At 41.3% G+C, this 72089-nt stretch overlaps 1 non-coding gene across 1 annotated transcript; it reads left to right on the top strand.

Moving 5' to 3' along the window:
* Positions 1–50260: 50260 nt before the first annotated feature.
* Positions 50261–50332, top strand: Trnas-aga (transfer RNA serine (anticodon AGA)). The gene has a single exon. It is a non-coding gene; the product is annotated as a tRNA-Ser (tRNA).
* Positions 50333–72089: the final 21757 nt, after the last annotated feature.

The raw sequence follows: 72089 nt of genomic DNA, 5'->3' as shown, positions 1-72089 counted from the left end.
GCTGTAGTTTCTCCTGGACACTGTGTCCTGCACTTTAATTTATCTTCAGCCTTGCACTTCTGTCATTGTGTGTCGCCGAAATACTTGTGCAGTTATGACTGGAATACTTCCCAGCTTGTGAACTTCTCCTCTTTGTTCTTATACCATTGCTTGGCTGTGACCTCCAAGTAGAAAAATACGTTAGCGAAGCACATGGTGCCATCCCATTTGTTAAATTTGGCTATACACTCATATACCTTCAGCCACTTGTTTGGATCTTGGCCATCATCACCAGAGAACCCGGAAGGATATCTCATGTGGTGGCACAGCATTGCTGTCATCATAACATCTGTAAGTAGGCTGTTTATGTTTTCTTTATGTAAGTTTGATGTTTATGTTTTCTTATTGGCAACGTTACGTAGCGCTCTCTGTATGAAAATCACTGGCTGTGCTGTGTGCAGTATGTGGCTAGTTTGCATTGTTGCCTGCCATTGTTGTCATGAACTGCTATAGCTGGATGTGAACAGCAGATAGCGTTGGTCAGTTGGAGGTGAGCCGCCAGCAGTGGTGGATGTGGGGAGAGAGATGGCGGAGTTTTGTAATACTGGATGTTAATTATGAATATTAAGGTAAATACAGTGTTTGTTCTCTATTAAAATCTTTCATTTGCTAACTATCCCTATCAGTAGTTAGTGCCTTCAGTAGTTTGAATCTTTTATTTAGCTGGCAGTAGTGGCGCTCGCCGTATTGCAGTAGTTCGAGCAGCGAAGATTTTTGTGAGGTAAGTGATTTGTAAAAGGTATAGGTTAAAGTTAGTCAGGGCCATTGTTTTGTAGGGGTTATTGAAAGTCAGATTGCGTTGCGCTAAATAATATTGTGTGTCAGGTTAAGCACAGGCTTGTATAATTGTTCTAAGTGGACGTTTCACATGTAAAATTGTTCTAAGGGGACGTTTCATATGGCGACCCTGCCAGGATACCTCACTGGAATCTTCTGATTTTTTCTTGTGTATTTAGTGTAGCTTTTGTTTATTGCTAGTGCGTAATTGTAGAGAGAATCTCCTTTGTAGTTGCAGTCTTTCATTGTTGTACAGTAAAACAATTGTGGCATGCATGTAGATTTGCAACAAGTATTTCGCAGCTGCGCTTGTAATTAACTACATATTATTTTCAGTGCTATGTTAATGTGTTCTCTTATTTTTGCTATTCAAATTGTGCTTTTCTGTGTTATCGTGTGAAATATTGTCACAATAATGGCGTGTGAAAAACGTAACACTCGGCTCCAAAGTAAACTGAGAAACGACAGTGAAGACGAAAGCAATGTGTTAGCGCCACTGTGTAATGAGTTAACTAATGTTCAAAGTAGTAATTTGGTAACTGTGCATAGGGAAATGGAGCGGACGTCAAACAATGGCGTAGACAGTCAAACAGGTAGTGAACAGGGAAGCATTATCGATCGGTCGGTCGGCAACAGCTCGCCTCAGGAATCCGAAATGATAGGACACAATATTGCAAATACTGTAGATTCAGGTTTTGCGTCCTCACCGTTTTCTCAAATAAGTCAAGACACATTTTCAGCTTGTCAAAATGTGAATGTTGCCGGCGCAAATGCACTGCCGAAAAGAGTAGAGGAACAGATTCCAGACACTAATGCATTGTTATTACAACTAATGCAACAAATGGAACAAAATCAGAGACAGATGGGACAAAATCTTCAAAAGTTAGACACAATGGAACAAAATCTTAAAAAGTTAGACACAGTGGAACAAAATCTTAAAAAGTTAGACACAGTGGAACAAAATCTTAAAAAGTTAGACACAGTGGAACAAAATCTTAAAAAGTTAGACACAGTGGAACAAAATCTTCAAAAGTTAGACACAATGGAACAAAATCTTCGGAAGTTAGACACCACACTTGAACAAACACGTGAAGATCTAACTACTGAGTTACATAACATTGAATCGAAATGCCAAAAAGTCTGTAATGACGTAAAAACACAAATTTGTGAGCATTTTCAGCCTATTTTTTCGCGGCATGAAAATGCATTACAGAATCACGAAGCAGCCATAAAAGAGCTGCAAACTATTGTTCATGAAAATCATGAGACCTTGCAAGCTAAAATGGACTCAGTTGCATCTACCGATTCGGTTACGCAACTGGCAAAAACTCAGGAAAACTTAAAGAACACAGTAGATTCGATTTCAACACAAATGGACACTCTGAAACTTGGTTCAGAAAAACACACTGAGGAAATGTGTTCACTATCGGAGAAAGTAGCTGAACTTTCGGATCAGGTCACTAACTTATCTACAAAGGTAGATGATGATCTGAATGACACAAGACCCGTAGCCTTCACTGACACAGAAGACTATGAACAAATAAGAAAATTCAAACAAAATCAAAATCAAATTAATACACAGTATAAAAGAGAAATCCAGGAAGTACAAGATCAGTTGACGCAGGTGATACAAGAATTACGTATTTCAGAGGACACTCGCGCCCCAATACTGGAAGAGGGACATAGAAATACGGAAAAGCCACAATATAATAACACAGAGCATTTCGGTAATTATGAAAGAAATTGGCAAGGTGCACCGAATTTTGAGATGGAACCGCCGACACGACGTAACAATGACCGATATGTGACTCGCCGACATGATGATTTTGACTATAAGCTGTTCATTACTACACGTAAATTCAAAACATTTAAGAATTCTGGCAACGACATTCATCCACAAGCATGGCTCCATCAATTCTCTCATTGTTTTCCTCCCAACTGGTCATTAGAACACAGATTAGAATTTATGTGTGGCTATTTGGAGAATGAACCAGCTGTAAGAATGCGATCGGTCATTCACGATTGTCACAGTGAAGGAGATTTTTATCATGCCTTCCTCTCAGCATATTGGTCACAAGCTACACAAGATCACGTGAAACATAGTATCATGATGATGAAACACTTTGAACAATCTGAATTTTCCAGTCTTGTCAAATATTTTGAAGACATGTTGCACAAGAATCAGTACCTGTCAAACCCATACAGCCCCTCAGAACTCATCCGCATTTGCTTAATCAAATTACCTGAACACTTACGGCATATTATTTTAGCAGGACGTTGCAAAGACGACATTGAAGCTTTTCAGGGATTGTTACAAGAACTGGAAATTGACGCAGACAGTCGCGGGATGCGAAAACAGGAAAACAATCATTACAGGTCACATCCGTCACAATTCCGTGACGACAGAAACAATAAATGGCCACGACAAACCTATTCTTACAACGTAAATCGTGACCAAAACAGACACCACCCATATGATAACCACTGGCAGAGTAATAGTTACAGGGAAAGATCACCTTTCCGCGGTAATGACTATCACAGAGACAATCAGAGAAACAGACAATATGGGAACCAAAATAACTATTATCAAGGGAGACAGAATAACTTTAGACGCAACGGTCCAGCGCGTAGTTACGATTCAAGGAGAAATTCTCCACCATGTGACCGACAAGAAAGAAACTATGGAAACTACCGACATGACGACAGACGATATGATCGTAACGACAGACGTGAATTTCATCAGAACTGGCGGGTTTCTGACAGAGCTGGGCCCTCTCGGCAAGGCGAATTTGTGGAAGTTAGGCCTCCAAATCCCAATAACGACGCGCGCCAACAAAGAGACAATAGGCGATGACTCACACCACTGGCAGCCACAAGACGTACTTATGAAACTGACGACGGAGCTGCCGTAGCTAGTAATTACGTAAAAATGGAAGACATTAGGGACATCTTACTCCAGGAACACGGCGTAAAACATAACAACATTGCATATCCTGTGATTCACATTACTGTAAATGACGTAAAATTTACGGCAGTACTTGACTCTGGCAGTCCCATTTCAGTAATTAGTGAAACAGCTTTTAGCAAATGCAACAAATCGAACGATTGCCCCACACTTCCGTTACGTAAGATTAAATTACAAGGTGCAATCTTTGGAAAAAGTGTAGATGTACGCCAACAAACCAATTTAGAATTCTTTTGCCAAAGCCACAGCTTCTCTATGAACTTTCTTATTGTTCCATTATTGTCGACGGAAATTATACTGGGAGTAGACTTTTTGAATGAATACAAAGCAATTTTAAGCTTTCACGATGCTGAAATAAGTTTAGAGAAAGAAGGTATGTCAATAGCTTTGAAATTTGAAGACTGGCTCTCAAACCATGATGAGGAAATTAATCGGCTTTACGTTCTGTTAGACAACAGTTCGGAATTTTCTACGGAAGTAGACACCAACAATCACTCTGCAAGTACTGACAGGGTTGACATCGACGGCATATTTGAAATTAATGAGTTAATTCAGAATAAAATTCAGACAATTGAGAATTGTAATGACACTGATAGGCAGGACCTTTTTGAGATTTTACAAGCACATTCCACAGTTTTTACTCACAAAACAGGAACAATCAAGGGGTTTCAATACCAATTTCGTGTTCGTGAGCATACTAAATTTTGTGTTAGACCTTACGTAATTCCGGCGCATTATAGGGACCGTGTTAGAACAGAAATACAATCTATGCTTGTCGAGGGCATTATTGAGCCTGCAGTAAGCTCATACAACAACCCATTACATGTTGTTGAGAAGAAGAATGGATCGATCAGGCTTGTTTTAGATTCGAGACAAATCAATACTATCATCATTCCTGAAACAGACAGGCCGCAGACGATGGAAGAACTTCTTCAAAATTTTAATGGTGTAAAAGTGTTATCTTCCATTGATCTCAGATCCAGCTTTTATCAGATCGAACTTCATCCAGAATGTAGAAAATACACAGCTTTCCTTTGTTTCGGCGTTTGTTATCAGTTTCGGAAACTTCCTTTTGGTTTGAACATTTCTTCAGCGGCATTCATTCGGGGGCTAAATTCCATATTACCTGAGTTCTTAAAACGTCACATCACTTTATATGTGGACGATATTCTAATAGCAGAAGCTTCATGGGAACAACATAACCGCATCCTCAACAGTTTGTTACGTATTTTTGCAGAATCTGGAATTACAGTTAACTTGGAAAAGTCTGAATTCGGTAGGTCAAAGGTGAAGTTTTTGGGACATATTATTTCTTCTGAAGGCATTCAGCCGGATCCTGAAAAGTTAGAAGCAATTAGAGCCATTCCAGTTCCATCCACAAAAAAACAAGTCCGCAGTTTTCTAGGTCTCGTAAATTTTTACCGTCGTTTTCTGAATATGCAAATTCTAGTTACACCAAAACTTTGTTCTCTCACTGGAAAAAATACTATTTGGAACTGGGACGAACAAGCACAGTTGGAATTCAATTCTTTGAAAGAAGCGTTACTTCACGCGCCAATACTAGCTCATCCAGATCTGTCACAAGATTTCTGCCTTAGCACGGATTCTTCCAAAGTTGGTCTTGGTGCCCATTTATTTCAAGAAGCCATAGAAAATGACACTACCATACAGAAAACCATTGCTTTTGCTAGCCGAGTGCTAACAAAATCTGAAAAAAATTATTCCGTTACTGAATTAGAAGCTTTAGCTATCGTTTGGGCATTTAACAAATTTCGTTTCTTTCTTTCTGGTAAGCACGTAAAAGTATACAGTGATCATCGTGCATTACAGTTTCTTATGTCTTCAAAATTAAATCATGATAGGTTAAAACGTTGGGCATTGTTTCTGCAAGAATTCCGCTTCACAATAGTCTACATTCCCGGCAAGGAGAACATTGTTGCGGACGCGCTGTCACGCGCACCGGCTGGGCTTGAGAAAAGTAACACAGAAAGCAACCTCGAGAAAAATTTCAGTATTCTTTACATTCAGAAAGTCGCCTTTGAAAACTTCATCACCACATCTTTAAAGGACATTGCTCATGAACAAGATAAAGATCCGATTTGGAAAGATATCAAAAGTAAATGGCATGAAAAGACACACACTCAGATTAGGCATTATTACCTGGTTAGAAACAACATACTCTTCAAACGCTGCACTGTTGATGACAAGCTATGGGTACTTTGCATTCCAGACGATTTTGTTAATAAGCTCATTTGGTACATTCATTTCAGCTACGCACATTTTGGTCCACGAAAATGTTATCATATTCTTCGAACGACTTGTTATTTTAACAATATGGAAAAGCGAATTCGAAGAGTCTTGTCTATTTGTAAACTTTGTCAAAAGGCGAAACCATCTACCATCTCACATCGTGCTCCGTTGTTTCCTATTATTCCTTCCAAATTAAAAGAATTTGCTGCTGTTGATCTCTTGGGACCCCTTGTCACAACATCGAATGGATTTTCGTACGTTCTAGTCGCTGTTGAACTTACTTCAAAATTTGTTTCTTTCACTCCGTTACGTAAAGCCACTGGACGGTCTGTATCCAACGCCTTTGTTAAAAATTTCTTACGTGAAGTGGGACACGTTAGTAAAGTCATTTCAGATAACGGACCGCAATTCAGATCTGCTGTTTGGTCACGCATGCTTCGGAATCATAAAATCAAAGCTGTTTTTATTTCATTGTATTCACCACACTGTAACCCGTCTGAACGGATTATGAAAGAAATCAATAAGCTTTGCAGACTTTATTGTCACAGAAAGCATCAGCATTGGGACAGATATTTTCACTTATTTCAAAATGTGCTGAATGAAATGCCTCATGATTCCACTGCTTTACCACCTACTCTTGTACTGAAGAATGTAGAACCTCCGAACAGAATCAGAGAGCTTGTACCTTTCCCGAATACACGTAAACTTCGACACAAAGACATAATTGATTTGGCTCTTAAAAATATAAAATCTGCAGCAGACAAAAGGAGAAAACTACACGGTAAAGCAAATGCAAAGAAATTATGTATTGGTCAGAAAGTTCTCATTAAAGCTCATTCATTGTCACATAAGAAGAAACACTTGAGTCACAAATTCTTTCTAGTTTACAATGGACCTTACAGAATCCGACGTATACCACATGATAATTGCGTTGAAGTTGACACTCTGCGTACTAGGAAGAGTAAAGGTTTACACCACATTTCTCATGTAAAACCATTTATTGACAGATAATCTGCTTTTTAACTTAGTCTTTGCAATTTTCACTTCACGCTACTTGTACAATTTGTCACACTGAGAATCTGTTAACATGCAACAATGTTTGAAGTTAAATATCCAGTAAGAACCAAGAGAACTTATTTAAACAGAAATTACGAATGCATTGTTATTGCGAACAGACGACACAGTGTAATTGTGTGTGTACATTCTTGCTTGTTAGTTGCACGATTAGAACATTTACCAGCACTGCTAATGAAATTTTCATGCAACATTTTGGTTTGCTTACGAGTGGATTCTGGATTTGGTGCTTTCTGTGAAATGCCAGATGACACAGTGGTTGGTTTGTGTGACAGCTACACGATTATATCACGACGTTACTAATGAGTGACAATTTACAATGTTGCTTTTGCGGTGTATCTGTTTGATATCTGCACAGTTTTTCTGAATTCTTCTGTAAAGTAAAACATGTTTTAGTGGTGACTTTTGTGCTATTGCTACAAGGAGACAGCCTTTTCCGTAGCACAACAATACTTTACAGCACAGTAATCTCTTCATCGCAACAATAAGCATAATAACTAAGTTATCTATACGCAAAGCATTTCACTTTTGTTTATCATGAGGTAAGTACATTGACTTCTGCAGAACTTAGCTTTCGGAGGACAATAACTACGACACTTCCCAGAGATTATCTTAGAGCAAGACGCACATTTAGCGCTACAGGACACGTATTTGAGTGATTAATTTTGTACTTAAAACATTTATTTTTAAAGAGTTTTGAATTACAAAGAAAGTTTTTCGTGATACATTTCATTCCATTGCTGTAATCTGTAATACCTGAGGATACAATTACAATAAACCTCAGGGGGGTACACACCTACTTTGTGTACCATGTGTTTGGCAAGCACAAGGAGCCCTAGCTAATATGGTCTTTGCTTATACAACTTTACACATCGGTACCATATTTCTCTAACACATAAATTACACACCTATCTGATCATTTAACAGAGAAACAAACATCCTTTTACTACGTCAGTGACACATGTTTACGCAATTACAGAGTTGGATTACTTCACACTTAAGAAATTGTACTTTGTCTGTACCTTTTGCACTGTTCATATTTTTTTGGTACCATTGTGATACTATGAGAGCTTTGAATGATGTATTTTGGTATGAGATCATAACTTTTAAAGTACGTTTGAGGTAGATGACACTACTGAAATGAGCAGAGAATTTTCTTTAGGTTTTGAAATTATTGGAGGAAGCTACGACGATTTTGAGATTTGACTGAGGTTTTATGATGTTATTTTTACGACGACGATGTGTATTATGCTGTTGCGGTAAGTTTATGATCCATAAGCTGATGCCATATGAGTTATTTGATTATGCTATGTATCTGCCATGATGAAAAATGGAAAAAGTGTCGACGAATAAGGTAAGGAGTAATGAATAGTGGTTAGGGACTCTTGACCTGTGAAATATTTTTATATGAGACTGTCACTGTAGCGGAAACTGCTGTCGTAAATATTTCCGTAAGAAAGTTAAGTGACCAACTGCACATAATGCGACGTGGGCACCCAGGTGTGTCAGACACCTGGAGAACAAGCCTTTTCAGACGCTCAGGTAGAAAAGAAAGCCATTAGGATGTGCCTTTCATCGCTAATGCGACACGCTCGTTACTTGAAAACATATGATTTTTGTAATGCGTTGTGGGCACACAGCTGTGTCAAACACCTGGAGAATAAACCATTAGGATGTGCCTTTCATCGCTAATGCGACACGCTCGTTACTTGAAAACATATGATTTTTGTAATGCGTTGTGGGCACACAGCTGTGTCAAACACCTGGAGAATAAACCATTAGGATGTGCCTTTCATCGCTAATGCGACACCCTCGTTACTTAAAAATTTATGATATTTACTGAAATGCCTAACAAAATGACAAGAAATATTTTTACATCTGCACACCTGATTATGACAAGAGTCTTTGTACAAGAGTTGAGAGCAATTAACTTATGAAATGAAATGTCACATGACTACTGAATGACATTTTTATGCTTTGGTTTGCGCAATTGCTTATTTCATTTGATATCTGGTTTCCAGCTGCGTTGCAGCATTGCTTTTATAAAATGAGATGCATTTGCTAATGTGAACTCTTTCTGTCAACAGATCTATTAAATAATTATTTTATGATCCACATTCTTTAAAAAAGGAGCACTTGGAAAGGAAAGAACAATAAGAAGTAACTAGTAACAGTAACACTTAATTTTCTTTTCAGGTACATGGTAATATTTTTTTTACAATAAGTTGTTATGGTGCACCACTTTAATTACATAGACATTAAGATGACCACTTTAATTACATAGACATTAAGATGTGAATATGCATTTCCCTTGTCTGCATTGTTGTTTTTACTGTAATATTTTTTCTGCTTGCGCTATGTCATGTTTAGGTATAAGTTGCTGCTGTTTGCAAGGCATAGTGTTATTGAATTTGACTTTTGCTAATTTATGCTGCTAGCTTTGCCAATTTGCATTTCTTTGTCATTTCTGTTTGTGTTGATTTGTTGTGATGCTGCATTGCCTCGTCCTTTGGTATATATATCTGAGCTCAGTAGATTTAAGTTAGCTTAAGAGGGGGTAGACTATATAAGAAACTGACTATGGAGAATAGGTAAAGAATGCATTGCGAAGAAAGATTTGGGCCCCAATGAGTATTGTACAATCAGAAATAATTATTTTGAAAGAAATATGGATAGAATACAGGAACGAGGTATAGGTAGGATTTTCTTGGAAATAAATGATGAGGTAAGCAATGTGTGAACATATAAATACAGAAAGCATGCTTGGATAGGATTTTTTTGGTGGAAACAAATGTTGAAATAAGACGAAAGATCTATCGAATGTAGTTGTGGGGTGGACTGCAGTACCAAATGCTACACTGAAAACAAACCCTGTCCTTTCCTTTTGTGTTATTCCGCTATATGTTTGTGTGCCCTTGTGTATTTGTGTTTTTCCTGTCTTTATGTGTTTAGCTGATGAGAGCTATGTTGTAGAATTTTTCTAATACTCTGTTATTTTCTTTGTAAAGATGCTTAGACATTATTTATTCTGTGTTGTTTTAATGCTCATGTGTGAAGTTGAATTTTTAAGAGTGATTCTGATCTTTTATGTATGTACTCATGTCATCATTTCTGTAACACTGATGTATATGTTTATTTCTATTGTTTTGTAAAGCCTGCACTACAAATATTATCTGTATTGTTATGTTTTTAATGATGTATTTTGTATCTTTGTAATTGTATTCTTATGTTATATAATTGTAATTGACACCAGTTACTCAAATTCAGTAACTTGTAAGCATTCATTTCACTGCACACATTTCTGTTGGTCATAGTATATGGACAATATGTGAGAAGTAGGGACTGTTAGTGTTTGCACGTGTGTTAATAATTCAGCAAGGGACTGGATAACAGCATAGCTGGTTCTAAGGACAATTCCCAAAAACTTTGTGAATGCACAAGTGGTGGTTATGGACTTGCTCTATTATCCGCAAGACTCTTCAATGGTGATTGTGCACCTGCACAGTCACAACAGATGGCTGCTGGCCATCTCTACGAGGACTACAGTGGGTCTGCATCTTTGATGGCCCACCAATACAATTATCTCTACAAGGACTACTGTGGGTCTGCATCTCTGGTGGCCCATCAATACCATACTCTCTACCAGGACTGCAGTGGGTCTGCTCAGTGATGACCTACCTACCAATATTCGTCAGAACTTCGAATGACTCTGCTGTGGGTTTGCTCCATTGTGGCCCATTACCTATCAGCATGTCAAGAGTCAGCACTGTCTTTCCGTTGGAAGGACAACACTACTTCTTCAAGACTGCATGGAAATCCACTACTTCTGTGTGCAATTTCTTTTACTAATGAGACTTTGTGAAAAAAACTGTAATTACTATTATGATGAACGATCAGGACTGTCTTTATGGACTGTGAGAAAATTTTAGCTGTTGACCAACATTGTATCAATAAGTGTGTGCATTTGATATCTTTGTTACTGTAATTGTGAAAAATTTTGTCAAATCTGTATTGGCCAGTGCCCAACACCATTTGTAAAAATTTTTGTGGGGAGCATGGGGGCTATGTAAGTAGGCTGTTTATGTTTTCTTTATGTAAGTTTGATGTTTATGTTTTCTTATTGGCAACGTTACGTAGCGCTCTCTGTATGAAAATCACTGGCTGTGCTGTGTGCAGTATGTGGCTAGTTTGCATTGTTGCCTGCCATTGTTGTCATGAACTGCTATAGCTGGATGTGAACAGCAGATAGCGTTGGTCAGTTGGAGGTGAGCCGCCAGCAGTGGTGGATGTGGGGAGAGAGATGGCGGAGTTTTGTAATACTGGATGTTAATTATGAATATTAAGGTAAATACAGTGTTTGTTCTCTATTAAAATCTTTCATTTGCTAACTATCCCTATCAGTAGTTAGTGCCTTCAGTAGTTTGAATCTTTTATTTAGCTGGCAGTAGTGGCGCTCGCCGTATTGCAGTAGTTCGAGCAGCGAAGATTTTTGTGAGGTAAGTGATTTGTAAAAGGTATAGGTTAAAGTTAGTCAGGGCCATTGTTTTGTAGGGGTTATTGAAAGTCAGATTGCGTTGCGCTAAATAATATTGTGTGTCAGGTTAAGCACAGGCTTGTATAATTGTTCTAAGTGGACGTTTCACATGTAAAATTGTTCTAAGGGGACGTTTCACATCCTCTTCTTCTTCTGTCTCTGATAGATTGCGATCTGTTGAATATGGCTCGAACTCAGGCTTCTTGCCATGTAAACGACGGCTCTGTTGTGGTCTGATGGGAGCCAGGGTGTCATCGATAATATGCGCTATCACAAGTTCCAATACCCAGCGTCTCCACCAGAATAACGTCACGTAGGAGAAGGTGTAACTAGATGAGTAACGAACACTAACTTCACTTAACGAAGGTTTATTCAGCACTTGCAAATACAAGAGGTCGGAGCGAACTGCCTCTGGCCCGAACACAAACAGTATATATACATATAATAAAGGGAAACATTCCACGTGGGAAAAATATATCTAAAAACAAAGATGATGTAACTTACCAAACGAAAGTGTTGGTATGTTGATAGACACACAAACACACACACAAAATTCAAGCTTTCACAACCCACGGTTGCTTCATCAGGAAAGAGGGAAGGAGAGGGAAAGACGAAAGGATGTGGGTTTTAAGGGAGAGGGTAAGGAGTCATTCATATCCCGGGAGCGGAAAGACTTACCTTAGGGGGAAAAAAGGACAGGTATACACTCACACACACACACACACACGTCCATCCGCACATATATAGACACAAGCAGACGTTTGTAAAGGCAAAGAGTTTGGACAGAGATGTCAGTCGAGGCAGAAGTACAGAGGCAAATATGTTGTTGAATGACAGGTGAGGTATGAGTGGCGGCAACTTGAAATTAGTGGAGGTTGAGGCCTGGTGCGTAACGGGAAGAGAGGATATACTGAAGGGCAAGTTCCCATCTCTGGAGTTCTGATAGGTTGGTGTTAGTGGGAAGTATCCAGATAACCCAGACGGTGTAACACTGTGCCAAGATGTGCTGGCCGTATATATACAGTATATATACAGTTACAGAACATTCCAGTACAATGATTCTTGACATTTATGGATACTTCTAGAATGTACTCGAACCGAATATAAAAATTAAAATTTTACAGTCCAGATGAGTTTTGAACTCACGACCCTCCATGCAACAGTTTGGTATCATAACCACTACACAACTGTGCTACTCAGCTTCTTCTGTGACAATATTATCTTTATAAGAAAAGAATATAAATGCAAATTGTAGAAAAAAAAGACTGTTTACAAGTGGTAGAAATAAATACTATAAATTTAAACGCACATGTGGCTGGGAAAAACAGTTGCTACTATACTTTTCTCATGGAAACTAGCTCAGTAAATTACAAGAAATGGTTTGAATTATGGAAAAAAGCATTCAAATTTTTGTTCCTTTTTAGAAATCTCATTTTTCAAGAGAGCAGTTGCCTGTGTCATGGTGTCCAGTTCCTCACTGAGATCCAGGCATTTATAATGGCAAACTGGGTGCCATCTCATTTAGGATCTGATTCCAGCAGCAGCCCTCCCCCCCCCCCCCCCCCTCCTTCTCCCACTCCAGAAGCACCTTCTCACATCTGGTGCTTGCTACATTTTTTTTCTGTATTGAATGTAGTGATGTGCCAACCAGAGGAATACTGGAATATGGTTGTCTGTGCTGTATAGTCCGTCATTATTTTTTATACAGTGTAAATATCCACAACTGTGTACCCACTGAAGACTGTTTTGGACACCTCAGTATTACTGCTATCTGCATTTGATTCGTAAACAGTGGGATAGCCCTAGAAATATGTGAAACCTTCTTCCTGTGCTGCATACCATCTTTGAGAAACACCAGAATATCAAAATGCCATTATTCGCAGTGCCACATTAGAGAGGCATGCCTTGATGGAAGCACTGGTCTCATTTACAGTTCTCGTGTGAATGTGTACTATAATGATCTTCACTTTTTCCATCTGAAACCAAAAAAACATGTACAAAATCTGATTTTTTCCCCCTCCTGTCTTGTGCACACACAACTGCCAACTCCAGCATATCGGGCCAAGATGCTGGAGTTGGCGGTTGTGTGTGCAGGAGGTGTGTGTGTGAATGGCGTGTGTCTCTCTCTTACTGATGAAGATTGTGGCTCAAAGCTTTATGTAAGTGTGTTAATGGTGCCTGTTTGCAACTTGACATGTCTTCTTTACGGTAAGTAGCAATCTGTCCTTTCCTGCATTGTTGATATTTCTACCTGGCGTTTTAATTGTTTTATTTTGTAAAATTGATGCAGATACATGAAAACAATAGCCAATATCAAACAAGCAAACTAAATCAATTTTCCCACATCAGCTAAAATGACAGAGAACATTTGAAGTAAAACTGATCCATATAGTTCCACCAAATACATTCAACTGTAAAATGTTTGTACTTTTGTAAAGGAGTTAGTTTTATATCCTTTAGCTAGCCACCCATGCTAACACAGTAAAAATTTTTTTATAAAAAGTGACAAAGGAGTCACCTCACAGAGTAGCATTAAGGCATTACACATATACCTCCAGTTTCAATATCCACACTCATGTAGCAGTGAAGAAACTAATCTAATTTTATTTTTGTCATCTCCAACTAGTTTCATCCTTGAAGTTACCTTTCCCACAACTCTTAAAATTGTTCGTGGTCTACAGTTTTAATACTACAGTTCTGCTATGCGATTGCAGGGTTAAAAATAGTTGCAAAATTATAAAAAATACTCTTAGCAGCCTGTGGTTGTTGTTTACAGCAACAAATGTTAAGATTTGTAAACTCTAAATATAATAGAGATACCACCCCAAATAATTATTTTGATTTCAAAATATTCCTGCAGTAGGTAGAATTCTACTAATAAGTACTCTGTGTAGTCATGCTTGCCAAAAGTTTCCAAATTAACAATAAATGAGACAGCCAATGATAGTTCACAACCAATGTAAAAGAATATTAGCACAGCTATTACATTTCCTAGAGGTTATATTATTTGTAGATACAAAACACAGAAAAACAAAGTGGGACTGGTGATACACATTTAACAAAGAAGTAGATTACAGTGGTGTATTACTATATTGATGTGTAAAGAAAAAATTTAAAAACATTACATACAGTTTACCTCATTATGCACACAGAATAAAGTCATAAACACCTGTTTGTGAAAGATGTCACTCCATTTGTAAGAAAGTGATAAATTTTTATTTATTTTATTTAATGTATGGCATCTACAGAGTAAAATTGCACACATACTATTAATTAATATAATAAACAAATTACAAATATATTATTAAATGATTGATTGCAAACAAAAGTATGTGAAAGATTAGGGAGACAGCCACTGCAGCTATCTTCCCTCATTTGAGATGATGATGATAAGGTTTTGCAGGGCACACAACAGCTAGGCCTGTAGCACCCTTTCTAAACTGTAGCACGACTAGAGTGGAGGAAAGTTGGAAAATTATTAACATGAGGATTGTGGATAAAAACATAAGTTCTGAAAACCTATTCGCACAAAAAAAAAAAAAAAATTGTCAGTCTTAATGCACAGCAGAAAGGGAAATAGCTTTGGAAAGATTTAAAAGATGATAGCAGGTACTTGTGGGTAGCTGATCACAGGAATAAAAAGGTATGAACCAGCCACTCTGCTACATAATAAAATGTCTAGCCTAGAAGCTTCAACAGAATCCAGCCATATAACAAAACTTTAAAAGCTTGTTTCACAATTAGAGTGAATAGAGGACATCCCCATCCATGTTCGCTTCTGCATACTTATCACAAAAATAAAATTCACTCAGTTGAAATGTGGTATACACTGATTTGCAAACTGCAAGAAGCCCAGATTGGGATCCTCTCCCTGGAGTGAAAAGCCTTGTGTTTGGAGACTGTGCCCAATGCAAAGGGGGAGGTGGCCTAATCTTGCTGGAATGATTGGCTTGAAGGTCCCCATGAATAGACAGCTAGCATTACCAACTGCAGCTCATTGTCCATCACTGCCAGCCATTCCTTCTCCCATAACTGCATGGATCTGCTACCCACCGGCAAAAGACAGCATTCAGGGGAATGGTGCATTCTGTAATGTTATGTTCTCAGCAGGCCTCAGTGGCAGGATTGTCAGTCTGTTTATTTCCACAGATTCCCATGTGCCCTGGTACTCATCAGAATGACACCTCTTCCCCACCACTGTAGGAAGTACAGCTGGTCATGTATGAGCTGGACCAGTTTCTCTTCCCGGTACGTGTGCTGCAATGATCGGAGGGTGTAACCTCCCCCTCACTTATCGACCTTAATGACAGTGAAAAACTAAACCGCGTGTACCTAATGGAAATTTGGGAAAAGCAATCGTCACCGAAGTTAATCTGTCGGTAAAGAGGGAGAAAAGGGTTACATCTAAATGAAAGGAAAAATGCAAATGAAACTGGTGGAAATTAATTTTGAAAAGGGGTAAAGTTAATAAAGAAGGTAAATGTGCAGTCGTTAGGTTAACAATTAATTGGCGTTAATTAGATATTTGAGATTTGGGGAAAATTACGGTCGCCAGTCCTATGGACAACTTCTATAATAGCTGAAAATGAAAGATTAATGCACATATAATTAGCACTAAAAGCGTGGCAACTGAAGGTTGACACATGTGTGAAAACTGAATGTTTGTCAGAAGTAATAAATTTCGCCACACACTGACTTAATTTAGCAAAAGAATTAATAAAACTGGAAAATTGAAAGTTAATTTAGTGACTGAAATTAATAGTGAGCTTTGTTTCTGAAGCACTACAAAATTCAGTAAAATAAGGTTAGTCTTGGGCTACCTCAACAATCATTTCAAAAGCTACTTGAATCTACACAATTTAGAAATAAGAGATTTAACTTTGAACTTCATTTAAATGATTCTGGACAATTAACACTAGTAACATTTAGTACATACCAAGCTGAGCTGCATCCACAGGTAAGCTAAAATATGCTAACAAAACTCGCACTCTTAATTTGTGCTTGTGTAATCTAAATATTGTAGCCAGCTTTGAATACCTTAACTGAACTTTGAAATTAAAGCAGTGAAATGGAATGATATTACTTTAATGCTGGCGTCTGAACTTCAATGACACTCGGGTTCATTTCGGAAAAGGAAGGGACCCTGCTTGGTAATGCAATTGGGACAATGAGCAACAAAGGTTCATGCTAAGTTGCTGTAATTTTGTGATGCAATAATTTTAAAAGCTGAAGTCTGCCATACAGTTCTAAAACTTTACGTGCTTCCAGTCTTCCTTGTTGGTTGATTGAAGGTTTGAAGCCGTCGATCGAGGAGGTGGCGACAGTCACTCATTGTTGGTCATCGCTGTTGCAGAAGCTGGATGTTGGCGCGCCTCCTTCTCGACACGGTCACCAGGTGAAATGGGCTCTTGATGTGCGCCAGCTAATGCTTCCCGTCCGCGACACCGTGTCAGAAACTATCATAGCAAGTCGAGTGCAATTACATGCTGCCAAACCACGAAAGCGCGGCAACTCGCAGGAGCGTCACACAACACACCTGCTCCTCCGCCCTACCCCAGACAGACTCTCTCTCTGCCCGTGCTCCACATGGCCGAGTTCACACTACCAAAGATCCTAAACACTTTGGTTCTCAAACGACCTATCGATGTATTCGTTCGATAGCATAGTTTTCCCTAGGCAAGACCCAGTGTAAAAATACAAATAATATTTACAAAACAAACCGATTATACATCGACATAAATGCAAATATATATAAAACAATTACAATATATAAAGACACAGAAATGTCATATCTTGAGGTAACAAAACAAGGGAAAAAAATTATAGTACAATAGATGGTAATAGGAGGATATGCATTTCCGGCGTTACAAGGGCACTAAGAGAATCTGAGCAGATGATTAACAATTTGCACTGACAATGCTTCATCTGCTCTAATGCATTCAGGATTGCATGGAGCTCAGCAGAAAATACATTATAGGGGTAAGGCAAACCCTGAAGACACAATCAAGGGATATGACTGAATAGCCAAGGAGGCACCTGTGTACACAACTGTAAAACCATGACACCTGTCTAAAATGTTAATAAAATAGCTGTTGAAACATAAAATTTGGAGTGCAATTCTTAAAATTCATCAAGTCTAAAATCATTTTGGGCCTCTACAGGAGTCAAGGTGGGGATCTGCTCCAACCTTGGTGTAAACGCTAAAACCAGCCGCACCCATCTCTAAAAGGCAATCCTTCACTCGAACCTAATTGTGCCTAGTTACTCAGTGTCGAGTATGAAAGCCCTCCCCATTGGTGGCTGAGCAATGGTATGGTATGCAAGTATGTGTGGTGTGGACTTTGTTTTATAGGCCTGTCTCACCATAAGCAGTCATAGCCAGACGTGAAGTGGTTGCTCACAAGCCGCAACGCACAGGCTCTGTATGGGGCTGGTTCGAAAGGCCCCAGTGGCCGTCCTGAGTTCTTCATGGTTTATCACGTCTAAAATCTGTAAATAAGATGATCACGCAGACCCATAGACCATGCACCCATAATCAGGTTGAGTTTGCACAAAGGCCCTGTAAAACCGTAGCTGGTGAGTTGTTGCAAGGACCGAAGAGGAGCAAAAGACTGAGAAGTCATCAACAAACAAAGAATACTGGACAGGACATTTAACAACAGACTTGATATGATTAATAGCTAGTGCAAAGACAGTTGCACTTAAAACACCACCTTGGAGGGATGTCATTCTCCTGCTCAAAGTGGCTGGAGAGGATATCACTGATTCTATATCTATAATAGTACCATGAGAGGAAGGCCAAAGTAAGGTGGGAAAACATCCTTGGAACCACCATTCAAGGAACTGCCTAAGGGTAATATTCTGCCACATAGAACCTTAGGCCTCCTTGATGTCAGATATACCCAGATGATGATGCTGATGCAGGAAAGCCTGTTGTATAGCCACTTCTAGGAAGGCCAGGTTATCAAAGATGGAGTGATATCTCCTGAACACCCACTGAATGCAACTAAGGAGGTGTCTCGATTCTAAGATCCAGAAAAGGCAGAGGCTGACCACCAATGCTAATGTCTTTCCCACACAACTAGTGAGGCCAGCGCCACAATAACTACTTGAGTATGTTCAATCCTTTCCAGATTTTATCAGTGTCACTAAAATGGCCCCTCACTGCAAGCTGGCAAGGTGACCTGAGCCCAAAATGAGGTTATAAAGGGCATGGGGGATTTCTTCATTCTGCCCTATGAGGTGCTATGACATGCTATAATAGGACTTATTTTGAGTGGATGATGAATCATGAACTGCAGCTAATGTAGAATCCAGCTCCCACATGGAGATGTAGCAGTTGTTTCTTCATCATAGGTAGAACTGAGGTCTCAGCTGCCCCTCTCAGCACCCATTCTGTTGTTTTAGAAAGCTGAATCCTGAGTGGCATTAACAGTAACCAGTGCCAGAATCGATGACCACAGTGTGGGCAGTGTCTTGTGGGGTGGTCTGGAGTCTTCCATTCCCCAATACAGCAGCCACTAACCTCCTCCTGATGGTCTCCCATACAACTGTATTTCCCCTGAAACAGTTTGTGGTGGTTTGTAACTATTGCCATGATCTCCCTTTCTCTCCCTAATAATTCAGTGACATTTCACCACCACCACTTGAAGTTTGCGGGAACTTGAACTTATGCAGATCTGAGCACCTAGACACGATTGCAGAGTGGCATTCATTGCTCCACCAAGGGACAGGTTTCCTTTTCAGCTGTCCTGAAGACTGCAGAATGATTGCTTCAGTGGCATGATCAATCATTTGGGTAATATGTTCCACCCATTTCTAGACACTATTACAGTGTTCAAACACAGCAGTTTGTCTGTAAATCACCCAGTCTGTCCTACAAAGCATCCATTATGGTAGATATCTTTTGGACACCACTCTATCTGGGCAGGTGAATCCATATTGGGAAGTGGTCACTTGACAGAAAGTCATCAACTGCTTCCCATTGAGCTGTGTGTGTGACAGTTCGAGAGCATACAGAGAGATCAATTGCAGTGAATGACCCTGTAGCAGTGCTGAAGTGCATCCTCCACCACATGTTCAACAAACGTGCATCTGAGGACAAGATGGTTGTGAAGGGGCAGGTGATTGCCGAGCCACAAAGCACATTACGTGCGTTAAAATTGCCACATAGGATGAAGTGATGGGGGAGCTGAGTTAGCATGTCACAGAGAGCCTCTGGAGGGGGTGTGACCAGCGGCATATAAGGTGAACATAACATCAACTGATGATGCACATATACAAATATGTCTGCTCATAGGCAGGTTATGAGAGAGAAAAGTGAGGAATGGTAAGCACTATTTACAAAAGTAGCCATCCCTCCTTTAGCACTCACGACAGAGAATTTAAAATGTTTCTCTTGAAGACATATGTTGGTATACTGGATTAACAAATGTAGTTCCTAAACCGTTAAACTTCCAATACAGTATGGAAGACATCTTAATGATGAGATTTTCCTCTCTGATTCCTCAGTAGTGGTAAGCTTAAAGGAGTTGCAGGGCCCCTCAAACAAATGTCAACATTAATACCCAATGAATGTTTGGTCATCATCCTATCTCATCAGACAAGACCAGGATTGGACGGTATGACGGCTTAGGGCATGATTGTCTTGGCTTGACAGTTTTCATCCACAGCTTGGATTTTGGGGAAGATAGCAAGGTTGGTATACCAGAAACAGTTTGCTGGGACTCTAACATTGTCTGTAATAAGGTCTGTTATCTTTTCCGATATCAGTTTCTGCAACCATCGGTATTGCCTTGATAGGTTGGCTTGGTTGTTGGTTTAGCGATACAGACATGCAGCTGCATTTACAGGTGCGGATGGAGGTGCTCTGATCAACCATCAAGGTCTAGATGCCAACATTAGTTTTCTGCACAGACTGTTTCAATACTGAAGCAAATGACTATGCAAAAGTGGGCGGCTTCAAGGCCTTAAACATCTTTTTCACATGAAGTATGAGAGGCATTGTCACATTAATCTCCTGGATTTCCTTCTCTTCTGCACATACAGGCTATTCTTTGCCCCAGTCAAGATGGGCTTAGGAGCAATTGACACACATGGGCAGAGCAGTACATTATATACCGGGTTCTTGGGCAGTGGATCCGCATCTTCCATATGTAGCCTGACTGTTGCAACACATGGTGGTATGTCCGAAGCATGACACTTAAAGTAGTGCTTTGTGTTGGGGACATAGGACCTAACTTTAAGGCATAGAAAGCCAGCAGCAATATATTCAAGGCTACATCAGCAAACTAAATGTCAGAATAAAAGATGCTGACATCTGGAGTTCACCATCAACCCTTTTCAAGATGTTCTGAATGTCAGCGACCTTCGTACTTTCCTATTCCTGTTGCAGTTCTTTAGGATTGCGATAGATTTAAGACACTCTGCAAAATCCCCCAAGAAAGGCAACAATATTTCAAATAAACCTTCTACACAATTTACAATCAAAAATATAAGGTGCAGTCAAATGAAAAGGCCCTTTTCCATGTACAAACTTTGGTTAGTGTCTTCAACACATGGTGAAACCATGTCCAGATGTCATGAGGTTCAGCAGCCACCCCTCATTACAGATGTCAGACATTGGAGGCTGGGCAGACTGGTAAAACAGGACAGATGGCAAACTGTGGCAGAACTAACATCAGACTTTAATGCAGGAAAGAGAAACGAGTGTGGCTGAACGTAGAGTGCACTGAACACTCCTAACAATGGGCCTCTGCAGCTGATGACCTATGTATGTGCCAGTGTTAACACCACAACATCGGCAACTATGATTGAAATGGGTATGAGACTGTTGGCACTGGATGTTGGTTCAGTGGGATAGTGTTGCATGGTCTGATGAATCCCAATATCTTTTCCATCATGCAGGTGAGAGGCTTTGAATCCATCATCTTCCAGGGCAACAGCTTCTTGACACCTTTACTGTGGGATGGAGGTAATCTGGTGGCATCTCCATTATGCTCTAGGGAACTATCATGTGGGCATCCATAGGTCCAGTGGAGCTCATGCAAGGCACCATGAGAGCCAGGGAGTATTGTAGACTGGTTGCAGACCATTTACACTACTTCATTACGTTCATGTTTCCCAATGGCAGTGGCATTTTTCAACAAGATAATGTATCATGTCACAAGGTCAGGAGTGTGATGGAGTAGTTTGAGGACCACAGTGGCATACCAACTGTGCTGGCCCCAAGCTTGCCTGATCTGAAGCCAACCAAACATATCTGGGTTGTTATTGAATGTGCGTCAGGGCTCATTGCACCTCATTAGGTGACTTGTGTATGCAGATGCAGTGCCAGCTCCCTCCAGCATCCTACCAATGCCTCACTGCTTCCATACCATGGTGTGTCACCACTGTTATCTGTGCCAAAGGTGGAGATACTGGCTATTAGGTAGGTGCTCATAATGTTCTGGCTGATCAGTGTATAATGACCATAGCTGTTGAGCCACTTATTCCACTTGGCACACTGTAATGGAACGGACTACTGAAACTATCGATACCATCGGCTGGTGAGCTATGTGGTGCTGTGAATCAACATGAGAGAACAATTATATTAATATAAAATTACAGTGAACTTAAACTGAAATATTATCATTTTATTATAAAAACTAATTATTTGCAGGACAATCGTATTATGTATTGCTGCAGAACTGTTTGAGAACTCTATTCAATTTTCATACAGTTTTTATAAGTGTATACGTGTGGTGTATAAAATATCTTTGTTCAATTCATGTTGGCAAACCTATGTACTTTGTAAGGTCTTTGATTGTTAAGGCAGAAACAGTTTTGCTGGGTGAGGCTAAGGGTCAGTCATGTTTTGGTGAGTCTAAGGGACAGTGAGTCTTCAGAAGTCATGAGAAACGTGTGATGTTGGAAAAGCTTATATTGGTGAACTACTGATTGTTATGAAGATGATATTACGAAAATATATAATATGGAAAGCTTTAAACAGTATCAATTCTTACGTAGCATATTACAAACCCAAGGACCCATTGTAGTAACAATTACAGCAAATCCAAAAGTTACCCCTAGACAATGAGCAAGCAACGAAGAGTATTCAAGGTAAGGTAATTAAATTATTTCATATTCGTACTGTGAAGTTACCTTCTCTTGTGAAATATTTAAGTCTCTTATGCTCTGTTAATAGAGTGAGCAGACTGACGGGGACTTGTGGTCCACTATTGAAACCAGGAAGACCACACTGGTTTTTAAACACTTGTCATAATTTGATATAAAATAATTGATGATATTCAATATTTGTCCCCTGGATGAGAGAGGTAACATACAACATGATCATGAATGCACTGGAAGAAGAACTCCTTGGGTTGAGTATGGAACCACTCTGACACAGTTTGTTGCACTTCTTCATCTGATCCATAGTGGTGCCCTCAGAGGTGTTTCTTGAGTGGCTCAAAAACAAGGAAATCACAGGGACTCAAGTCAGGACTATACACAGGATGGTTTAGCACTTCCCATTTCCATGATGCCAAAAGATCCTTTATTTGTTCAGCAACCTGAGGCCAGGCATTGTCGTGCAATAAGATTATGCCCTTTGTGAGGTTATCCCAGATTTATTCTTGTTTTCTAGCCGCACCCAATGGAGAACATCACGGTATTTGTTGGCATTTATTGTTTCCCCTTTGGGGACAAACTCGACGAGCAGACACACCTGTTCATCCAAGAACACAGTCACCATGACAGGAACTAATGTTGTGCAATGGATTTTCATTGGTCTAGGCAATTCTGCTTGCTTCCACTGCATACTCTCATGTTTGGATTCTGATTGAAACAGTTGACATATGGATTCATCTCTGGGAATTATCTTGGAAAGCAAATCATCGCCTTTTTTCTGATATCTCATAAAATGGTTCAGTAATATTCCCATTCTGTTGTGTCGCTGTTCCTCAGAAAAGTGTTTGGGCACTGTTTTGTCTGAAACACACTTCGCACCATACGCACCCTGCATTCTCCTGTGTATGTCCATTGGCCGAACACCTTCCACACAAAGAAAGCATATCACACCTTGTTGTTCTTCCTTAGCACATGGTGCCACATCTTACCTGGGAGAGAGAAAGGAACAGTGATAAGTAACCTACCTCTGCTAACATGCCACACTACACCCATGCACAACAAATGCAACATTAATTAGGGCCTACACGTAGACAGATATAAACAGTATAGAGGACTAAAATCTCCCTCAAAATGTTATCCGGATATCTGAAATTGGACCCTTTCATTTGACTAAAACTTATACATTAATGATGACGGGGTGTGGTCCGTTACTAATACTGGATATATTCAAATGCTGAGATGTCTCAGACGGACTAGCCAGACAAGGTGTCTTGGAGGTTTGGGTCTTAATATTGCCCAACAGACCACCCAAACCACTGAGGAGAGTTAAGGAAAGTCATTTAGGCCTCATGGAAGTCCCAGGAGCAGCAAGGGAAGTAAGTGTCCCCCCAGACAGATCCCCTCTTGCGTGGGTAAGCCTTATACAACTGAGGTGTGGCAGGTTCCCCACTGTTTCACCTCAATAGTCGTGCATCTCATTGGCATGCAGCACACCTTGAGAGTGACAGTTATTTTTTATTTTTTTGAATGGTTTGTAGTGTCTTAGCACTCTGGGCAGTGAAGCTGAGTTCCCCATTCCCTGCAAAATTCCACTGCACACCACACAGTGTTCGCTGAAGCATGCTCAGAGCTTACAGATTCAGAGAACTGATGGCACTCAGCAATCCCCAGCTCAGGAAAGCCAGACTTGTCAGACCCATAACCAGCAAATGAACGCTGAACTCCCTGAGGTGTTCATCATTTAAAACAATGGGAGGGGAGAGGCATCCTGTGGCTTCATGGAAAATACTACTAGTGTAGCGAGTGTTACCTCTTGCCTTTTTTTGAGCCCTTCATCCTGCCTATGTTTAGGAGCTCAATGTTGTAATTTTTAGATCTCATTTTACTGTAAATATGAAATTTGTAGTGTGTCAGTCATTGGGATTTGGAGACTCTGCACTAGATGGGTGTTTGCTTTTGTAACATCTGCTCCATAACACAGCTCATAGGCAGCAAATGTAATGGTGAGGTATCAAGGGTTCCTTGAAGCTCTTCACATTCTTCCACACACTTGACATTGTAATGTCCTTAGTTATAGAGTTGTGGAGGTTTTTCCAACTTACCCTCTCCTTATTTTTCAAAAACTGCTTGCTTTTCACTTGTATTTTTTGCGGGCTGACATAGTTTTGCACAGTACTATATCTCTTATATTTGCTGTGCTTTCTTATGTTTGTTGAGGTGCTCTGACATTCAGTATACCACCACACAGGATTGGCTCTGTTAGTAATGCAAAACAGCTTCTGTCAAGGAATCTTTTCTATGGCCGCCTCAGTAAGGCACTGTCTTAGTTTGGAATAGTCGGCATCTAGATTGTCAGATGTCTGTTTATACTGTCAACATATTTATTTCAGTCAGCTTTCCCAATTTCCCAGCTCTGTGCAGGATACCTCCAACATGGGTCTTCCTCTGAGGCATAAAATGCCAGAACATTTGGCCAGTGATCGGAACCCAAACGATCTACTAATTGTTGGTACTCCCATCCCTGTGATGTATGATTGGTATTAAAGTCCTCCACCACAAGCAGTGAATGTCCAAATGGTTGTAATAAAGATGTTATGTGGCCTCTAGATAGCCAGTAGATTCAGGTTGGATTCTGAGGTCCATGTGGATAATTCTGCAGCTTGAGAATTTGTCTGTTGAAGCTACATTCAAGAAAATCCTAAGGAATATTTTCTTTCACAGGTATAGCTACCTCTACACATCCATCATGCCTGTCGCTTGTAATAGTCAGGGAAGTGAAAGCCTCCTGTAGGCTTGAGCCATGTTTAATTAGTTAAGTAGATATTTGGTTATGTGTTCTGTGGATCATTTTGCACAATAGATTGTAATGCTGTGGAATAACTCATTTTACATTCACATCACAAATTAATTTGTACATATGGTTACATTCTCAGCATTTCTAAGAGTTATTGGTGATTTTTCTTCCCCTTCCCCTCCCCAACTCAGAAAAAAAGAAAGAAAAGATATACGGATGTGAGATAGTAATTCCTACCCACACCTTTTACATGTTACAGTAATAGAAATTCTTCTACGGAAACTTTCTCAGTTTGTTTTCAGATTTTACTCTGCTGTCTGTTAGACATTTGATACCACTGGGTAAGTGATCAGAAATTGTTGTTGCAGCATTGTGCACTCCTTTTTGTGCTAAATACAACCTTAATGTGGAGTAATGAGTGTCATAGGTTCCCAGATATATACACAAGTTCTTAAGTAATAGAACCCAGTACATTGCCCTCAATGTTGATTGTTAATCAGAGGCAAAGGGTATTGTCAGGAGTGCCCCAAGGAAGTATGATGGGGCCACTACTGTTCTCCCTATGTATAATAAAATCTGGCAGACAGTGTGGGCAGCAGTCAGTGGTTGTTTGCTGATGATGCTATAGTGTGCGGAAAGGTGTTGAAGTTGAATGACTGAGGAAGATACAAGATGATTTTGACAAAATTTCTGGTTGGTGTGATGAATGGCAGCTTGCTCCAAAAGTAGAAAAATGTAAGTTAATGTTGATGTGTAGGAAATACAAACCCATAATATTCTAATACAGCTTTGTTAGAGTACTGCTTGACACAGTCGCGTCGTGTAGATATCTGGGTGTAAAGTCGCAAAGTAATGCGAAATGGAACGAAGATGTGAGGGTTTTGATAGGGAAGGCAAATGCTAGACTTCAGTTTATTGGGAGAATTTTGGGAAAATGTGGTCCATCTGTAATGGAGACCATATATAGGACACTATTGAGGATGCTAGAGTGACTTTTCCTTGAGTACTGCTCGAGTGTTTGGAATCTGCATCAAGTCGGATTAAAGGAAGACACTGACAGGCTACTAGATCTGTTACTCGTAGGTTCAAACAACACACAAGTATCGTGGAGATGCTTCAGTAACGACATCTGTACTTATGTAACCTTATAATGTTCTGTATATATTATTGTGAGTTGATAAAGGAAAGAAAGATTTCTGCGAACTGTAGTTACAACCATGGTTGCGATACATAAATATCTAAAGATGACACTTTGACACGCAATTTAACTGTGGATGATACTTGATTTACTTCAATAATGACCACATTTTGTGCAAGAAACCAAAAAGCCAACCAAACTATTACAGACTACAAACTGATTCATAATGTGATGAAAAATTTGGTTTTAAGTGTTATATATGTGTAAAAAGTCATGACCTTTCAGTAATATATAACTCATTAGAGAACTTGGAGGACAGAGTAAGCACAGTGCGCTTTAGTTTACAACAAAACTGTTGTGTAGGGTTACAATCAAAGTATTATAATGAGTGATCAAAACGTTTCCATTTGAGGGTGTTGCTGCAGTGTATATGTAATGGAGCTTGACTCTGATGTGGGTATATAAGCACCGACGTGTAGGTAAGGAATTAAAATGGCATCAATGTATTTCCAACATGCGTGCAGAAACATGAACTATGGCAATGTTACTATCAAATATGTCCAAACGGGACCAACGTGCTGTTATTCTATTGTTGGGTGCTGAAGGACAAACAATGGTAGACACCCATCAAAGAACAAAGAACTAGTATGGGGCAGAATGCGTGTTGAAAACCAATGTTGTGGAATAGTACGTTGAGTTCTATGCTGGTCATGATTTGACGCAATGTGCCAGTTGATCTGGGAGGCCAGCTTCATCCAACTCAAGTGGGAGACACTCGAGCATCTGCCCTATAGTCCTGATCTCTCCCCATCCAAGTATCACACCTTCAATCCCTTAAAAACGTGTTTAAGGGTCAATGAGGTTGTGCAGCAGGCAGTTCCTGACTTCTTTATGCAGCAGGACATGGGTACCTTTAGCCTGGAGGAAGGAAAACAGAAATAGATAAGAATGAGGAGAGCATGGATAGTGTTGAAAATATGACACTGGCTGTTTGCCGGATAGAAGGAAGATGGCTGGCATAAGCCAAGATAGAAGCTATATCAATGACTAGTAAGCTTAGTCTCTTGAAAGCAGAGTGGTCTTTGATAAGGTGTGGGTTACTGGACGGTTTCTTCCACTTGTATTGCTGAGATGGTCAATAGTGTTATGCATGGGTACAGTCAATATGCTGGCCATATCAGATCTCGTGTTATGAACTTATGATAGATATTTCATAGATGAGGAGAAGTACTGATGAAGGATGAGGTGAGTGTGTAAAAATTACATTGCCCCGTAGATCTCATTAACCATAATAGGAGTGACTGATATGGTTGAATACTCGGATGTTGTACACATATATACCAAAGCACCAAAGAAACTGGTATAGGCATGTGTATTCAGATACAGATACGTAAACAGGCAGAATACAGCGCTGCAGTCGGTAACACCTATATATGGCAACAAGTGTCTGGTACAATTGTTAGATCGGTTACTGCTGCTGCAATGACAGGTTATCAAGATTTAAATGAGTTTGGACATGGTGTTATAGTCAGCGCATGAATGAGGGGACACAGAATCTCCGAGGTAGCAATGAAGTGGGGATATCCCTTTATGACCATTTCACGAGTGTACCGTGAATATCTGAATCGGATAAAAATCTCCGACATCCCTGTGGCCGAAGGACAACAACAGCTGAAGACAATCTTTCAACATGAGGGAAGTGCAACCCATCCACAAATTGATGCAGATTTCAATGCTGGGCCAATAACAAGTGTCATTGTGAGAATCATTCACCGAAACATCATCGATATGGGATTTCGGAGCCAAAGGTCCACTTGTGTACTCTTGATGACTGCAAGACACAAAGCTTTACACTTCACCTGGATCTGTCAACACTGATGTCAGACTGTTTATCACTGGAAACATGTTACCTGGTACGACGAGTCTCATTTCATATTGTATCGAGTCGATGAACGTGTATGGGTATGAAGACAACTTCATGACTCCACGGACCCTATATGTCAGCAGGGGATTGTTCAAGCTCATGGAGGCTCTGTAATGTTGTGGGGCATGTGCAGTTGGAATGATATGGAACCCCTGATACATCTAGATATGACTCTGACAGATGACACATATGTAAGCATCCTGTCTGATCACTGCATCCACTCACGCCCATTGTGCATTCAGACGGACTTGGGCAATTCCAGCATGACAATGCGACACCCGACACTTCCAGAATCGCTACAGAGTGGCTCCAAGAACACTCTTCTGAGTTTAAACACTCCTACTGGCCACCAAACTTCCCAGACATGAACATTATTGGGCGTATCTGGGATGCCTTGCAACATGCTGTTCAGAAGACATCTCCACACTCCCCCCCCCCCCCCCCCCCCTCATATTCATACGGATTTATAGACAGCCCTGCAGGATTCATGGTGCTGATTCCCTCCAGCACTACTTCAAACATTAGTTCATCTTGCCATGTCATATTACAGAACTTCTGCTTGGGGGCCCAGTTTCTTTGGCTCCTCTGTGTAAGAGGGTAGTTTGAAAAGTTCTCGGAATGGAATAGAAAAAAAGTACATATGTCACTGAAACTTTTTTTTTATTTTTCAGTGTAGTCTCCTTGTAGACTAATGCACTTGGTCCAACTATGTTCCAGTGCCTTGATCCCATCTCAAAAATGTGATTCCTCCAGGCCTGCAAAACAGTTGTCAACTCCGTCTATCAGTTCTTCGTTAGAAGTGAATCTTCATCCACCAAGAAAAATTTTCAGTTCTGGGAAGAGACAGATGTCTGACAGAACCATACCAAGTGAATAAGGCAGGTGTAGCAATAATTCATACCTTAGTTCGTGTAATTTTGCCATGGCGACAGCACATGTGGGTAGGTGTGCATTGTCTTGCTGGAAGATGACTTTCTTCCATGCTGAACCTGGCCTTTTTTCACTTATCTTTTGTTGCAATTTGTCCAGGAGGTTAGCATAGTATTCTTCAGTAATTGTTTTCTCAGTGTGGAGATAATCTACAAACAGAATCCCCTTTGCATCCCATAACACTGATGCCACGACCTTTCTCGCTGAAGAAATTGTCTTTGCTTTCTTTGGTGGCAGAGAATCAGCATGTTTCCACTTCTTTTACTATTGTTTTGTCTCTGTGGTATAGTAATGCACCCAAGTTTCATCTGTGGTCACAGACTTATACAAAAATCTTGTTTGTTTCTCCTAAAACGGGCAAAACATTGTTCCGATATGTCCATTCTCCTGCGTTTTTGATCCAGTGTCAAAGAGTCACGGTACCCATCTTGCAGATAATTTTTTCATTTCTAATTCTTCAGTTAAAATGTGCAGAGAATCAGATGCCATATGACAAGCATGAGCAATTTCACATTCAATCAGCGATCCTCCACGACCATTTTGTGCACTTTTGCAATGATTTCTGGAGTAATAACACATCTTGGCCGACCATTGTGCGGATCATCATCTATGCTCTTCTTAACAAATTTAAATTCACTTGGCAACAGTTTAATATGAAGGAGCAGAGTCCCCTCAGTGTATTCAGGAAATCGGCATGAATGTCTTTTGCTTTCATACCTTTCTTTACGAAGTACTTAATCACTGCTCAAATCTCATTTTTCTATCTTTGCAAATCACTACATGGGAAAAACAACAGAGCCACATCACTGCCACAGCTCTCTCCCAAGAGCTTTGATGTGGCACTTGTTTACAGGCTACAGTCCAATGAATATCACACAAACAACTCGTTGCGCTAGCGCTGACCTCTCATGATGATTCTGAGAACTTTTCAAACCACCCTCGTATTATGCAAGCTCGAGTTAACTTGAATATTCACTGTTTGTGTTGTTCTGAACTACATCAAAACAGTAAAAATTTGGTGAGACTGAAGATCGACTAATTATATTTTAGATTGAAACATTGTTCTAAATTTTTAAACAATGGAAAGCCCATGTAGGAAAATCAACAGTAGTATGAAAAGGATAGAGTGCTACTTACCATAAAGATGAGACACTGAGTTGCAGACAGGCACAAAAAATAGACTGTTATAAACTGAGCTTTCAGACAGAGCCTTCCTCATAAAAAAAAACCATGCACACATTCATACGAGTAAGCACATGAAATGCACACATGACTGCTATCTCTGGCTGCTCTGTCCTAAATATAATGGTGCTGCATTGACTGCAAGCAGCAATCTGGAGTGAAAAGGGGAGAGACAGCAGGATACAGGTGAGGGTGAGCAAGGGAGGAGGAGGAGGAGGCAGTGGCATCATTGCTGCCCGGTGGAAGGTGCAAGGTCTAGTTGGTAGTTGTACAAGGCTACCAGGTGCAGCAATGGGGAAAAGGACAAGGGCAGAGTAGGGGAAAAACTGGTTGGTGCATTGGCAGAGAGTGGTGCACCAAGAGGATGAGGGGACATGTATTCTACAGTGCCTGACAGAGGGTTCATCGAACCACCTTCACAATAATTCTCTCTTGTTCCAGTCTGGAACAGTGCACAGAAAAAATTAACACCTACGTCTTTTTGTATGAGCTCTCATTTCCCTTATTTTATTATGGTGATCATTTCTTCCTATGTAGGTCAGCATCAATGTAATATTTTCACATTGGGAGGAGAAAGTTTACAAATGGAATTTCATGACAAGAACCCACTACAATGAGAAACATCTTTGTTTTAACGACGTCCATCCCAAATCTTGTATGATGTCCATGACACTCCCTCCCCTATTTCTCAATAATACAAAACATGCTGCCCTTCTTTGAACTCTCTCGATGTACCCTATTAATCCTATTTTAAGGATCTCACACCGTGCAACAGTACTCCAAAACAGGACACACAAGTGTAGTGTAGGCAGTCTCTTTAATAGATCTGTTGCGTCTTCTAAGAGTTTTGCCAGCAAAACAGCTGGCTCTAAATGTAGAAACACGTACATTAACATGAGTGAATAGGAAAACTAAACCCATAATGTTCAGATACAGTGTTACTACTGTCCTGCTTGACACAGTCACATCACTTAAATACAGGGAGGCGCACAAAATGTGTTACCATTTAGTTTTTGAATATAAACTACATTGTCAATACAAACTAAAAGGAACATATACTGCAATGAAGAGCCGTCCATGGAGATTTGTTCTAACTCAGCACTTGCACAATATGTCCACCATTTCATTTCCTAACTTCCTTCAAATGAACACTGAAGTTAGTGTTTACCCTACGGCACATGTCTTCCGTAATTTCACTGTGAGCATGAAGAATAAGTCTTCTGAGCTCCATTAAATCACGTGGATGTTTCGGGAAAATTTTTTCCTTTAGGTACCCCCAAAGAAAAAAGTCACATGGATTGAGGTCTGGACTATTGGGGGGCCAATTTTGTCTGTCATTGAAGCGACCTGGAAACCTGAGTGAAATGATCCGCATGTCGAAATGCTCGTGTAAAAACTCCAACACAGTGTTTGCAGTATGTGGCCTTGCTCCATCTTGCATGAACCACCGCGTGTTGAAGGGCAAGGCAGTAGCAAGAAGCTGTGGAATGAAGCTATTGAGAAGCATGCTCATATAACGCCCACTGTTCACAGTACAAAAAGTCCGTGAATGGAAATTGCTGCCCACGCTGTAATCCTCGGAGCATAACGTTGTCATTCATGAAGCACTTGTGGGTTTTCAGTGGCCCAAAAGCATACATTTTCTTTGTTAACCACACCGTCTAAATGAAAATGCACCTCATCTGAAAACCAAACGTTGTTGAGAGTTTCTTCCATATCCTAAGCCCACTGTGCAAATAGTAGTCTCTGCTGCTTGTGTTCTTCAGTGAGCTTCTGCACACAGGTCATCTTGTGTGAGTACATGTGGAGATCACTTTTAAGAATGCGTTGAATGGAGCGTCTGGATATTCCCTGTTGCACTGCTGCTTTCTACACGTACGGCTTCAATATTCTCCAGCGAACAAACAGGCTTAAGCCGAGGTCGCTTCACTTCCAATACTGTTCCTTCCTGTACAAATTTATCATACAACTTGTGGATGGTCCTCTTGCAAGGGACCAATCGTGTGTTAAACTGTTGTCAAAAATACCTCTGAGTCACAACAAGGCTTTACGTTTCATGAAAAAGCAACACAATTGCCGATCGTTGCTGTGTCATCAGTCTTCCATTGTCAGCCATTGCTGCTTACTAGTCTCCTAGCAGCAGTATCGTGAATTACACATCATTTCGTAACTCATTTGTTTTTCCAAGCTCTGCTGGTACTGCTGTAGAGATCCCAGCGGGATATCTAACATGCATTGTAAATTGTGAAACAAACAATTGGTAACACATTTCGTGCGTCACCCTGCATCTGGGTGTAATGCTGCAAAGCGATATGGAATGGAATGTGCCCAAGAGGATTGTGGTAGGAAAGGTAAATTGTTGACTTTATTTTATTGGAAGGATTTTCAGGAAGTGTGGGGTTCATCTGCAAAGGAGACTGCATGTAGGAAACTGGTGCAACCCATTTTTGAGTACTGCTGAAGTTTTTGTGATCCACACCAGGTTGGATTAGAAGAAGACATTGAAGCAGTTCAGAGGTGGGCTGTTAGATTTTTTACCAGAAAATTTGAACAACATGAAAGTATTGCAGAGATGCTTTGGGGAATCAAATGGGAATCCTTGGAGGGAAGGTGATGTACTTTTTGAGAAACGCTACTGAGAAAATTTAGAGAACTGGAATTTGAAGCAGACTGCAGAATGATTGTAAGTGGAACAGGAAAGGAAATGATTAGTAGTAGCACACAGTACGCTCCACCATGCGCCATATGGTGGCTTGTGGAGTATGTATGTAGATGTAGATTTAGATTTCAGGCAATAGGTTAGCGGTGTTGGTCAGTGAGGGCCGAAATTCTTTCTGTGAGTGCACAACAACCAGCTACAGTGGGGCATCCAAGATTGTTTGGTTTGTGGATTTTGGGGAGGGAGATGTCATGGAGGTGAGGAGGGAAATGGTTCTGGGAAGGACTTGAGGCTTTAATCAGGGACTGAAGGTTATCTTGGACTTCTGGGATGGGATATCTCTGACAGAGTTGATAAGTGGAGGACACAGACAATTGGCAGAGGCCTTCCATGAGATAGTCATTGCAATTCATAAAGACAGTGGTGGGACCTTCATTACGGGAAGCATGGTTAGGTCAAGATATGTTTTGAGGCTGTGTATGGCTGTCCTTTCTTCTTCTGAAGGGTTGGTGTTCTTAGAAAGTGACCTGTGGAAGGATGGTGACATCAAGTTGAAGGTAAGGAATTCTTGGAATGCAACCAGAGGTGGTTAGGTGGACAGTTGGATTGTGGTATGAATTGGGAGAGGCAGGGTTCAATGTTGCCAATGGCGTTGCCTCAGTGGTAACACTGGTTCTCATCAGATCACTGAAATTAAGCACTGTCAGGCTGAGCTAGCACTTGGATTGGGGGAAGGAGAGTAGGCCTTTGACAAGTTAAACTTGGTTAAATGTGGATGTAAGGCTGAAGATGAGGGCTCTGAATATGAGTCCAACCAAATATTCTCCATACAGATTATGCAGCTTTCTCCATGGTTCAAAATGGAGTTTTATATTATGCTGTAAAAGTCCATAACATATTGCCATGGGCATCATGCACAAAGCTAAAAATATCACCAAATATTTATAAATGAAATAAAAGAAAACCCCAGTAGTTACTTCTATAATTTATCAGTATACTTACACTCAAGAATGTTGAATGTAATTTGTGTGTATCTCTAATACTTGTATTAGATAGATCAGTACACAGACATGTGACAGTGGTCTTTATAAGGTTACATAAATGCTTTGTTTGAAGTGTTAGACAACACAAGCGGCTAGTAGTATAGGATGAAGAGCAGTGGCTTAATTCAAAGTAGCTGTTTTTCCTCTAACATACATTTACAAAGTAATCTAGAAGTATCCAGAATGAGATTTTCACTCTGCAGCGGAGTGTGCGCTGATGAGAAACTTCCTGGGAGATTAAAACTGTGAGAGACTCAAACTCGGGACCTTTGCCTTTCACGGGCAAATGCTCTACCATCTGAGCTACCCAAGCACAACATACGTCCCATCCTCACAGCTTTACTTCCACCAGTACCTCGTCTCCTACTTTCCAAACTTCACAGAACCTCCTGCAAACCTGCATAACTAGCACTCCTGGAAGAAAGGATATTGTGGAGACATGGCTTAGCCACAGCCTGGGGGATGTTTCCAGGATGAGATTTTCACTCTGCAGCAGAGTGTGCGCTGGGTCCCTTCCTAAGAATACCAACCTTTCAGCAGACAAAACAACAGCCCTACAGAGCCTCACCTAGTCATCCTACCTGCAGACAATTCCACCACTGTCATCCTGTAACGCTGCGACTACCTGGCAAAAGGCATCTGCCAATTCTCTCACTTCTCCACATATAAACTCTGCCAAAATTATCTCACCCCAGAAGTCCAGCATAACCTCCAGTCCATGCTTAAAGGCTTAGGCCATTCCCAGAACCTCTAACGTGAATCCATTTCCCTCCTCACCCCTATGACACCTTGCACATGTAACATCTACATGCTTCCCAAAATCCACAAACCCAACAAACCTGGACACACCATTGCAGCTGGTTATTATGCCGCCACTGAAAGAATTTCAGCCCTCATTGACCAACACTTCCAACTAATTGCCCAAAATCTAACCTCCCACGTTAAGGATACCAACCACTTATGTCACTGACTCTCCACCATCCCCATCCCTTACCTCCTGGTCGCCTACTTGTCACTGTGGATCCCACTTCCCTACACACCAATATCACTGATGCCCATGGTCCTGCCACTATTGAAAACTACCTCTCTCAACTTCCTTCAGACTCCAAACCCACTACCTTGTTCCTGATACATCTTACTAACTTTATCCTAACACTCAACTACTTCTCGTTTGAAGGGAAAGTATACAAACAAATCTGCAGCACAGATGTGGGCACCTGCATGGGATTGTTCTGTGCCAACCTATGTGTGGATTATCTAGAGAAAAGCTCCCTAGCTTCTCAAACCGCTAACCCCTGATCTGATTCAGGTTCATTGATGGTATCTTCATATTCAGGTCCAAGACCCCTTATCCTCATTTCTTCAAAATGTCAGCACCTTCTCTCCCATCCAGTTCCATAGGCCCTCCTCATGCCAGCATGCCACTTTCCTGAAAATTTACCTCCTCCTTTCTGATGACTCCGCCAACAGCACCTACACATCAACAGCTGCCATCGCTTCCACAGAAAAAATATCTCTCCCATACAATCTGGCCAGTTGGGGAGGCATATCTGCAGTGACAAGAACTCCTTTGTCTGGTATTCTGAAGATGTCAGTAAGGCCTTCACAGACAAGCACTGTCACTCAGACCTAGTCCACAAACAGATTTCCTATGCTATATATCCCCATACACCCAAAATCGTGAACTGTCCCACCACCTGCAAGAACCAGCTAAAAAGGAGTGCCTTCATCACCCAATACTACCCTGGAGTGGAACAACTGAACCACATGCTTCATCAGGGCTTTGATTATCTATCATCATGTCCTGAAATGACAGACATCCTACCCAAGATCATTCCACTCCTCCTGAAATGGTGTTCAATTCCCCACCAAACCTCCACAACATCCTTGTCCATTTCTATGCTACTCCCAATCCCAACTCCTTCCCACAGGGAAAATATCCCTGTGGAAGATCCAGTGGCAAGACCTGCCCAATCCACCTGTCCAGCACTTTCTATTCCAGTCCTATCACAGGCTTATCCTACCCCATCAGAGGATGGGGCACCTGGCAAAGCAGCCATTTCACATACCGACTAGGATAAACAGCCACCAACATACTGTGACCAAAAGCAAAGTGGACCACTCTGTGGCACAACATGTAGCTGAACATAACATGCTTGATTCAATGGCTGCTTCACAACCCAGGCCATCTAGACTGTCCCCTCCACCACCAGCTTTTCTTAACTGCACAAGAATTACCCTTACAAAACATCTTCCACTCCCAAAATTACCCTAGTCTCAACCTATGATAAACTACTGTCCTCACATCGGCCACCCTCCTGTCCTATCACCTCCTCCTAGTTCACATTGACTCACCCTCATTGTGTGCCACTCTCTGCCAATGCACCTACCAGTCATTTTGCCTCTCTGCTCCTCTCCTTTTCTGCTCCTAATCCCCTCTTTCCCCATAGTCTCCTGATCCTGCACCTGGCCTTGTTGTGCCACCTTCTAGTCCCTGCGTACTCTGCCGAACAGCATTCTTATGTTCGCCCAGTTGTAATGTGTTCTACTGAATACTGGCCGCCATCATGTGGCAAACCTGAATCTAGTCCATAATACCGCAAATGACCACAAAACCCATAAAATATATGTCTTCACATTACTCTTGTTTAAATACTTTCAACTAATAGCAGTAATCAACATCCATTTGAGGTCTTTAATTTTTGTTATTAAAAAAAGTATTTGTTGACAGTTGTTCACATTTGACTGGCATGCTGTAATTTAAAAAAACATAGTGTTTTCAGTTAAGATTTAATCATTGAAGAAAAAAGATAAACATGTATAAATCTTCATGGTTATTGCTTAGATACCAAATAGAATGATGAAGTTTTGTGCTCTGCGCATTAAAACTGCACTTCAGTACTTATGTAACATATCTTCTCAGATTAGTATTTTCCAAGATGGTGGTGAGGCTTCTACACAAGAGAGAGACCATGTCGACTACGGTACTGTAGTGACATAGAGAAGACTACAGCAGTGTCAAGTGTGCAGTTGATTCGCTTGACAATCTGTCAACAGTGTTCATGTTCTGGCCACCAGGAACATTGTGACTGGTTTCTCCTTGTCACATTGCAAAGTTCTGTGACTATTAATTTTTGTGTTTTAATTCTCACCTGGCTGAACACATTTGATGGTACACACTTGTATGTTAATTAGTTACACAAGTTTCTCTATAGGATGTTCCACATCTGAATGAGTGTGATTGTCCTGAATAAAACACTGTCTCAAGATACTGCTTTACATTTCACATCTGTCCTTGTTGTATTAGAACTCAGCATATATATGAAGTTTGCAACTCAAGAAACAGACTTTGACAGTGGTAATCCCAATGTGATATAGCTAGAAGAAATAAAGTCAGCAATACAGAAGCATCATGCTGTATTTTTAAGAAACAGGAAATTGTGAAATGGGGCATTGTGGTTCACACAGGTAAAGGCAAGTTATCTGTGTGCTGGAGTGACTATGGGCTCCACTAAATTTGCACCAGTTTTCAGCCAATTAGATCATCATTACTCAGCAGAGGTGCAAAATTTAATAATCTCACCTCTAGATATAGACGCATATTCAGGCTGAGTTAATTCATAGTGTGTGAGCTTTGGAAGGCGAATGAGTGAGACAGGTACTGACACAGGAGGGCATTGGGAACAGGAATCTATCCCAGTACCTCTGCCATTTATGAAGCAAAGTCAGCACATTCATGGTACCAGATATATTGTTACAAACATTATGGAGCAGTCAGAAATGTCATAGAGGACCTGACAGACAGGATTCAGGATGCAACTGTGCCGACCAACTGCACTGCAGCCATGATGGCAGGCCACAGCATATTGATAGCTATATGTGCAGATTATGACAGCCCTACAAACAAGGTCAACATGCTGAGTGAACAGGTCAGTGAACAGTTCTCTTACCTGAAGGCTCGGGGGCATTTCTGTAAACAATTGAGAAGCCATTGCTCCATGAACTTCTCAGTATCAGATGATATTCCCCAGCCATACACTTGCTGGTATCACCGAAGGTTCAGAGACCAGGCGCACAAGTGCACTTCGTCATGTCCTTTCCTCAATCAAAAATGATAGTCTGAAGTAGGCACACCCAATTGTCAGTTGCTGTTTCTGCACCTCTTCATACTAGACCACAAGACAGGATGAAAATTTTTATTGGATATTGGTTCTGATCCATGTATTTTGACACAAACCTCTTTACACAAGTATTGGCCACCAGCCTTATTACATCTTTCTGTGGCTAACAACTCATCCATCATGACTTAAGGAATGCAACACGTGGAATTATATCTGGGATTAGGGAGTGAGTTTATGTTGAATTTTACTATGGCAGATGTAATGGAGCTGATCATCGAGACTGACTTTAGAGCATACTCTCACCTGCTGCCAGACTTGACCAATGCAGGCTCATCAACAGCATCACCAGTCTTTCTGCCAAATGATTTTGACACATAACAGTGGTACATGATGCCAAGCTGATTCACTCAACAGACAGTAGATGCACTGAGCTACTGGGGTAGTTCTCAGGTATTACGTGTCCTCCAGGTGCCTGAAAAGAGGTACATCATAGCACCATACAGTGTATTAAAACTACCTCAGGTCTACAAATTTCATGCAGAACCAGATGCCTAGCTCCTGACCATTATGCCACTGCAAAGGCAGAGTTTAATTCTGTGTTGAAATAAGGCATCATTCATCCATCTGACAGCCCACAGTCATCGCCTCTATATTTGGTCTCAAAGAAGGGTGGTGCATAGTGCCCATGCAGGGATTATCATGCCCTTAATGCTCAGACAATAACATATTATTACTCTGTAGCACTACTGAGTGACTATAACATGTGCATTACGTGGTGCAACTGTATTTGGCATGATAAGACAATGCAAAAGCTTATACCATAATTCCTGGAGCTGAGAAAGGCATATTGAAGACAGCTATCATCACACCATTTGACCTCTTCAAAAGCTAATTTGTGATATTTGGATTAATAAATGCTGCCCAGACACAGTGAAAATTCATAGATTTGGTGCTACTGGGTTGCCATATTGTTTTGCATATCTTGAAGCCATCCAAGATTCTTAGGAATTCTCAGTTTCTATCAGCACCATCTACCTCATTCAGCAGAACTTCAGGAGTGTCTTATCACAGTATTGTCTAGTCCTATAGTTAAAGGAAGAATGCCAATAGTGTTGAAAAACACTATCAACACTGCTTTCAGATCAGCTAAATAAAGCATAGCAAATGCAGCACTTATTGCACATCTGGCATTAGAAGTAACTCTTGCACTTGTAATAGATGCCAGCCAAATCACAATTGGCACTGCGTAACAACAATATATAGACAATACCTGGCAGCCCCTTGCATTGTACTCACATAAATACTGCCCAGCAAAATGAAAGTGGAGCATGTACGACCACAAATCACTCACAGTTCGTGAGTCCATAAAAAATTTTTGCATGCTGTTGGAAGCAAGGGAATTTGTAATTTATGCAGACTATGTCTTTCGGAAAAATAATTATAAGTGCTTGCCAAGGCAATATAATCAATTGGAGTCCATCACACAGTTTAGCACTGATGCACAACGTATATCAGGAATTGATAACATCATGATGGACTGCCTTTGCTATGTGAGCAGTACCATGGAGGTAGTCTTCAACTGAGACTTACCAACATCAAGGACATGAATGCCAAACTATATTGTGAGGTTTCAAATGGTAGAACTCATCCATTCATACCTTCTGCATTTTGTAAATGTACTTTCAAAAGTTTACACAACTTATGTCACCCGAGCATCAGGGCAATGATTAAGTTAATAACTAGCTGTTCTCTGTGGCCAGAATACAATAAGCTTGTCAAACCTGGGCTCGTGCATTCCCACAATGCCAGTGCAGCAAGATTTCTCACCATATCCATTCCCCAGTGGGAGATCTTCAAGACTCAACAGCATGATTTGCACATGTTCACATTGATGTTGTAGGACCATTACCACTACAGACAGACAGACTGTCTTTTGACAGTGGTTGATCATTTTACTCAATGGCCAGAGGCCTCCTAGTGGATAATATTTCAGCTGAAACACTTGCCACTGCCTTTCTGTTGCATTGGGTATCCCTCTTTTGTTGCCCGCTTCACATAACAACAGATCGAGGATATCAGTTCGAGCCCAAACTACACTCCTGGCAATGGAAAAAAGAACACATTGACACCGGTGTGTCAGACCCACCATACTTGCTCCAGACACTGCGAGAGGGCTGTACAAGCAATGATCACATGCACGGCACAGCGGACACACCAGGAACCGCGGTGTTGGCCGTCGAATGGCGCTAGCTGCGCAGCATTTGTGCACCGCCGCCATCAGTGTCAGCCAGTTTGCCGTGGCATACAGAGCTCCATCGCAGTCTTTAACACTGGTAGCATGCCACGACAGCGTGGACGTGAACCGTATGTGCAGTTGACGGACTTTGAGCGAGGGCGTATAGTGGGCATGCGGGAGGCCGGGTGGACGTACCGCCGAATTGCTCAACACGTGGGGCGTGAGGTCTCCACAGTACATCGATGTTGTCGCCAGTGGTCGGCGGAAGGTGCACATGCCCGTCGACCTTGGACCGGACCGCAGCGACGCACGGATGCACGCCAAGACCGTAGGATCCTACGCAGTGCCGTAGGGGACTGCACCGCCACTTCCCAGCAAATTAGGGACACTGTTGCTCCTGGGGTATCGGCGAGGACCATTCGCAACCGTCTCCATGAAGCTGGGCTACGGTCCCGCACACCGTTAGGCCGTCTTCTGCTCACGCCCCAACATCGTGCAGCCCGCCTCCAGTGGTGTCGCGACAGGCGTGAATGGAGGGACGAATGGAGACGTGTCGTCTTCAGCGATGAGAGTCGCTTCTGCCTTGGTGCCAATGATGGTCGTATGCGTGTTTGGCGCCATGCAGGTGAGCGCCACAATCAGGACTGCATACGACCGAGGCACACAGGGCCAACACCCGGCATCATGGTGTGGGGAGTGATCTCCTACACTGGCCGTAGACCACTGGTGATCGTCGAGGGGACACTGAATAGTGCACGGTACATCCAAACCGTCATCGAACCCATCGTTCTACCATTCCTAGACCGGCAAGGGAACTTGCTGTTCCAACAGGACAATGCACGTCCGCATGTATCCCGTGCCACCCAACGCGCTCTAGAAGGTGTAAGTCAACTACCCTGGCCAGCAGGATCTCCGGATCTGCCCCCCATTGAGCATGTTTGGGACTGGATGAAGCGTCGTCTCACGCGGTCTGCATGTCCAGCACAAACGCTGGTCCAACTGAGGTGCCAGGTGGAAATGGCATGGCAAGCCGTTCCACAGGACTACATCCAGCATCTCTACGATCGTCTCCATGGGAGAATAGCAGCCTGCATTGCTGCGAAAGGTGGATATACACTGTACTAGTGCCGACATTGTGCATGCTCTGTTGCCTGTGTCTATGTGGCTGTGGTTCTGTCAGTGTGATTATGTGATGTATCTGACCCCAGGAATGTGTCAATAAAGTTTCCCCTTCCTGGGACAATGAATTCACGGTGTTCTTATTTCAATTTCCAGGAGTGTATTTGCTCAGCTGAGCAAATTTTGCAGAGTGGTGCACTACAAAAAAAGAAAAAATACAAGCTACCATCCTGCAAAATAATGGTGCGGTTGAACACTGGTGTTGGTCATTAAAAGTCAGAATAATATACCATCAGTCAAACTGGACATCTGTATTACCATTAGTCTTGCTCGGCCTACATAATATTTGCAAGCCTGACCTAGACTCTAAAGCTACTTGGCAAATTCATCAACTCACATGCAGTCACAATGGATAGCACAAATGAATCAGATTTCATTACTCACTTAAGAGAATGAACGTCACAAATCTGGCCATGTCAGGCATCATGTCATGGAACTCCACAAACCTTTGTCCATCAAGACTTACTACCTTGTACATGTGTAATGTTGTTCAGAGATGGGGTGAAACCTGCATTCATGCCTCCATGTACTGGTCCACATCATATCCTTAGAGAAGTGGAACAACAGTAGACATTCTCAACAAAAGAAAATCTAATAGTGTCTCATTTTGCAAGAAGTGTCACAACCAAATGCTCAACACAACCAGTTGTGACCCAATTCAACAACCTCCAATAGAATCACGGCTGGCTCAATCACCGCACCATACGTGTTCCAGACAGCACGTACACTTTCTGGTGTGATTCGTGGACAACGTTTGCAGCGCAAATTGAGAGCAATGTTTCATTTTCCTCAAGGGTGCAACATGCAGCAGACCACAGCAACATAGGGTGGACAACCAATTTGCTCGATGAACTGTCAACATGGTTCATGCACCAGTCATGAGGAGCAGTTTGACTGGTGTCTCCTTGACATAGTGCGAAGTTCTGTGACTAATAATTTCTTTGATTTAATCCTCATGTGGTTACTGAATAGACTTGATAGTACATGCTTGTATGTTGATTAGTGATGCAAGAGCTTCTCTGTGAATTGTTCTACATATGAACATACATGATGGTTCTGAATAAAACACTGTCTCAAGAAACTGCATCATATTTCATATCTGTTCTCACTGTATTAGAACTCAGCAAACATATTAACTTCGTAAGTCAAGGATCAGATTGTGGCAGTATAATGCTACCCAGAGAGAAATAAAAGGGGAGGGTAAATGATCTAATAGTGAGAGTAAATAATATACAAAGAGAATTTGACTACATAAACAGAAACTACTGCAAAATACTGGAAATATCCAGGAGGTAAGGAGGCTGTTTATCCAGACAGGACCAAAATTACTGGTGTTCTAGAACAATTAGATAATATGCATGAGGAAGGGAACTGTAATATAGAATAAAATAATCACTAAGAAAGGGATAGAAGCTTAGACTAGCCAAAATGGTGAACTGTGGCCATTCCAGAATAAATGGGGTTTCATCAAACAGGAAGAAAAGTAATTTAAATGAAAACCATTTGTAGAGAGCACAGAATAGGCCCGGAGTATTGTAGTGGGATATCAGAGAGAAAAGGTACAGTATTACCTTCAAGTTTTTTTTCTTCTGGGTAACCTTTGTATATATTTCTTCCACCTTTCAGCCTTGTCTTCTCTGGTTTGTACTAGCCTTACATCTCAGCTGTCGATAGTCATACAACCGCTTGTCTTTTCTACATAGACTTTTTCAATTTTCCTATATGATGCATCTACCTTTCCCATGCTTCCACACTTCCATATTTCTCCTCTATGTGTTCCTTCCTTGCCATTTTATACTTACTGTCATTCTCATTGTTAGATGTCCGTATTTCCTTCTGACTGTTTCATTTTTACATTTTCTCCTTTTATCAATTTGTATCTTGTTTGCTATCAAAAGATTTCTACCGAGTGTTGTCATTTTTTGATCATTTGTTGCCTTGACTGTTTCATCTCTCAAAGCTACCCCTTTTTCTTCAATTGTATTTGTTTTTCTTGTTTCAGCCAGTAGTTGCCAAATGCTCGTTAGAAACTCTGAGCGAGCTCTGGTGCTTTCAAGGTCCCACCTCCTAAATTTCCTGCCTTTCTGTAGTTTCTTAAATTTGATTCTGCAGTTCATAATCAATTAATTATGTTCAGAGCCCACATCTGTTACTGGAAATGTTTCACAGTTGAAAATTGGGCAGAAATACTACACAAAGGGAAGTTATTTAGGCACAATATTCAAGTGGATAAAGGAAATCCATTTTGTCAGCTGGTGTTCCTTTTGACTGTGATAATTATAGCTTCACATCATCACTGTATTTCTGAAAGTCTTTGACAGTGACAGTAGTGAGTGAAACTAATCTATATTTAGTGCAGCAGAAGACATCATCTGTGAGCACAAACAGTGGTCAGATTAAAAAAAAACTGTGGTATCCTGCCTGTTACCAACATGCCATCTTGCACCAGTAACTGGATGGAACTAAGAATAGAGAATATTTTGAGCACTGTGAGCTTGAAATGTTTCAAAAAAGATTTAATTTTTGACATTTTCCATACAATGAATTTCCAGCAGATACTAATGATGGATTGTTGAAGATCAGTCAGTTTACTGTTTCAACTGACATACTGAGAATGGACAGAGAGCAAATTGTTCTTAACTTGTTGAAAAAACACATCTGAAGCAGGACTGTGATAGTTACGACTACCAGATTAGTAATAATTGAGTGACATGTTTTTGGCTTAGAAGTTATTAAAATATTGAAGGCTTTGTAGAGGAGTGCTGTTGTTCATGCCAAATGTCTCTGAATTAAAAGATATTACATTAAATCCTGTGAGCCAAATAGACTCTCACTCCAGATTTTTGTTCACTGTACGATATCGCAGTGCCTTTATTCTTAAGACAAATTTTTGCCTGGGTTATTGCTTATTAATTAATAACAGGACCAATTTTTGAAGTCATGTCCTTCTGTTGACTGTTTCCATTTTACAGGACCAGATGAGTGTAGCATATTTACATAGTTTGAAGCAAAACTCATATGACACTTGTTTCCCCTTTGATTATGACTTGACACAGACTGGTGCTAAAATCAGGTTAACATAGATTCACATGACTTACAGTCGTACTAAAAAAACTGACTGAGCCATGGCAGACTCTGCCACCAGTGTATTCATATCGTACATAGTTGACATGTTTTTCATGCAGTGTTAGTTCTTAAACATGACTGAACTACAATTAAAAATTATACCTTTACATAAGTTCAAGCACTGAAAAGTGTTCTCTTGTAAGTGGAGTTTCTCTTTACATATTTTGAAATGTAGCTGAGTATGTTTTTCTGTATAAAATTTCATTTACTGCATAATGTTAATAATTAGTTTGACAATACATTAATGTTATTTTTAGTTATGAGGTTGATTTTGAATCTTTTATATTGAATCTTGATTTACTAGTGAAAAATATTCATCTGTCATTTCTAAGGCAAACAATTTAGGAATCCAATTTCAGGGGCTTATATCAGCCAATTTTTCCAGTATTTTCTACAAAAGTGGATTTAGGTAAAATCTGGTTATTTCAAAGCCAAAAACAAGCCAATCTGAGCATAAGATAATTGTAAAATCATGTCCAATTGAAATCAAGAATAATCATGTTAACACTTATTTACAACATATGTGTTCTATGTGCAACTAGTGTATCAGGATGATCATCAGTCCTGGCACTGGTAACTTTGTAGTATTGTTTCCTGGTCTACCACATTCCACCATGACAGTTAAAGTGGCCTTTCCATAACTTGCTTTGTGCCTCTTCCATATGTAATGCAGTTTTATATGGATTTCTATAGTGAAGCCTCAATAAAGAGGCCTTTGTATTGCAGTAGCCACTGATGTATATTTAGTCATGCTGAAGATTATGCTTCGCAACTATGTACTGGGTGTCTCCAAGGTAGATAGATCTCTTGTGTGCATTCATGTGCTTGTTCAGTTAGGTGGTGGCCATTACTACATAACAAGCTGTGGAAGGAGCACATGTTACCTGGTAAAAAGCATTCTTGTTTTAACATGTTGCTCTGCTGATGTTATAAGATCTACCAATGGTAGGTCTGAAGGAAATGCTACTTTGTGGGTGCATTGGGAAGATTTACAGTAGGAACAATTGCATGAGATGGAACCTTGAGGCAGGAATAATGGGCAGGGAATGTCACAGGAGTTGACTAGAATGTTACTGAGGATAGGAGAGCAACAGAAGGCAACAATGGGTGGAGTGGGAAGGATATCTTGGAAAGATGATCTCATTTCAGGTCTCCACTTGAGACAGTCATTGCCTTGGGGGAGTTCTAAAGTCAAGCAGTTGAAACCTGAGACAGTTATATATGGTATGTGTCAGCAAAAATTTATGAGTAGGAACTGTGAATAGTATGTAAGTATGATGATATGACTGCATACACTAGGAAAGGGAAGAAGTTTAAGATATGATGTTCTAACAAATTCAGACTACACAAAGAGCATGAAGGGAATCCATAATACCCATTTTGAAGGAACCATTGTACCCTTCACTTTAATTGAGTTACAAACATCACAAATAAACTTAAATGAGGATTGCTAAATGGGAATTTGAGTTCCACTCTTCCAGTTGACAGGTGTATTGACTTGACCAAGAAACAAAGAGACTCATGCAGAACTGTTTTCCATAGTCTAAAAATACTGACATTTCCATCTTTATACATTTACAAAACAATAATATCATTAATAAAAGGAAATGAGGTAATAGAAAGAAATGGAGACACTCATACATATGAAACAAGAAATAAAGGCCAGCTGAGATGTATATAATGCCAACTGAGAGTTGCTAAAAAAGATCTTTGATACTTGGGTGTCAAACTCATAAAACGCCTTTGGAAGAGTTTGCAGGACAATGTGAGCAAAAAGACATTCCAAAAACCTTTAAAGGATTATTTAATGAAAAGGGAATTTTATAGTGTAGAAGAGTATATGCTTCTATGAATGAAAAATGCTACTATTACTGTTATAGATGTACTGTAACTAATTGAACATATTATGGTATGTAAATAACTTGAGAACATGAATACTGAGAGAAAAATGTAAATATGAGTATAAAGTAGTATGTAAATAATTTTCAGGACCTAAAAAATGGGTGAAAAATGTATGCAACATTATTATAAGTATTGCCTCTTTGATGTATTAAATTGTAATAAATAGGTTAAATATGGCAAGAAAATAGGTTTAAGTTGACTTGTCCTATATTACAAGTACACATTTTGTACAAAATGTAATCAAATGGGGCCAAATAAAAATCAATCAATCAATACATGCGATCTCTCTGGATCACATGTAAAAAGTGAAGTACCGGTATCATACTATAGTCAGATTGTCACCTCTCTACATTCATGCTATAGCATAATAAGTGTTTATGATGTTTGTGATAAACAGACACCCCCAGCAAAAAGAAGCTGTTATATCAATAGTGGTAAAGCAATCTCCTTTATATATATATATAATAGAAGGACACATTCCACGAAGGAAAAATATACCTAAAAACAAAGATGATGTGACTTACCAAATGAAAGTGCTGGCAGGTCGACAGACACACAAACGAACACAAACATACACACAAAATTCAAGCTTTCACAACAAACTGTTGCCTCATCAGGAAAGAGAGAAGGAGAGGGAAAGACGAAAGGATGTGGGTTTTAAGGGAGAGGGTAAGGAGTCATTCCAGTCCCGGGAGCGGAAAGACTTACCTTAGGGGGAAAAAAGGACGGGTATACACTCGCGCACACACACACACATATCCATCCACACATATACAGACACACGCAGACATCGACTGACATCTCTGCCCAAACTCTTTGTCTTTAAATATGTCTGCTTGTGTCTGTATATGTGTGGATGGATATGTGTGTGTGTGCACGAGTGTATACCCATCTTTTTTTCCCCCTAAGGTAAGTCTTTCTGCTCCCGGGACTGGAATGACTCCTTACCCTCTCCCTTAAAACCCACATCCTTTCGTCTTTCCCTCTCCTTCCCTCTTTCCTGATGAGGCAACAGTTTGTTGCGAAAGCTTGAATTTTGTGTGTATGTTTGTGTTCGTTTATATATATATATATATAAGTTGGCTTTCTAATGTCCATGTTATTATCTACTATGCCAACTACTGTTTATTATCTCCTGTGCTCATTAGTACTAGTAAAGTGTTTCGATGCCTAGCATACGAAGAGAGATGTTTCACTGCACTCTTCAGCCTTAAGTTTTTCATATATATATAAACCAGAAGTTGTATTCAGAGACCAAGTGTTGCCATACTGTAGTACACCAAAGTACCTGGGATTAACACTAGATAGAACTCTGTCTTTCAAGCAGCATTTATCAAATGTGGCTGCTAAAGTTAAAACTAGAAATAATATTCTTCAGAAGCTTGTTGGTACATCATGGGGAGCCAATACTAACGTCCTGAGATCTACAGCATTAGCTCTGTCATATTCTGTTGCTGAATATTGCTGCCCAACCTGGATCAACAGTGTTCACACTAAGAAGATAGACGTGCAACTCAATCAGGCAATGCGATTAATCACAGGATGTATTCAGAGCACAAACACGCTGTGGCTGCCTGTTCTAAGCAATATCCCACCTCCAGCCCTAAGAAGATCAGAAGCTCTCCTAAAGACGTGGAAAAACATTCAGCAGAACCCCCAGCTCCCCATCCATCAAGATATTGTACAAGGAACACACCAACGCTTGAAATCGAGGAAACCACCATGGCGCACAGCACTCGACCTTGAAGGATCTGCTTTCAACATTAACAGTTCATGGAAACTCCAGTGGGAACAGTCTTCAGTAGCCAATAAACATCTAGTCGAGGACCCTTCCAAGCAGACGCAAGGATTTGATCTTCCAAGGCGTCAGTGGAGGATCATTAACCGCATTTGAACTGGACAAGGCAGATGTGGCTATCTACTGCACAAATGGGGATGGGTTGGCTCTGCAAATTGTGACTGTGGTGCCCCCTCACAGACGATTCATCACATTGTTGCTGACTGCCCTCATCGTACTTTCAGAGGAACTTTAATGGACATTCACCGTACATCGGATGAAGCAGTCAAGTGGATTGAAGAACTAGACATAGAGCTGTAAAATTGTACGAACTTGTGATTGTACATTTTAGTCCTGAAAATATTGTATATAAATGTAAATCAATGTACACATCATACGATAAATATATATATATATATATATATATATATATATATATATATATATATATATATATATATATATATTTAAAAAGAAAGATGATGAGACTTACCCAACAAAAGCGCTGGCAGGTCGATAGACACACAAATAAACACAAACATACACACAAAACTCTAGCTTTCGCAACCAACGGTTGCCTCGTCAGGAAAGAGGGAAGGAGAAGGAAAGACAAAAGGATTGGGTTTTAAGGGAGAGGGTAAGGAGTCATTCCAATCCCGGGAGCGGAAAGACTTACCTTAGGGGGAAAAAAGGACAGGTTTACACTCGCACACACACACATATCCATCCACACATACACAGACACAAGCAGACATTTAGTTGTGTGTCTATCGACCTGCCAGCGCTTTTGTTGGGTAAGTCTCATCATCTTTCTTTTTAAATATAATTTTCCCCACGTGGAATGTTTCCCTCTATTATATATATATATATATATATATATATATATATATATATATATTTATCGTATGATGTGTACATTGATTTACATTTATATACAATATTTTCAGGACTAAAATGTATATATATGAAAAACTTAAGGCTGAAGAGTGCAGTGAAGCATCTCTCTTCGTATGCTAGGCATCTAAACACTTTACTAGTACTAATGAGCACAGGAGATAATAAACAGTAGTTGGCATAGTAGATAATAACATGGACATTAAAAAGCCAACTTCTTTTATTTTCTGCTTGGAATAATAAATTCTAGAAGCTAAGAGTCGAAAAACAGGTCTGTGGAGCTGCAAGAGGAGTTATATTGAAGAAAATGGGATGTAGTAGGGTCATCAGAAGGCTGGAAAAAAGAAAAAAATCAAATACAATCACAGTCAGGGCATGTATTTTACAGAAGAAAAACAGCTCAGGAAATTCATGTGTTAGATTTATTACAAACATATAAGATGAAATAAAACAGTATGGTTCCAGGACCTTCGCAAGGCTCAAACATCTACAATGTATATATGCAGACTGAATTAGTGAATATCAAGTGGGCTGAGGCGTGAAAGGTAATTTGGATTGAGAAAGGAGGTGTGCTATGGCAGTCTGTGCACTTATGAAAAGCCACTGTGCCAGGGTGGCATAGTGATTAGCACATCTGCCTAGAGAGCAGGAGACCTGGGTTCAAATCCCAGCTTTGGTACAAATTTTCATTCATTGCTTCAGTTGAAATATATAAATCATAAAATATGAAGCTGTCATTAACTTGAAGGTTGGACATATTCCATTGACTTCAGAACAGGAAAATTTGATGGTCAAGACATCGTTGTGAGTTCACTGTAATGCTCCTAAAGCCACAGCAACACTATATGGCCTTGTACACAGGCAGTTATCCTTCCAGAAGATGCCACCACTGCTGGGAGAAATATCAAGAGTGAATGGATACATGTAGTCCATAATAATGTTCACATAGTCCCCAATTGTTATGGTGCATTTGATTACTACCAATGGTCCCAGGGAAGCCCAGATGAATGTCCCTCAATGTCAATGGGATGTTAAACCCTACTCTTCCTTTCCCTCCTTTGTGAATGTCCCCCATAGTATGATACAACTCCACTTGACAGCATTCATGGTGGAACACACATTATGAGCAGTCATTCACTTGGAAGATAGTGTACCCAAACACAACTGTCAACATGGTGAAACAAGACACTTCATTCATCTGAGCAGACAACATGATCACTTTGACCCACAGTCCAATCTTGATGCTCCTGTAACCACTGCAATCATAACTGATGATTTTGCTGGTTTAACTAAGAAGTATGAGTAATCTGCTGCAGAGGCCCATGATCAACAATGTGCACTTACACTGTGTGCTCCAGAGCACTAAGTCTTGTGGCTGCACCTGCATTGCATCTATCATCAGGTCTGGCATAGTTTGGCACCTATCCAGTCTCCTCATTGTATAATGAGACGTGAGCTTTTGACACCTTGCCATATACTTTTTCCTTTACTGTCCTTCACCCCCTTTCCATAGATACTTACAGCAGCATGTGAACAGATGATCGGTTGCATCATTTCTAAGATGTGCATTCCCAGGTGCCAGGCCATGACAATCTGTACTGTGTCAAAGTTGCTTATGTCAGTGGGTTTTCCCTGTACCATCACTAGAATGATTCCCATTAGTCTCTGGTCTGTTTATTTATACTTATATTTTGGCTGTCAGTGAGCATCTGCATGCCTGCAGGGACAGTTCTGCTGCAGGACAGATAATAGGTGCATCACAGTGTGGAAGTGAAATGTCCTAGTGACTGGAAACTTCAAAGCTGAAGTATGAGGGAGACAGTATGATTCTTGTGGGCAGATTGTCTAATTGCATACAGATTCACCATTCTAGTGGTATATGGACCAAATACAGAGTCGTGTCCAGCCATAATGAAATGGTGCCAACTATCAGAGAAAGGTCGCACATACTTGGGTGATACTGACTGGGAAGGAAGGAAGATCTTGCGCCATCTGATTTACATCTTTTCAGAAAGCTGACAGAACATCTGTAGGGAAAAAAATTTCCCAATGATGAGGACATTCACGCAGCAGTTCTCAAATGGCTTCTTGACCAAAAAATGGATTTCCATTGTCAGTTCAGTGTCTCTGTTATTTACAGAGACTTGGTGACTATGATGAAAACTAGTGTTATGTATCTGTGTCATTTTGAAATGTTATGCAGTGTTCAATAGAAGTCACTTGGCCAGCCATAACTATGTGTAACTTACTTTTTGAAGTCCCCTCATATATAACCTTTTTTCTTCAAAAGGATTAATGGAAAATCTAATATAAAGATGTGAAACAAATACTAGCAAAGAGATAGAGGGGCTGGCCAGTGCTTACCTCAGCTCAGTACAGCCAATAGATACACAAAACAGAACAGAAAATTTACGTATCCTAACTTTCGGAACTTTGTTCCTTCATCAGGGAGGAGAGAGGGGAAAAAAGGGGAAGAAGGGAAAGTGGATTCAGTTACTCACAACCCAGGTTATGAAGCAACAGGGGAAAGGTAAACAGGGAGGGTAGCAAAGATGGAGGCATGGAGGCATGGGTGTCAGAGGGAAGCCAAAGATATTCTACTGTAAGTACTGTGCCAGCTTCAAACCAAAGAGGATGCATACAGAAGTAAAGAGGTATATAGTATAAAGATAAACACAACTATGTAGGATGAAAAGATGTGTGAATGGCTAAAGAGGAAAGGGAAAGAGGAGAAGACTGAAGAGTAAATGGGAGGGAGGACACCCATGCCTCCATCTTTGCTACCTTCCCTGTTTACCTTTCCCCTGTTGCTTCATAACCTGGATTGTGAGTAACTGAATCCACTTTCCCTTCTTCCCCTTTTTTCCCCTCTCTCCTCCCTGACAAAGGAACAAAGTTCCGAAAGCTAAGATACATAAATTTTCTGTTCTGTTTTGTGCATCTATTGGCTGTACTGAGCTGAGGTAAGTACTGGTCAGCCCCTCTGTCTCGTTTTTCCTCAAATTACTTTTGACTCTGTAAAGACATTTGTAAACAGTTTGCACCTAGAGATGATCAGTGACCAGGGACTCATGAAACAAACAGCAACTTGTTTCCGAAACTTCACTAATAACCATTTTTTTCTTAATGGAACTATGATATTTTTTGCTGACAGAATATCAGACATCTATGAGACAAATTCTCTGATACACCTCTTTAATAGATCTAAGAAGAAATAATACTGAATACTGACATGGGAATTTTGTGCTGTTGTTGTGGCCACTGAGTGGCCCTCGCCTGGAAGTTTAAGCAACTTTTCATGGAAACATGCACCACTGAGACAATACAATTTTGTAATAGACTAGTTAATTTTGTTCAAGAATTTCTGTATTGTGGAGAAAAGTTGTTAAGGTGAAACAAATGTAATCTAATTTGCCTCACCTCCTGGCTTATGAAATTAGCTGAGGATCTTCTGTCAACACAAGTGATGGTTTCCGTACAAACTCCTGTGTGGAGAACATAGAAATAAAAATCCTGGCATTGAAAAGCAGCTGAAAGAGTTGAAAACATTAAAGTCACCAGGTCCAGATGAAATCCCAATTCGGCACTGGACCCAGACTTAGCTTGCATTTATTGTGAATCTCCCACACAATGAAAAGTCCTGTGACTTGAAAAAGTGTAGGTGACTCATATGTAAGACTGGACCTGCAAAATTGCAGACCAATATCCTTAATGCCAGTTTGCTGCAGTATCCTTGAGCGTATTCTAAATGTGAATGTAATAAATTTCCTTGAAACAGAAAAGCTTTTGTCCACAAATCAACATTGATTTAGAAGCCAACATTCATGCAAAACTCAGCTTGTCCTCATCTTTCACAATACCCTATGGATGGAGGGCAAAATGCAGATGCCATCTTTTACAGATTTCTGAAAACTGTTTGACTCAGTGCCACACTGCAGACTGTTAACAAAAGGTCTGAGCATATGGATTAGTTGTTCAGATGTATGAGTGGCTCAAAGACTTTTTAAATAATAGACCACTAGTACACTGTCCTGAATGGTGAGTGTTCATCTGACACAATCATAGGGAGTGCCCCAGGGAAGTGTGATAGGCCTGCTCTTGGTCTCTATATACATGATGATCTGATGGATAGGCTGAGCAGCAACCTGTGACCACTTGCTGATGACACTGTGGTGTACAGGAAAGTGTTGTCTTTTAAGTGGCTGTAGGAGGATGCAGCATTACTTGGACAGAATTTCTGTTTGATATGATAAATTGCTGTTTGTTCTAAATGAGGGAAACTTTTCTTAAAAAATAACTATGTTGCAACAATCTTAAAATACAACCTATTAAATATGTCTCAGACAACAACAAAAATAAACAAATTGATAAATACGATATAATATGAAAAAGACTCTTGAAAAACAATCTAGAGTATCTGTTGCTTTCAAGAAAAGCAGCAGCAAATTTGGCAGATATAGGATGTAAGTCTGTTAGCAGTACCATAGCAATCATATTGATTCTTAACCAAGTCATAAAAAAGTGGTAATCATTAACTTTTAATTATCACTTGGGAAACACCAAGTTGCAATTTTGAAACCTTGGCGATGTTGTTAATCCTTCCCTACAAATTCACGCTTCAATGTGACACATTTTTTTCTATTGTTGGATAACCTGGTGGGCACATTCACTGTGGAAGTCTGAATTTTTGCTGTTGAAAATGTTTCACCTCAAATACAAGGTGCTATCCAAAATTTTCGAGACTGGTGCTGCCATCGGTTGAAAACTTTACCTTAGGACTAATGGTCACCATCACCCTCAAAGTCGTTCCCATTCGCACATACACACTGGCCCCAGTGCTTCTGCCACTGGTCAAACGTGTTCTGGAAGTCCTGTTCATTGAGGGTGTTTATTACCACCAGCAATGCTTCTTGAATCCTCTCTAGAGTGTCGAACCAACGGACTTTCAACTTGAGTTTCAATTTTGGGAGTAGCGCAAAGTTGCAAGGTGCCAAATCTGGTGAGTACAGTGGGTGGGGTACAACTACCATGTTGTCGTGATGCAGCAGCCAGTTCCCTTGATGCCAAAGTTTGGGTCTTCGTCGCCACACTTTTTCACAGAGCTATTGCAAAATGTTGTAGTAGTATGCGGAATACACTGTTTGCTTGGGTGGGATGAATTATTCGTGCACAATTCCCTTGGACCCAAAGAAAGCGATGATCATGCTCTTCACTTTGCTCTTCACCTGACTCGCTTTTTTGGGTCTTGGATAGCATGGGCATGCCACTCAAACACACGTGTACGACTCATGTTCTGTCCCCCAAACACAGAGTATTAAGGAAATCACTGTAGACACACAACACATCCTTCCAGCTGAATGCCACTCCGCAATCTGACTCATCAGATATGCAGCTCTCGCCACCTAGCGGTGCAAAGATCTACTACTCCTACTTTCCATATGGCAGCACCAGTCCTGAAAATTTTGGATTCCACCTTGTACTATCTCGGCATCGTTCTTCAAGTGCCTGCCATGTAAGGGTTCCTCCATTCAAGTAAAGAGAAAGAAGTAATTGGCTGTCATGTCAAGAGAACAATGGGGGAGGAGATGGAAAATATGATGGCTTCATGGGAACACTGTCTTGACAAACATAATAACTGGTGGTTGACCAGGACCTCACACAAAACTCTGCCTGTTAGTCTGCTGTATGACTTTATTGAATTCGAATGCTTCTGAAGTGTACGACTCTTTCAGTAACAAAAGTGTGCTATATTGTCTCTGTGTTTTTATTATTAATTGTCACCACCAACTCTACCCCATTGCACTACAGCCTTAAAAAGCAGCCCATGTGACTGTGTTCTGTGCAGATTGAGCTCAAGCTTATCCCGTTGGACAACTTCCCATTATGCTTCTTCCTAACAGTCTCATTTAATCTCATCAGGTTTTGGCAGTGTACTCTCACGGCAGTTTGCCCCTCATGGTCACAATCTATTAGAGTTTCAACATGACAGTCCCAAACACCATTCATCATTACTCTGCCTGATGATGATAGGGTCTTCACCTTTCTCAGCAATGGTGGATCTGCATGTTTCCACTGCTTGCATTGCTCCTTTGTCCTGAGCGATAGTGTTACACTCACCACTCGCCCCTGGTAATCAAATGACTAAAGAAACCATCAGGATTGGCCTGACACAGTTGCAGCATTTCCACTGCCCTGCCTCATCTCAGCAGGTTTTACACTGAGTGTGGGCAGTCACGGAACCTTCCAGATGGCAACTTTTATTAAGTTCAAAATATCATGCTGGATGTTGAAAGCTGCTCCATGACTGATTTTTACTTTATTGAGCATTGGTCTGATTGTGATATGCTGATCTTCAAGCACTTCTCTTACAATTCTTGGTTCTTCATATAGAGATGGTATGCCACTTCATTCTTCGTCATTCAGACTCGTTTGATCACTCTGGAAGCTTCTGTACCACTTAACCACTGTGCCACATGCTGTTGCATAGTTGCCACATCACTACACTTCTACTAACTCATCATGGGTAGCTGCAGCATTGTTCCCCAACAAATGCTGAAAACAAATTGCCACATAATATTCCATTTTACCAGTGAGATGCACCATTTTGGTTTAGCTCCTCTAGTGACTCACTATGATTCTCTGGCATGACGATTTCAGTATGTACTAGAACTGCAGACAAGTTCCTGGAAAGAAATAAAAAATTAATTATGTAACTTTATTTTCTCTAAATGATAATTAGTACTTTATTACTACCCCTTACTGTTTTGACAAGCTGTCTCATTCTCAGATGCTCATCATTCATTGTACATTCCACAATGCAATAGTTATGGATTTTGGGCATAATATTAAATTGTTGAAAACCTTAAAGCAATGGTAGATAACAGAAGTCGCATCACCAAAGACTTGTGTAGTTTTCAGATATGCATGATAACCACACAGTCCTCCATGAAGACAACTCCTAATTACAAAAAACAACAACAAAAACTACTATTACTACTACTACTACTACTACTGCTACCACTACTACCACCACCATTATCACCACCACCATCACCACAACTACTACTTTGTAAGTTATTTATTGTGATGGCTGTGTGTTACAACCACTGCATTGTGAAACTGTACAACTGCGAGTATTTGGGAGTAATTGGTGACCCTGTTGCTGTTTGCAGCTTGCCCTAGCTTATGCGTCACCATGGTGCGAGTTCTATCTTGGCACCAACAGCAGATGTAGTTATGTTGACTAGCTAATCCAGCCCTAGTACACAAACATTTATTGAGATATTAATTTTGTTCTAATTTTTATACAAAAAACATTTCATAGAATCTTCAACTGTCACACATACTACATTAAAACATTCAATTTTAAAAACCAAGAAGATGTTTGTGGAATACCTACTTTCCAAGCTTTAGTATTTATAAAATGCTTGACAAAGTGACCAATTTCAATTCAATTAATTAAACATGTGAGCCGTAGGTATTTATATGCCCATCACTTGTATAAATGGTTGTGTTTCACATGCTTATGTGTAAAATATTATTAGTAACATAGCTATGAGTATAAATTAACAATTAGCAGATGATCACTACCTACATATTTTGGCTCATAGGTACAATAGAACTGTGCACTGCCTTTTTGGAAGAATCTGGTTGGGGGTGGGGGACATGTTGATCTAGTCAGTACGGAGCAAGCTCCACATAACCTAGTCTTATGAAACCTGAAAGGAGAGTGGTGGTGATGGTGATGTTTGGTTTGTGGGGCACTCAACTGCGCAGTCATCAGTGCCCTTTACACAGTCCAATTTTAGCCACATTCACAAATGATGATGATGATGTTGATGATGAAATGATGTGGGCAACACAGACACCCAGTCCCTAGGCAGAGAAAATCCCCAACCCGGCCAGGAATCGAACCCCGGACCCCGTGATCCAGAGGCAGCAACGCCAGCCACTCGACCACGAGCTGCAGACAAAAGGTGAGTGAGAGAACACCTGAAATGGAACCTGGGTCAGTGGCACTGGGTACTTTTTTTGTGTTGAGTGCAGGATGTGTCTGGTGCCTGATGATTATCGTAGAAGAGTGTGGAGGTGGCTAGGTGCCAATGCAAGTGTCAGGCACACAGTCCCGTGGGGTCAGTGGGGAGTCTGGTCAGTAACATGTATGGCTGTCAGACACCAAGTGAGACTAATCTGGGGGCCGTGCAGTATCAGAACAGGATTCCTCAGTCCAGCTGTACAGTCAGCATTTTGGCGATTGGTTCTTCTTCTAGGTAATAATATGCAACCACATCACACTCACCTCATGAGGAAAAAAATCAACAGATTGGAATGCCATGCAGTATTTGCTGACATTTGACTCTTGACACCCAACATTTCAGGGAACCTTTTCATGCATTATATGAGAGCAGGAGGACCACTTTCTAAGATTTAGGTAGTCTTCACCAACAGTGCCTCAACCACTGAGAGGGCATCATGCTGCGCGTCCAAGTAAATGACAATGTCTGGGATAAGCATCACAGTGGTTTAGTATTATCCAGAAGCAGATTTTAATTTCACAAATGGACAGAGATATGAACTTTCGAACAGAATGCCTTTATCTTCATTATGTTTCTTTTATGAGGGTATGATAAAAAGCCATACCTCCAAATTTTTCATGTGGAAACTCTTAAGCTTTTTGAATAAAATAAATGTTATTAAGAGTCTACATCTCTGCACTTCATGTCTATATATTTATTTTTCAACACAGTCACCCTGGCAATGAACACATTTCTCCCAACAGGAGACTAGTTTGACACAGCAGCAACCTCACCTCTTCTTGCACCACTTCGTCACTGTCAAAGTGAAGTTCTCGAAAGTGTTCATTAAGTCTTGGAAACCGACAAAAATCGTATGTGGCCAAGTCGAGAGTGTATGAAGGATAATCGATGACAATGAATGCAAGACATCATACTGCTGCAGATGTCGCAGTGCTGAAGGGCGACATGTTAAATGTTACAATTCGGAGCCCTCCTTCAATAGAGGGCTGCAAATATGTAGACATGAAGAATAAAAATGTAGAAAGTTAACACAGTTTGTTTTAAATAAAAACTTTAAGAGTTTTCCCATAAAAAATTCGTAGGCATTACTTTGCAGCGTGCCCTCCTATCTCACAGTTACGCTTCCTTTTTTAGGGTTCTGTACCTCAATCAGTAGAAGTGGAACCCTCATAGCATCACTCTGTTATCCATGTCTGTCTGCCTGTCTGTTAAGAACCCTTTTTCTCAGGAATGCATAGAAATATCAAGCTGAAATTTATGTCAAACACTAAGCTCTACAGTCCATTGGCGTTGTAAAATAATTTAAGTTCCTAAGTCAATGCAGTCAAGTGACACGACGACTTACACCACATTTTTTGATATTCGTAAACTCTCTCATCCAAACTTATAGATGAATTATCCATATACAGTCTGTTAAGTAAGATTGTGGTCGGGTTAATCAGCAGAAAAATGTACACTGAGGAGACAAAAGTCATGGGATAACTCCTAATATCACGCTGAACCTCCTTTTGACTGGTATAGTACAGCAACTCGACATGAGATGGACTCAACAAGTTGTTCGAAGTCCCCTGCAGAAATATTGAGCCACACTGCCTGTGTAGCTGTTCATAACTGCGAAAGTGTTGCTGTTGCACGATTCCGTGAATGAACTGACCTCTCGATTACATTCCACACATGTTCAGTGGGGTTTCGTCGGGCAATTTATATAAAAGAAAATCAAAGAAATTTTAGCATAAGACAAGAAATACATAATCATGACACTCGCTGAGGAACATTGAAGTGCCAAGGTGTCGCCTATCAAGTACACAAGACAGCTTTCCAAAAATGTACAATCAACTGTGAATGGACAAAATAATAAATATTGTTATGTTTTATATATAATTTTGCCTAAATTTAATCTTCTTTTTATGTTCTCAGTTAACTGCGCATTTAATTTCGTGTTTACTTAAAGTGCATATTTTGCCAAAACGAACTTTATGTGTGTGATCTACACTCCTGGAAATGGAAAAAAGAACACATTGACACCGGTGTGTCAGACCCACCATACTTGCTCCGGACACTGCGAGAGGGCTGTACAAGCAAAGATCACACGCACGGCACAGCGGACACACCAGGAACCGCGGTGTTGGCCGTCGAATGGCGCTAGCTGCGCAGCATTTGTGCACCGCCGCCATCAGTGTCAGCCAGTTTGCCGTGGCATACGGAGCTCCATCGCAGTCTTTAACACTGGTAGCATGCCGCGACAGCGTGGACGTGAACCGTATGTGCAGTTGACGGACTTTGAGCGAGGGCGTATAGTGGGCATGCGGGAGGCCGGGTGGACGTACCGCCGAATTGCTCAACACGTGGGGCGTGAGGTCTCCACAGTACATCGATGTTGTCGCCAGTGGTCGGCGGAAGGTGCACGTGCCCGTCGACCTGGGACCGGACTGCAGCGACGCACGGATGCACGCCAAGACCGTAGGTTCCTACGCAGTGCCGTAGGGGACCGCACCGCCACTTCCCAGCAAATTAGGGACACTGTTGCTCCTGGAGTATCGGCGAGGACCATTCGCAACCGTCTCCATGAAGCTGGGCTACGGTCCCGCACACCGTTAGGCCGTCTTCCGCTCACGTCCCAACATCGTGCAGCCCGCCTCCAGTGGTGTCGCGACAGGCGTGAATGGAGACACGAATGGAGACGTGTCGTCTTCAACGATGAGAGTCGCTTCTGCCTTGGTGCCAATGATGGTCGTATGCGTGTTTGGCGCCGTGCAGGTGAGCGCCACAATCAGGACTGCATACGACCGAGGCACACAGGGCCAACACCCGGCATCATGGTGTGGGGAGCGATCTCCTACACTGGCCGTACACCACTGGTGATCGTCGAGGGGACACTGAATAGTGCACGGTACATCCAAACCGTCATCGAACCCATCGTTCTACCATTCCTAGACCGGCAAGGGAACTTGCTGTTCCAACAGGACAATGCATGTCCGCATGTATCCCGTGCCACCCAACGTGCTCTAGAAGGTGTAAGTCAACTACCCTGGCCAGCAAGATCTCCGGATCTGTCCCCCATTGAGCATGTTTGGGACTGGATGAAGCGTCGTCTCACGCGGTCTGCACGTCCAGCACGAACGCTGGTCCAACTGAGGCGCCAGGTGGAAATGGCATGGCAAGCCGTTCCACAGGACTACATCCAGCATCTCTACGATCGTCTCCATGGGAGAATAGCAGCCTGCATTGCTGCGAAAGGTGGATATACACTGTACTAGTGCCGACATTGTGTATGCTCTGTTGCCTGTGTCTATGTGCCTGTGGTTCTGTCAGTGTGATCATGTGATGTATCTGACCCCAGGAATGTGTCAATAAAGTTTCCCCTTCCTGGGACAATGAATTCACGGTGTTCTTATTTCAATTTCCAGGAGTGTACATGGATTTGTAATCATTTTGCTTTATGGTACTTTCATTTGCTGCTATGAAGTTTTAATTTCCTGTTTAGTTATATTTCCTTTTCTCTATGTTCTATGTGTTTTGTGTACTGCATAAATATTTTTTTATTTGTAATATAAATTTTGTATATGGTGTTGTATAAATGTTAGTTGATAAACATTGTATTTGTGACGCAGTCTGTCCAGCCATGGCTGGTAAACGACGAAGATATAGTAATATGTGTGGCCAAATCGTTCGCTCGAATTGTCATCCACAAAATTCCATCGTTGTTTTGGGACATGAAGTCCATGAATCGCTCCAAATAGTCGCCAAGTGGTCGAACATAACCAGTTCCAGTCGATGATCGGTGCTCTTGGACCTGAGGACCCAGTCCATTCCATGTAAATATGGCCCACGCCATTATGGACCCTCACCAGCTTGTACTGTACATTTTAGACAACTTGGATCCATGGCTTCATGGGGTCTGCGCCACACTCAAACCCTACCATCAGCTCTTACCAACTGAAATCGGGACTCGTCTGACCAGGGCACGGATTTGCAGTTATCTAGGATCCAACCAATACAGTCACGAGCCCAGAAAAGGCGTTGCATGCGACGTTGTGCTGTTAGCAAACGCACTCGCTTCGGTCGTCCGTTGCTGACAACGCCAAATTTCGCCGCAATGTCCTAATGGATACATTCGTTGTAGGTCCCACATAGATTTCTGCGGTTATTTCACGCAGTGTTGTTTGTCTGTTAGCAATGACAACGCTATGCAAACGCCGCTGCTCCCATTCGCCAAGTGAAGGCCACTGCGATGTCCGTGGTGAGCGTAATGCCGGGAATATGGTGTTTTCGGCACACTATTGACACTATGAATATTGAGTTCTCTAACGACTTCTGAAATGGAATGTGTCATGCGTCTAGCTCCAACTACCACTCTGCGTTCAAAGTCTGTTAACTCCCGTCGTGCGGCCACAATCACGTCGAAAACGTTTTAACCTGAGCACAAATGACAGCTCCAGCAACGAACTGCCCTTTTATACTTTTCTGTACGCTATACTAACGCCATCTGTACATGTGCATATCGCTATCCCAGATTTTTGTCACCTCAGTGCATTTGACAACGAACTAAAACATAATCTTACGTGAACGAAAGAAAAATGCGATTACCAGTAATGATACTTCCAGACACCCACAGCACCAATAATTGCTTGGCATCGCCGAGGCTTGCTTGAAACCAAGTTTTTCACGTATTCTTGAGGAAGAGACCTCCAAATGCGTCAGATTAGCGTTGACAGCTGTTTGAGAGTGAATATCTTTTTTCCTTGCAGCTTCCTTTTGATGTAAGACTATACGTTTCTAATAGGATTAGTGTCAGGCGACTCTGACTGCTGCGGTGCTCCAGATCATTGTCCTCCTGCAGTATCCAATCTTCATTTTTGTCGTTGAACTAACGATTGACAGCTGGCGTCAAATATCTTTCATAACCGCGCGTAAGCTGCACTGATGTCTCTTGATGTGTATCTCATTCAAGAACTCAAAGTAGACTAACTGTTTATGGACACTGCATGAAGGACAAAGGTTCCCTCTGTTGGGTTGTGAAAAAACTAAGGCGATACTTCTACCATCTGGCCATCTGGCGCACGTTGCTATAGCGATTATTCATATGATTTTGACGCGAATGCCAATTAGTTTCTGAACATTTTTGAACACATTCTAAGTTATCCGCCCTGATAGCTGAGTGGTGGCCGGCACGGTAGCTCAGCTTGTTCGGTCAGAGGGTTAGCTACCCTCTTAGTAAAAAAAAAACTGAGTGAACGGGTCAACACGAACTTAAACGGGTGTAATGGTACGTCCGCCTCGAACAAACGCAACAAACCAAAAAAAAAGTGTTCAGCGCGGCGGTCTGTCACGACAAGGGGCCCGGGTTCGCTTCCCGTCTGAGCCAGAGATTTTCTCCGCTCAGGGACTGGGTTTTGTGTTGTCCTCATTATTATTTAATCATCAGTGGAAGGCAACGGGAAACCACCAGTGGGATCACTTCCCTAGGCGCTCATGCGGTGGACCTCTCTGACGAGGCTTTCCCCATGACAAGACCTGTCGTAAGGCAGAACACAAAGTTTTTTCTAAGTTTATTTCTGAACGAAACATAAGTTGATTTTTGGATGTGCGCATAGTGTACGTGATGTCTCTGCTATGGGAATCTAGAAATAAAAAGCTTTCCCGTGGACAAAAGGGGATGTGGCTACACTAGCTGAGCCGAATAAACTATAACGGGTGAATGTTAATTGCTGTTTGTTTATGTGGTTGACTGGGTGAGCAGATGATCAGCGTTGTTATAAGTATGAGAGATTCAGATTACCAGAGTGGAAATAAATTACTATTTTATTGTATTATATGTGAACCGGGGACCTAGAAACAACGGAGAGGCTCTGTCCCCACCGCAGCCGCAGTGGTCCACAACCCCACGACGACTATCGCAGTCCACTTCACCCCTCCGCCGCCCCACACCGAACCCAGGGTTATTGTGCGGTTCGGCCCCCGGTGGACCCCCCAGGGAACGTATCACACCAGATGAGTGTAACCCCTATGTTTGCGTGGTAGAGTAATGGTGGTGTACACGTACGTGGAGAACTTGTTTACGCAGCAATCGCCGACATAGTGTAACTGAGGTGGAATAAGGGGAACCAGCCCGCATTCGCCAAGGCAGATCGAAAACCGCCTAAAAACCATCCACAGACGGGCCAGTTCACCGGACCTTGACACAAATCCGCCGGGCGGATTCATGCCCGGGACCAGGCGCTCCTTCCCGCCCGGAAAGCCGTGCGTTAGACCGCACGGCCAATCGGGCGGGAAATAAATTGCTAACAGGAATAACATATAAGAAAGGTCACATATTTTCTTCTTGTGTCCAAGAAAATGAAATTTTGGCAGAAAATTTTTGCCAGATCGCTACACTATCAGTTATACAATCCCCGGTTAGCAGCAGTTCTAGTCTAGGAACAGCACAGAAACTGGAGAATAAACGCGGGATATAATAACTGATCCTGTGTGTCTGGCACAGTTAGTGAAGTTAACTGGAGAATAAGTTCTGACAATGGCAGGAATAGTTACAGAATTAGTGATGTCAAGATTATTCGTTAGGACGGAGAAGGAAAAGAAACGGCGACATCACACAAATTATACGAAAGGATATAACGATTCAAAATTTATATAAAAATTTCGCATTATTACTTTTCGTTCTCATGCTTGGGAAACTAGAGTGTATGAATGGAATGTGATACTATTTCTTAACGCACAACTTATTGCTTGTAGTAGACGTAATAGGCATTTGACATTGGTACTTCGTGAATTATATTCTGTCGTGTTATTTAGATAAATGAGGTAGATAAAAATGACCATTTGTGCCAGTCGTGCCTATCTGGCGTGTGTCACAATTGCTGCTATATTAGATAGGGCTATTTCATTTCATCTAGCAGACAGTGACAAAACAGACGTAATCAAATGCAAAACCACACCAGTCTTGGGTACTATTCGTTTTAACAGGTTTTTTTCAGTACTAGACAACGACATTTTAGTTTTTCATGTAGGAAAACGTTTGAAGAACTTTGATAAAGTAATAGATTCTTTCGCAGAAAGGAAAGCACGCCATGTAAAACTATAGCAAGGTTAGATAGAAAAAAAGTGCTGGGAACTAAGGATTGAATAAATATGAATTGTCTAGCTTGTTCCTTCTCTCTATTGGTTTTATGTTTGCAGCATCTCATTTTATGGCAGAAAAAAGAGAAAGTTATTAGCTGATTGGCAGTAGAGAGTGCAAATTCTCTGAAGAGTCCTTATATAACTCCTGGTTACAAATAATCCCATCCAGTATTAATTGTGAGATTTTCTTAAAGGGTGTAGGATGTCAAACCAGCAGAATGGGAGCAGGAGAGGCACCACAGGACATTTTAATTTCCACTGTCCTGAATGAGTTTGATGGCTTCCATTACGAAATATAGACGTTTGAATTCCACAGAGCGAAATATAGTGACGTGTGATAGAAGAACGAAGAGGCGCAGCATTGCACTTAACTTAAGACCGAATTACATGTCTTACATTTCCTCGAACATGTACAGGGTTATTACAAATGATTGAAGCGATTTCACAGCTCTACAATAACTTTATTATTTGAGATATTTTCACAATGCTTTGCACACACATACAAAAACTCAAAAAGTTTGTTTAGGCATTCACAAATGTTCGATATGTGCCCCTTTAGTGATTCGGCAGACATCAAGCCGATAATCAAGTTCTTCCCACACTCGGCGCAACATGTCCCCATCAATGAGTTCGAAAGCATCGTTGATGCTAGCTCGCAGTTCTGGCACGTTTCTTGGTAGAGGAGGTTTAAACACTCAATCTTTCACATAACCCCACATAAAGAAATCGCATGGGGTTAAGTCGGGAGAGCGTGGAGGGCATGACATGAATTGCTGATCATGATCTCCACCACGACCGATCCATCGGTTTTCCAATCTCCTGTTTAAGAAATGCCGAACATCATGATGGAAGTGCGGTGGAACACCATCCTGTTGAAAGATGAAGTCGGCGCTGTCGGTCTCCAGTTGTGGCATGAGCCAATTTTCCAGCATGTCCAGATACACGTGTCCTGTAACGTTTTTTTCGCAGAAGAAAAAGGGGCCGTAAACTTTAAACCGTGAGATTGCACAAAACACGTTAACTTTTGGTGAATTGCGAATTTGCTGCACGAATGCGTGAGGATTCTCTACCGCCCAGATTCGCACATTGTGTCTGTTTGCTTCACCATTAAGAAAAAATGTTGCTTCATCACTGAAAACAAGTTTCGCACTGAACGCATCCTCTTCCATGAGCTGTTGCAATCGCGCCGAAAATTCAAACCGTTTGACTTTGTCATCGGGTGTCAAGGCTTGTAGCAATTGTAAACGGTAAGGCTTCTGCTTTAGCCTTTTCCGTAAGATTTTCCAAACCGTCGGCTGTGGTACGTTTAGCTCCCTGCTTGCTTTATTCGTCGACTTCCGCGGGCTACGCGTGAAACTTGCCCGCACGCGTTCAACCTTTTCTTCGCTCACTGCAGGCCGACCCGTTGATTTCCCCTTACAGAGGCACCCAGAAGCTTTAAACTGCGCATACCGTCGCCGAATGGAGTTAGCAGTTGGTGTATCTTTGTTGAACTTCGTCCTGAAGTGTCGTTGCACTGTTATGACTGACTGATGTGAGTGCATTTCAAGCACGACATACGCTTTCTCGGCTCCTGTCGCCATTTTGTCTCAGTGCGCTCTCGAGCGCTCTGGCGGCAGAAACCTGAAGTGCGGCTTCAGCCGAACAAAACTTTATGAGTTTTTCTACGTATCTGTAGTGTATCGTGACCATATGTCAATGAATGGAGCTACAGTGAATTTATGAAATCGCTTCAATCATTTGTAATAGCCCTGTATGTTTTATATATCAAACTCTTCAGAAATATATGCGCTACAAAATGTACGTATTTGTGAAACATGTTTTTTTTATTTTTTATTTTTGGCGTCCTATCTCGAACGCTCAAGGGCTTGGGAGGGTGGGAGGAGGCGGGGGGGGGGGGAGGGCGCTACTATTAAATTTTTACCCCGATTCGGAAATAAAGTAGACCCGGGGCTGGTGTGTAATGCCGACCACGCTCTTAGCTAACAGACTGTACGTAATTCAATTTGTACGGGACCCTCAGACGAGCCGTATCTTACACGCATTTGTCCAGCATTTTTTTTTCCTTTATTCTAAGCACACATACACGTTTAGAGATATCAGCGTAGCGATTTTATTTCCTCAAAATATTTCTTTCAGGTTTTCAAGGCTAAATTCCGAATTTTACTGAAGCAATTTTTTTGGTCTCATTTAATGGTTTATTTATCTGTCAGTTTCCGTGGCACCATGCGAGCCACATGTGCTTGGTTATGGAACGAGTCAGTACATAGTTTACAGAATCCTCATTAGAAAATTTGCAAACGAAAAAACTAATAAAACATGAACACACTTGTAAGAGGATATACGGATAACACATTATAGAGAAAAGTTCTCAACTACTGCAAGCAATTCTTGCGCAGAATAGAACTGACCAATTGGAAAAGCGAATTCACGAACTTACACGGCATATCAGTTTAGCCGCTATTTTCTGAGCTAAGAACATTCTTGACGAGCGCACAGAGTTGCCTCGAATATACACTACTAGCCATTAAAATTGCTACACCAAGAAGAAATGCAGATGATAAACGGGTATTCATTAAACAAATATATTATACTAGAACTGACATATGATTACATTTTCAGGCAATTTGGGTGCATAGATCCTGAGAAATCAGTACCCAGAACAACCACCTCTGGCCGTAATAACGGCCTTGATACACCTGGGCATTGTGTCAAACAGAGCTTGGATAGCGTGTACAGGTACAACTGCCCATGCAGTTTCAACACGATACCACAGTTCATCAAGCGTAGTGACTGGCGTATTGTGACGAGCCAGTCGCTCGGCCACCATTGACCAGACGTTTTCAGTTGTTGAGATATCTAAAGAATGTGCTGGCCAGGGCAGCAGTCGAACATTTTCTGTATACAGAAAGGCCCGTACAGGACCTGCAACTTGCGGTCGTGCATTATCCTGCTGAAATGTAGGGTTTCGCAGGGATCGAATGAAGGGTAGAGCCACGGGTCGTAACACATCTGAAATGTAACGTCCACCGTTCAAAGTGCCGTCAATGCGAACAAAAGGTGACCGAGACATGTAACCAATGTCACCTCATACCATCACACCAGTATGGCGATGACGAATGCACGCTTCCAATGTGCGTTTACCGCGATGTCGCCAAACACGGATGCGACCATCATGATGCTGTAAACAGAACCTGGATTCATCCGAAAGAATGACGTTTTGCCATTCGTCCACCCAGGTTCGTCGTTGAGTACACCAACGCAGGCGCTCCTGTCTTAACCGCAGCCATGGTCTCCGAGCTGATAGTCCATGCTGCTCCAAACGTCGCCGAACTGTTCGTGTAGATGGTTGTTGTCTTGCAAACGTCCCCATCTGTTGACTCGGGGATCGAGACGTGGCTGCACGATCCGTTACAGCCATGCGGATAAGATGCCTGTCATCTCGACTGCTAGTGATACGAGGCCGTTGGGATCCAGCACGGCGTTCCGTATTACCCTCCTGAACCCACCTATTCCATATTCTGATAACAGTCATCGGACCTCGACCAACGCGAGCAGCAATGTCGCGATACGATAAACCGCAATCGCGATAGGCTACAATCCGACCTTTATCAAAGTCGGAAACGTGATGGTACGCATTTCTTCTCCTTACATGAGGCAACACAACAACGTTTCACCAGGCAACGCCGGTCAACTGCTGTTTGTGTATGAGAAATCGGTTGGAAACTTTCCTCATGTCAGCATGTTTTAGGTGTCGCCACCGGCGGCAACCTTGTGTGAATGCTCTGAAAAGCTGATCATTTGCATATCACATCATCTTCTTCCTGTCGGTTAAATTTCGCGTCTGTAGCAGATCATCTCCGTGTTACAGCAATTTTAATGGCCAGTAGTGTAACACCACACGAGATAACTGAAGTGAGAGTAAGAAAAGAAAAAAAAAACCCTTTTCGTTTCATTATCAAGAGATTATAGAAATATTTCTTGTAGTGAAGATAGTAGCATTCAGTTTTGGTACAAGATCTCGAATGCGACACTTCCAAGATAATCTTCCACCTACTCTTAGTCCTAAGAATTTAAAATGGTCGACTTCACTGACTGTTTGAGCAGCTTGGGGCTATAAAATTTCGTTTTTACAAGACACCCTCGTTAGAAACCACATGCATTGCGTTTTGATGCTGTTAAGCGTTAATCTATTCCCTGATTTCACTGACTACCGGTAGCAGAGTTAGAAAATTGTTCATGAGGTACAAATGGTTTATGGCATCTTGGTGAATAATCTATATAGAAATGATAGTCGACAGATGTAACTTTCGCTCTGCTGGGAAATTTTTTTTATAACACTAAAATGCAAAAAACAGAAAGCAAACAAGAAATATAATGGGATTAAACGCAATATCAGAAATTTTACCACAATGTATTTCTTTTGCAATATTTCCATAACGTATCTTGGTCCAATAGTTATTTCGGGATGGGTTGGTGACTGTTTATTCACGTTCGTCATTATCGTAAACGCTTTCATCGTCTGACGTATCTGCGGAAACGAGGAGGCTCTCCGCAGAATCGACGAAGAAAGGAACATTAAGTTTGAAAAACCCTAACAAGAAGAAGGGCATGTGTTAAGACATCAGGGAATAACTTCCATGCTACTAGAGGAAGTAGTAGAGAGCAAAAACTGTAGAGGCGAAGACAGATATTGGAATACATTCAACAAATACAAGGCATGTCCGGAATGTAGGCACCGTTTTGGAAACAAATTCTTAAAAACATTTTTTTCAAACAAAAATTAATTTTATGGGAAAGAGCATTCGTTAAACTATTTTTCTACACAGTTGGCACAATTTTTCAGACATTTGTCGTAGCGGGAAACCAATTTTTCTACGCCCTCTTCATAGAAAGATGCCGCAAGTGAAGGCAGCTACTGCTGAACATCGTTTTTTGTGTCGTCCTCACTGTCAAAGCGCCTTTCTCCATAACCACGCGTCAAGTTCAAGAACAAGTGGTGCGAGATCAGGGGTGGGGCTCCAGGGGGTCTAGTTGCCACGTAGTGAAACCGAAATATATGAGGGGCGATCAGGAAGTTTCCGTTTGAGGGCGTTGCTGCAGCGATAGGTATGTAACGCAGAGCGACTCCGGAGAGGGTATATAAACACCGACAGGTTGGCAAGGGATTAGTGTGGCATTCGTGCTTTTCCGAAGTGCGTACAGTAAATGCAGAAACGTGAACTGTGGCGGCGTTATTACCAAATGCGTCCAAAGAGGACGAACATGCTGCTATTCTTTTCTTGGCATCCATCAGAGAATGAAGAATGTATGTGGGGGAAGATGTCTATGGAAAACCATCGTTGTGAAATTGTGTGACAAAGGGTGCTGATGCTTCATGATAACTCACGTCCCAATATCGCAAATGTCGTATCGCAGAAGTTACGCCAACTCAAATGGACGACACTCAAGCACACGTCCAATAGTCCTGATTTCTCCACATGAGATTATCATGCCTGTGGTCCATTAAAAAACGACGTGAAGGTTCGACGATTTCTGTCAGACAATGCTGTGCAAAAGTGATTTACGCATTTCTTCACGCAGCAGGAAACGATGTTTTATCAAACGGGTATCTTCAACATGGTACGTCAATGGGTTCGTTATCTCAATGCCCAGGTGGTTTTGCCTGAGTGGCATATCAGTTCTGAACTGCAAGGCCTCCGAAAGGAATTTTTTTTATCACCCCCTATGTTTCAATCGCACGAGAAAAAAAGCGGTACTCACTATCGATAATCAACAAGACCACCTTAAGGCCCGTCCACACACAACGATCTGTCTGCGCAAATGTCTGCGCTCATGACATCTGCGCAGACGGATCGTTGCGTGAGGACAGACGATTTGCACCAACCTGAGGTGTGTGCAAACCTGGAAGTTGGAGTTGGAGGTTTGAGCGAAACCTCTCTAATCTGTGGGTTCAACCACATCTGCGCAGACAAGTTGGAGTGTGTGGACAGGAGATCGCCGCAAATCTGGCGCGAAACAGCTGTTTACTCAGTCTAGTGTTTTTGCGCACAGGGCATTAAAATGGCTGATACTCCTCAGTGTTCTCGAGAGTTTGTTAGTGAATTCATTGATATATATAGAAACCACCCATGTTTGTGGAAGATTAAAATGAAAGGATATAGTGACCGAGACAAAAAGACAGCGCCATACAATGCTCTAATTGAAAAATTGCGGGCAGTTGACGCCTCGGCAAACAGAGAAACAGTAATAAAAAAAAATCGTCGCGAACTGTTTACCGAAAAGAGTTATCCAAAGTTCAGAAATCTAGAAGCTCTGGTGTAGGAGTAGATCAAGTATACCAGCCAACGTTATGGTATTTTGATATGCTTGGCTTTCTTAAGGTTCGTCCTGCAAATCTCGCAGTAAATTTACGTGAGAAAACAGCTTTCACTATAGCAGCCACTGTCTACACCATTTTGACCGCTTCCTCTGTTTCCTGCGGTTGGTCTGAATGTTTTTTGCAACACAAGTTGCGAACACAGACCACAATAGAGCTTTCTCCATTTCTATATTTCAAAATAACTGAATTAAATTTTTGACGTTTACGGGGAGCGTAGTCGCTTGCCACTGATATTTCTTTTCTACGCCGGCAGATGGCGGGCGAGTAGTAGATTGGGGTTTGTGTCGTGTGAACACACCACATTTGCAGCGATCTTTTGCATGTACAGACATCTGCGCCGATGTCTACGCAGACAGATCGTTGCGTGTGGACCGGGCTTTATACTAAACTATCGATATATCGATATCACTTACGTATATCGACTATGCGCTCTTTAGCCACGACAAGGTATCTGGCCACAACCAATTATTGTACATTGTTGGCCTTACATGAGTTCAGTTGTTATTTTATTAATCAGTCCAATTCTTACTCGTAGTTGAATTTAATGTAAGTGCTGCCGTTTACTGTTGTGCTGCATGCTGTTCTGATGGTTTCTAACTTTGGATAAGTTTGTAACAAGAAAGAAAAGGAAAACTGTTTTTGATTCCTCCACTCGCGTAATGGTAAGTTAAAAATATGAACGCACTGCTAGAATAACTTCATTACCTATCTATAGTAGAGTAATGTTAGCGCTGGAGTCGATATTTCGGGAATCTTAGAACTCTGGGGGTTGCAATATTTCAATATTTTACCAGGCAGTGGAGCAGGAAACAGTATTACAACTAAGATTAAAATCAATGCATAGAATTTAATTTGGATTTGCCTGTGATGCCCGGAATCCCGTTGATCGCCCAAACAGC

The sequence above is a fragment of the Schistocerca cancellata genome, chromosome 3 (genome assembly GCF_023864275.1).
Source record: "Schistocerca cancellata isolate TAMUIC-IGC-003103 chromosome 3, iqSchCanc2.1, whole genome shotgun sequence".
Lineage (NCBI taxonomy): Eukaryota > Metazoa > Arthropoda > Insecta > Orthoptera > Acrididae > Schistocerca > Schistocerca cancellata.
The sequence above is the reverse complement of the archived record's forward strand: the minus strand, read 5'-3'. Positions and strand labels throughout refer to the sequence as shown.